The sequence below is a fragment of the Malus domestica genome, chromosome 06, assembly GCF_042453785.1.
Source record: "Malus domestica chromosome 06, GDT2T_hap1".
In the NCBI taxonomy this organism is placed as follows: domain Eukaryota; kingdom Viridiplantae; phylum Streptophyta; class Magnoliopsida; order Rosales; family Rosaceae; genus Malus; species Malus domestica.
This window is the reverse complement of record NC_091666.1, coordinates 30,584,417-30,644,739: the sequence shown is the minus strand read 5'-3', so window position 1 is coordinate 30,644,739 and position 60,323 is coordinate 30,584,417. Positions and strand designations below refer to the sequence as shown.

At 40.9% G+C, this 60,323-nt stretch overlaps 5 protein-coding genes and 1 long non-coding RNA gene across 9 annotated transcripts; 4 read left to right on the top strand and 2 right to left on the bottom strand.

Annotated features, from left to right (window-relative positions):
- The first annotated feature begins 12,698 nt into the window (after nt 1-12,698).
- On the top strand, nt 12,699-14,626 carry LOC103409725 (uncharacterized). Its single transcript, XR_011582399.1, has 2 exons — nt 12,699-13,044; nt 14,368-14,626. It is a non-coding gene; the product is annotated as an uncharacterized lncRNA (long non-coding RNA).
- A 1,504-nt stretch (nt 14,627-16,130) lies between these two features.
- Nucleotides 16,131-20,170, top strand: LOC103409724 (ubiquitin-conjugating enzyme E2-23 kDa-like). Of its 2 annotated transcripts, none has more exons than XM_029103963.2 (7): nt 16,131-16,372; nt 17,808-17,880; nt 18,089-18,168; nt 18,475-18,589; nt 18,909-18,961; nt 19,159-19,287; nt 19,847-20,170. In XM_029103963.2, the coding sequence occupies exons 2-7, from the start codon at nt 17,837-17,839 to the stop codon at nt 19,975-19,977; spliced, it is 552 nt and encodes a 183-aa protein (XP_028959796.2). In that variant the 5' UTR covers nt 16,131-16,372; nt 17,808-17,836; the 3' UTR covers nt 19,978-20,170. The 2 variants fall into 2 exon arrangements, with proteins under 2 accessions (XP_028959796.2, XP_070680227.1); XM_070824126.1 differs by lacking the exon at nt 16,131-16,372 and adding an exon at nt 17,154-17,351.
- A 1,719-nt stretch (nt 20,171-21,889) lies between these two features.
- Nucleotides 21,890-23,884, top strand: LOC103438139 (probable inactive receptor kinase At2g26730). The gene is made up of 2 exons (XM_008376678.4): nt 21,890-23,105; nt 23,322-23,884. Exons 1-2 carry the CDS (start codon nt 21,890-21,892, stop codon nt 23,882-23,884), a joined length of 1,779 nt encoding a protein of 592 aa, XP_008374900.4.
- Nucleotides 23,885-27,133: 3,249 nt separating this feature from the next.
- Nucleotides 27,134-28,443, top strand: LOC114823265 (RING-H2 finger protein ATL46-like). Its single transcript, XM_029098749.2, has one exon. The coding sequence runs from the start codon at nt 27,275-27,277 to the stop codon at nt 28,340-28,342; it is 1,068 nt and encodes a 355-aa protein (XP_028954582.2). The 5' UTR covers nt 27,134-27,274; the 3' UTR covers nt 28,343-28,443.
- Nucleotides 28,444-32,472: 4,029 nt separating this feature from the next.
- LOC103437744 (uncharacterized) lies at nt 32,473-32,898 on the bottom strand. The gene has a single exon (XM_008376240.4). It carries the CDS (start codon nt 32,896-32,898, stop codon nt 32,473-32,475), a length of 426 nt encoding a protein of 141 aa, XP_008374462.1.
- Nucleotides 32,899-35,901: 3,003 nt separating this feature from the next.
- LOC103437743 (probable alpha,alpha-trehalose-phosphate synthase [UDP-forming] 10) lies at nt 35,902-41,181 on the bottom strand. 3 transcript variants are annotated; one of them, XM_029098745.2, is made up of 5 exons: nt 40,758-41,181; nt 40,507-40,559; nt 37,299-39,339; nt 36,921-37,194; nt 35,902-36,832 (listed from the first exon to the last, which is right to left on the bottom strand). In XM_029098745.2, exons 3-5 carry the CDS (start codon nt 39,284-39,286, stop codon nt 36,491-36,493), a joined length of 2,604 nt encoding a protein of 867 aa, XP_028954578.1. In that variant the 5' UTR covers nt 39,287-39,339; nt 40,507-40,559; nt 40,758-41,181; the 3' UTR covers nt 35,902-36,490. The 3 variants fall into 3 exon arrangements, with proteins under 3 accessions (XP_028954578.1, XP_028954577.1, XP_028954579.1); XM_029098744.2 differs by having other exon boundaries at nt 40,507-40,625; nt 40,758-41,176; XM_029098746.2 differs by lacking the exon at nt 40,507-40,559 and adding an exon at nt 40,577-40,625 and having other exon boundaries at nt 40,758-40,923.
- Between the last annotated feature and the right edge of the window lie 19,142 nt (nt 41,182-60,323).

The window sequence follows — 60,323 nt, the reverse complement described above, 5'->3', positions numbered from 1 at the left end:
TCCATGTGAGTGGAGTAGTACCATCCACCCTTCACCAGTGCTTAAAATTTTACCGAGAATGAGTGAAAGTGATCTATGGCGACACCAAGCCATTCACCGAAGCCGAATCACATTTCGCAGACGCCAAGTTCTACATGGATGAAGACATGGTGCCCGAAACTCTTCCAAAAGAGATCAAATCCATAGGCAAAGAAACACCTAAAAAGCAGGAGTGGCAAGTTGTGCCCAAGAAGCAAGAAGAAGAAGCTATGCCATCTTCAAGCAAAAACAACGATGAGCTTGCTAAACCTGCAACAACCAGAGGGAGTAGGACGCCCTCAAATGGACCAAACATACCCGTTTTCCGATACATCCCGACGTCGAGAAGAAAGAATGGTCAATCCCCATTCGAAACTGCAGCAAGCAAAGCCGATGCACAGCGGCACATGGATAACGTAAAGTTTCTTAAAACAAATGCAGTTTTACCTCTGACACAGCTAGGCGACACTAAGGTTGCAAGACCATCACAAGGCTTCACAAAAGGCCTGCCAAATGGGGTAGAACCAAGCTTTCTCCCAACCAAGAGGACCGAAGAAGGTTTTGATCCAAACGCCTACAAACTTATGTCGAGAGCTGGGTACAACTTCACATCCTCTGCAAATTTGGGAAAGAAGGATTTGAACACCGTCAAAGACAACAAACGGGATCTCACTAAAACTCAGAAGAAGTTGGAGGAGCATGGTTACGGGGTCAACAACAACAAAGCTAGACTTGGCTTCACACCAGATGCACCGGTGAAGATCTCCAGCAAGGCAAAAACTGCTAGCGCTCAACACATCAGCGTAAGCATTATACAAGATAAAGAGGAGCCCCAACCTGCCCCCCAGACGTCAGTATTCGATAGAATGAATCATCCAAGGCCCAAAGTTCCGGCACCTAAACTCATTGGCGGTCAAAACAGAACTTCTGTCTTCAAAAGGCTTAACACGTCAGCATCTCGAAGCTCTGTTTTCAAAAGGTTGTCGAAACCTAAGAAGCAAAGCAATACGACTAGCTTTCCTCCACGACAGTCAGTTATGGAAAGACTTGAAGAAGCCAAAGAGCCTTCCAGAAGGAGAAAGACGACACCAGAAGTAGAAAAGATCGATCGTCTGGCAGAAAAGGATGACGTTCGAAGTTCCATTCCTTCAAGAATGAAGCGCCAAGCAATTTTAGAGGTTAACACAGTTGGATCACTGAAAGTGAAAAGGCGCACCATCATCCATACTAGACAATCTTCATGCCAACAAGCTCAAGAGGTCAACACCGAAGAAGAGGTCCAAGACGTCTTTCACATCACAATCCAAGAAGGTGAAGAAGATGAAATCCTCGAGGAAGATGTCATTGCAGCGCCGTCACAGCTCGAAGATGGGGGGCAAGCCACAGTTGACGATCTCAAAGAACTCAACTTAGGCACAAGCGAGGAACCAAAGCCTATCTTCGTGAGTGCATTACTAAGTGCAGACGAGATAGAGAAGTATTACCAGCTGCTATTAGAGTACAAGGACGTCTTTGCTTGGACCTACAAGGAAATGCCCGGCCTCGACCCTATCATTGATGTGCATCATCTTGCAGTCAAGCCTGGAACGCGACCAATAAAGCAAACTCAAAGACGCTATCGATCCGAGCTCATCCCACAAATCGAGGCCGAGATTGACAAGTTGATTGAAGCAGGCTTCATTCGAGAGGTGCAATACCCCAAGTGGATCTCCAACATCGTCATAGTCTTTAAGAAATCTGGACAAATACGTGTTTGTGTAGACTTCCGAGACCTCAATGATGCTTGCCCAAAGGATGACTTCCCCTTGCCAATCATTGAAATCATGGTGGACGCGACCATTGGCCATGAGGCACTATCATTCATGGACGGCTCTTCTGGATACAATCAAATTCGCATGGCTCTTGAAGATGAGGAACTAACAGCCTTCCGTACTCCAAAAGGTATCTACTGCTACAAAGTGATGCCCTTTGGTCTGAAGAATGTTGGAGTTACATATCAACGTGCAATGCAGAAGATCTTCAATGACATGCTACACAAGAATGTAGAATGTTATGTAGACGATGTGGTGGTAAAGACAAAGAAAAGATCAGATCACTTGAAGGATTTGCGAGTAGTGTTCGAAAGGTTGCGAAAATACAACCTCAAAATGAACCCGTTAAAGTGTGCATTTGGTGTCACATCTGGAAAGTTCCTTGGCTTCATTGTCAAGCATCGTGGCATTGAAGTGGACCAATCAAATATCAAGGCAATTCAAAGCATGCCCGAGCCAAGAAACCTGCACGAGTTGAAAAGTCTACAAGGACGGCTAGCCTTCATCAGACGCTTCATCTCCAACCTTGCAGGGCGTTGTTAACCGTTCAGTCGACTCATGAAGCAAGATGTTCCGTTCGTATGGGACAAAGCATGCAACAATGCTTTTGAAAGCATAAAGAAGTATTTATCAAGTCCACCTGTCCTGGGGGCACCTGTACCAGGGAAACCGCTTATATTGTATATCGCTGCTCAGGAAAGATCAGTTGGAGCACTTATGGCACAGGAAAACGAATCCCAGAAAGAAGGAGCACTCTACTACCTCAGTCGAATGCTCACCGGCGCTGAGTTGAACTACTCCCCAATAGAAAAAATATGCCTTGCCTTGATGTTTGCCATCCAGAAGCTCAGACATTACATGCATGCTTACACCATCCACTTGGTTGCTAAAGCTGACCCGGTCAAATACGTCATGTCCAAGCCAGTTTTGACAGGACGACTAGCTAAATGGGCATTGCTTATCAATCAATACGAGATCATCTACGTCCCCGCTAAAGCCGTCAAGGGACAAGCGCTAGCAGACTTCTTTGCCGACCATCCAATCCCAGCCGATTGGAAAATCTCAGATGACTTGCCTGACGAAAATGTGTTCTACATCGACATATTCCCGACATGGACGATGTTCTTCGACGGATCTGCACGAGCAGACGGAGCGGGGGCAGGAGTAGTATTCATGTCGCCACAAAGACAAATACTACCTTATTCATTCCAACTAAGCGAATTATGCTCCAACAACGTCGCTGAGTACCAAGCACTGATCATTGGGCTCCAAATGGCAATCAACATGGAAATCACAGCCCTTGAGATATATGGCGACTCCAAGCTCATAATCAATCAACTCCTGACTGAATATGAGGTGAGGAAAGATGATCTCGTCCCATACTTCCGGCTGGCAACGCAGTTGCTACAAAGGTTTGAGGCCGTAACACTAGAACACGTGCCAAGAAAAGAGAATCAAATGGCAGACGCTCTCGCCAACCTAGCCTTGAGCATGACATTAGGAGAAGACGAAGCTGCAAACGTGCCAGTCTGCCAAAGATGGGTAATCCCACTTGTCACTGAAATAGTACTAAGTAATACAAACGTTATTTCCATACTTCCGGTCAACGTTGAAGAATGGAGACAGCCTCTGATCAACTACTTGGAGCATGGAATACTTCCAGATGATCCAAAACACCGCTCTGAAGTACGTCGGCGAGCACATCGCTTCCTCTATTATAAAGGGACACTCTACCGATGATCTTTTGAATGAGTACTTCTGAGATGCCTAGGTGAGGAAGAAGCCAATCAAGCCATGGAAGAAGCACACTCAGGAATATGTGGGGCGCATCAATCCGGACCGAAGCTTCATTTCCAGCTCAAAAGAATGGGTTACTACTGGCCAAGCATGGTAAAGGACTGCCTAGAACACGCCAAAAGGTGCCAAGCCTGCCAATTTCACGCCAACTTCATACATCAACCGCCTGAACCATTACACCCTACAGCTACTTCATGGCCATTCGATGCATGGGGATTAGACGTCGTAGGACCAATTACGCCAAAGTCATCTGCAGGAGAAGCTTACATCTTGGCTGCAACAGATTACTTCTCCAAATGGGCTGAAGCCATACCCCTGAAGGAAGTCAAGAAGGAAACTGTCGTCCGTTTCATCAAGGAACATATCATCCACCGATATGGTGTGCCTCGTTACATTGTCACTGACAACGGAAAACAGTTCTCCAACCGACTCGTGGACGAGCTCTGCGAGAAATACAAGTTCAAGCAGCACAGATCCTCCATGTATCATGCTCCGGCCAACGGTCTTGCAGAAGCATTCAACAAGACATTGTGCAACCTCCTGAAGAAGGTAATCGGCAGAACAAAGAGAGACTGGCATGAAAGAATAGGCGATGCACTTTGGGCATACAGGACAACATATAGAACGCCTACCCAAGCTACACCTTATTCTCTCGTATATGGCGTGGAAGCTGTTCTACCACTCGAAAGTCAAATCCCCTCGCTAAGGATGGCTATACAAGAAGGCTTGACTGACGAAGAGAATGCAAAGTTGCGCCTTCAAGAGTTGGAAGCGCTGGATGAGAAAAGACTCGAAGCCCAGCAACACTTGGAGTGTTATCAAGCACGACTCTCCAAGGCCTTCAACAAGAAAGTTCTCCCTCGTCCTTTTCAAATGGGAGATCTCGTCCTTTCATTGCGTAGGCCTATCATCACAACTCACAAGACAAAGAGCAAGTTCACGTCAAAGTGGGATGGACCATACGTAATACAAGAAGTCTACACCAATGGCGCCTATTTAATCATGGCGGAAGACGGCTTGAAGATCGGCCCTATCAATGGCAGATTCTTGAAGCGCTACTACCCCTAAAAAAGGCAACAACCAAATGCTCCTTGTTCGCACGAGCCTAAACTGCACGAACCAAAGCTCATTGTCTGCAAGAGCCTAAACTGCAAGACACAAGGCTCCTCGCCCGCACGAGCCTAAACTGCATGGCACAACGCTCCTGGTCTGCACGAGCATAAAAGGCAACACCAATGCTCCTCACCTGCATGAGCCTAAACTGCACACAGCACAAGGCTCCTGGCCCGCAAGAGCATAAACTGTGTACGGCAAAATCATCATCAAAGTCATCATCAAAATCACTGTTAAATTCATCACCCATTTGAACTACGTTATGACTTGATCCCTCCTTACCAGAGGGTACGTAGGCAACTTGAAACGTCAAAACTTCAAGTACAGTCACATCATCAACAAAAACACAAACACTTTGAAGAATAAAGAGCAAGTCCAAAATACGAATACTTTATTTCTTTAAAGGAATGAGTTGGCAGGCAGCATGGTCGGTGTGCACGGCAACGACACCTCGAGGAAAGTTGCAACAAAAGGCACTACACAGCATAAACTCGCTGCCGTCTTTTGCACAACCCCACACGGTAAAAGCGACGTACTGGAACGAGCTCCAAGCGGCAAGGGCAAGCAGCAAGGCTATCAGCACCAGCTTCGTCACTTTGGCCACCATGCTCCAATCAACGAAGAAACTTCAATGACCGCCGTCAAACGACTAGCCGGTCACGAAGCTTGCCACCTTACATTCTGCCTCAAAGACACTGCACAGTAAATCCCCGCTGCAGTTTCTATCACAGCACCACACGGCAAAGGCACCACCGAGGGAAAACTGTGATCAAATGCACTACACAGCAAATCTCCACTGCAGTCTCTATCACAGCACCACACGGCAAAGGCACCACCGAGGGAAAACTGTGATAAAAAAGGCACTACATAGCGAAACCTCGTTGCAGTCTCTTGCATAAAACCCTAGGCAGCAGAAAGCACATATATGCCCACATCTTGCTCACTCTAAATACCAGGTCTCTGAAAGCTTCATGAGGGTTCCAACATCATGTTTTGCCTTCTCCAAAATTAAAGATTCCTAGCACCATATCAAAATAAAAAAAAATAAATGTTTTAAAGAAAGTCAATTTTATTACAAAAGAAAAAAAAATGAATACATATGTTATTATGTATTTACAAAAAAAAAAAAAGAAAAAAAAAAAGATACAGTTTCTTCTTCTTCTTCAAAAAAAAAAAAAAAAAAACAAATATATATATATATATATATATCTGTGTGTGTGTGTCTCAGGCCCAAAGCCAGCAAGGAAGGGACATTCCACTAGCCCAAATGCCAGGCCCATCCCTTCTCAAACACACAAATTGTTTTGAGCTTGCTGTGCAAGGGGCTCTGCTTCTTCTCCTTCCAGGCCCAGGCCCGGCTCTTTAAAGCCCAATCCATGTCTTCTTCTTCGCACCCATACCCAGAACTCAACCCAGACCTGCCACCTTGACCTCTCCGCTGAGCTCTTCGACGGCGTCAGCCAAGCATGCGGCCGAAACCTCGATCGGAGCCGATGCTGCCCTGTTCTAGCCGCCTGGCTCTTTGCCGCCCACGCCAGATCAGCCCTTGAGCTCCCCTCCTCGGCTCCGGCTCCGTCGGCGGTGCCCGACCAGCCGATGATGCCGGACGACTTGCAGAAGTACGTCAACTCGCTGCAGTCCTCGCTCGTCAGCCGGAACATCTGGATTCCTCAACCCAACGCCAGCTGCGACGCCGTTCTGTGCTTCTGCGGAATCCGGCTCCACCAGATCGGATCCCTCAGCTGCCCTGTCCTCCGTCCAAGCTCCCCTAATTCTTTGTTCAAGGGGGTTCCATAAGTGCTCCAGTCACCCCACCACTGAGCTCCCCAACACTCTGCTCCTGGTCTCTGCCCCAACCAGAGCTTCCCTCAGTTTCACCATGTGAGGCAGGAGAACCAAGTAAATCATCTTCCCTGGTCAGCTCAGCCGCAGCAGCAAATCCAAGCTCTTCCATGGCTGCAGCAAATCCAAGCTCTTCCACGGCTGCAGCAAATCCAAGCTCTTCCACGGCTACAGAAAATCCAAGCCCTTCAGCGGTCGCCTCGTCGTATTTTTCCTCTGTCAGTACTCCTTGGGTGCCCTCACCCAGACCTTTGCTGGGTTTGTCGGTGACTTCGAGCTAGCCGCCGTCTCCATCGAAAATTCTGTCATCGCCGGACTCGCCTTCGGTGTCATGTTGGGCATGGGTAGTGCATTGGAGACGCTGTGTGGATAAGAATACGGTGTCGGAGTACTAATCATGGTCATCAGGGATCTGCATGGATGGCGATGAGCTTGAGATTGTGGCATTGCCCAGGAGCCTCAGATCGTGCAAAACTCTGGTTTTGTTTTAACAAAGTTAAAATCTTGGAAATTGAGATGCTTCGTCACGTTAACAACAGATCCTTTGGAATGATGTTTCTTCTCACTACCTTGAACAAGAACACGATAAGCCAAGAGACGACGGCCTCCGACTCGAAGTCTGCTCCATACTCTCTCTCTCGCCTTCATCCGCGATGGCAGACAGTGCAACGGGTGTACAGCGGCTGTGCTCTGTGGCTGTACTCAGTGGCAGTGCAACGGGTGTGTAATGGCTGTGCTCGGCAGGCAGTGCAATGGCTGTGCTCAGTGGTTGTGCTCAGTGACAGTAGTGGTGGAGCGTCTTCCTCTGCACCTCCACCATGACTGCCGCCTTTGAATGAGATTGACGAAACCAAAGTTTATCAATACACACCCAAATACCTCCTTCTTCTCTTACCTCGCAGCTGCCAACGACTTCAACGACCGCCGTCAAACGACTAGCCGGTCGTGAAGCTCGAAGCCACCATCTTCATCCACCAGGCTCCTCCCTGCCTTCTCTCCATCCTATCCCGCATCCTATATATATATATGTATGTATATGTATGTACGTATGTATGTATGTGTGCATATAAAAAATTACAATATAAAAAAAAAAGGAAAATAAGAGACATGGTGCACCAGGCACCGAAAGCAAAGAAAAAATATATAAAAAAATATATAAAAAAATAAAAAAAAAGGGGGAAAAGCAAAGGTGGTGCCAGCACCATGAAAGAAAAAATAATGAAAAGATATAGAATGGTGCATGCAAAAGAAAGTGGTTGTGGCTAGCACCGAAAGTAAAAAAAAAGAAAATATAATAAAAAAAAAAGGGTCATGATGGTGCGGTGTGTGCATATATATATAATGTTATGTATAAAAATTATATATATAATAATTGCATTGAGAGAAATAAAGTTCATTTTATTTATTTCTAAATATAAAAAAAAATTAAAAAAAAAAATTACATTGAGAGAATTTTTATTTATTTCTCTAGAAAGATTACATAAAATTGCATTCTACATACAAAAAAAAAAAAAAAAAAAATTTACAAATGTGCAAACAAACGGGAAGAAGTCTTCATTGCTCAGGTGGTGTCTCAGTACTCGGCGGAGCTCTAGGAAAAAGAGACGTCGGAGGTTGACTGTTTGAAGTCACACCACTCGGCGGAACTCCAGGAAGAAGAGGCATCGAAGGTTGATCATTTGAGGCTTCATTACGCGGCACAGCCCCAGAAGACGAAGGCAAATGCTGCTGGAACAAACCCACAAAGCTCTGATGATCAAGTAAAATCTGACCATCAGATTCCTGCATCTGGTCAATCTTCCTCTTCATGTTTGTCGCATAGCTATGGGCGAGCTTATGCAACTGTTTATTCTCCTGCTTGAGCCCTCTAATCTCCTGTTTGAGACTCATCACTTCAGCCGCCAACGATTCAACTTGACGGGTTCGAGCAAATAGGCGTTGGGCCATGTTGGACACAGAACCCGCACACTGCACACTAAGGGCCAGAGATTCCTTGACAGCCAGTTCATCAGACCGCTTGGAAAGTAGTCTGTTATCTCTGGGAGTGACAAGGTTCCGGGCCACCACCGCAGCGGTCATATCATTCTTCACCACCGAATCCCCAACGGTAAGAGGACCAGTAGGGGATATGAAGGATGGGCGCCATATGTTGTCAGGAGAAGGCGGGACTGCCTCTTCACCAAGATTCAAGTCAAAACGACGGTCAGAGGGTCCAGACATTTTCAAAGTGCTGAAGAAAGAAGAGATCGGACAAATCAAGATCTTAGAAGAGCAAGAAGGGAGTTTTCACAAGCGAAAATTCAAGTGTGCTTTGAAATGAACTGCGTGCCTCTATAAAAAATCAGCACTCGACGGGATTTCAGAGATCGAAGAGGCGAGCTCAGAATTCGAAGAGGCCAATTCAAAAATCGAAGAGGTGCTAGCTTTCTCAAAAGCTGGGCTCGCTCGGAAACCACGGGCCAATCTTCATTTCCAGACTTGTCTGCACTTGTCACATGCAACCTCTACACTCGACGAGGCTCAGAAATCGGAGAGGCATCTTGCTTTTCCAGACGCGTTAGCACCCGTCACACGCAAACTCAGCTTTGCGAAAATCACGGGCAATTTGTTAAAGCGCCGATCCCAATTATCGAAGAGGCGCCAGTCTTTTTCAGCCGCGTCAACACTTGTCACATGCACACTCAGCTTGGCGGAAATTACGGACAATTTGTCGAAAATTTCTGATAAAGAAACAAGCACGTGAAGCTGTATAGATCAATCACGCATCGGTCGCCGACACGAGTGAAAGAATAGTACCTCTACAGGTATCAAAGAACTTCCTATAATTGTCTACCCTCGCCTTCCATAGCAAGGCAGACATACAGAGCCTTTCTTCATCCAAAAAAAATGTTTTCCCAACAAAACCTCTCGAGTCATTCAGTGTTCCTTATTCCTTGGGGTACCTCTGCAAGCCAATGACTCCAAAGCAAAAGTATCTCATATCACTAGGGTAAAAAGCAAGAGTATCTAATATCATACACTCTCTCTGTCCTTTCCTTTGTCATTGTTCCTACCTACAAAGACAAGGATAAAGAAAACAATATGCCGGAACTTCCACTCAAACTCGGGTAAGGAACCGACTGCTTGGAACCCTTCTCTGATTGCCTACCTAGCACTGCTCTCCAGTACTCGCCTTCCACTGCTGCTGTACTTTCAAAGAAGCTGCCACATCTGCCTGGAGAACAGATAAGGCAAGTGAAAATGATACCTTGCAGCATGTGGAGACAAGGTGCAGAAGGAACAAGCAGAGAAGAATACGGTCGGCACAGTCAACTCAGCAGAAGGAGTCCGAACTGAGGAACTCGAGAAGCTGTCACATCTGCCTGAAGAAACAAGCAGAGAAGAATGCAGCATGCACAGTCAACTCAGCAGAAAGAGTCTGAGATGAAGAACTCGAGAAGATGTCGCATCTGCCTGAGGACGATGAACTTGTTTTGACCCTCAAATTCTTGGGTCGGCTTACTAGGCGTTGTGGGCTGCACGTGCCGATTCACCACCCTTGAATCAAATCCTTAAAGATCAAGTCACCAACTGGAAGAAAAGCCCATCAATCTTGAAGATCATACCGTTGACCAAACTGCTCAGGTGTGAATTAGAAAGATTGAACAGAGCAACAAGTCGTCACCTTCACCTCGTGCCTGCTTGTCATGTGTTCAAGTCAACCTTCAAGGATCAAGCCCTAACGGCCCTTGAAGAAGTTTCCAACCAAATTCAAGATCAAGCCTCGACGGCCCTTGAGGAAATCACAAGTCCGATTCAAGATTAAGTGTCTACCACCCTTGAATCAAAACCTAGTTCAAGAAATAAGCTGTGGAAAATCAACAATTGGAGGAATCCAGAAAATCCTCCAACCCAGTTCAAGATCAAAGCTATGGAAAGTCAACAAGCGCAACAAAATACGTGCCGATTCATCCACTACCAAAGCCAAAGATCATCTACCACATGAAGCTCCTTGTGGCCCAATTTCAACCTTCAAGATCAAGCATCGACGGCCCTTGAAGAAATTTCAAACAACAATTCAAGATCGAGCCTCAACGGCCCTTGAAGAAATCTCAAGCCCAATTCAAGATCAAGCCTCAACGGCCCTTGGATCGACATCTACAGTAAGGGACTTCAAAACGCATCTCCTACACATGACAAGCACATGTATACGACGTGCCTTGAAGTGGGGGCATTTGTAGACATCGAAATTTCGGTAAATAAATGTTGACCGATAAATCAAAGTGTCAACGCTCATGTATTACATAAATTTTACACGTAGCGTGTGACTCAACGAAAATTGAAATGAGTTGGAAAAGTCATCAAATAGGACACGTGTCAACACCTGGCAGAAACGACTTATTTCATCTGGGATATTATATTCAAAATTAGGCCTTGGAAAATTCTATAAATACAAGCCCATTTCATTCATTTTGGAAAACCAATTCATATTACACCTTGAAGCTCTGAAGCTCTGAAACTCCGAAGCTCTCAAGCATCCAAGTTCCGGAAGAATCAAGAAAGCCTTCTTCGTTCTTCGTTCATCGTTCTTCCAAGATCAAGCCCCGGCGGCCCTTGGATCAACAATCATCCACCAATTCAAGATCAAGCCCCGACGGCCCTTGAAGAAAGTGTTCTTCGTTCATCGTTCTTCCAAGATCAAGCCCCGACGGCCCTTGAAGAAAGCACCATCGTTCATCATCCGTTCATCCAAGATCAAGCCCCAACGGCCCTTGGATCAACAACGTCGACAAATCCACACATCCAACCGTTCTGCAAGATCAAGCCCAAAAGCCCTTGGAGATCCGTTCATCACTGTTCTTCAAAGATCAAGCCCAAAAGCCCCTTTGAAGATCCACTCAAATCCACCTTCAAGATCAAGTCCACGGCCCTTGAAGAACGTTCATCCTTAGATCAAGCCCAACGGCCCTTTGGATCAATCACACATCCACAAATACACACCTTACGGAGATCGAATCAGAGGATCAAAATAGAGAGAGATTGTAACCCAAAACCATCAAAAATACAAATATTTGTTTGTGCACGTTTGTTCTTGTCTCTTTCGTTTCAGGAATTTTCCGTGTTCACATTTATTTTCTAGAATTTGTTAATTTTCTTGTTTGGTTAACCTAAAAGAACAATGGAATTGAATACGGAATTTATTATTTTTAAGCTCTCAATCATATAAATTTAGAAATGTCACCTATGTATATGGAATTTAAACTTGGGAATTGGAGGTCCCAAATTCCAAGTATTTTTCCACGTTAAAATTCTAAATTTCTATGTTTATGAATCCAAACAAGAGAATTCGTGCATGTCAATTTACAAATTCTGACTTTTATCTAAATTCCAAGTTTATTTCCCTCATCCAAACATAGCGTAAAAGTCCAGACAGTATTGGTGCAAATTCCTATTAAATGTATTACTACTACCACCACTACCTCTTTCAAATTTCACCGAAATTTCGTGAAAAACTTTCCTTATTGTAAGTGGGTACATGGGGTTATCTTTTTAAAGACAATTATATCACGAGAACAACATACATGACAAGAGTATGACAAAATTATGACTTTTCATATCAATATTATGACTACATGTATAAATTTATTTTCACATGACATTATATTATTAAATATAATATTCGATAACAATATTATGACTTCATAACCCCTAGACTACCTGTAAGTAAGAATAGGATTGGTTAACATTCGATAACACATCAAAATTACAATTTACTTTTGTTGTGTTCACGAACCTTAGTAAAAACAATTCTTATTTTAAAATCGTCTACCTAACATAAAATGACGCAGTTGAACATTTAATTACTTTTACGCCTTACATAACATGATTGGTGAAACTCACAATTAAAATTGACAGCAGTGGAACAATCACACCAAAATTAATTTTGGTGCCTAAATGTCGAAAAAAAAGGATTCCAAACACTACTCTAAATTTCTGACCATTAAATCAACTAAAATGAAGAAGATCAAACAACAAAAACTAACATCCAAAAAATATCTTCTTTTCTTTGAGTAAAAAGTAAAACACTTTTGTGCTTTGATGGGAGTATATAATAATTTAGAGACGTGGGCCCTATTTGCCTAGGCATGAGTTGGGCGGATCTGCATGGGTTACCGGTTGCTATCAATCGGGCTCAGCCTCTAACTCCAATAACCTGCGAATCCGACCCACATTTACCGCCACCGACCCGCATCTACCACCACCACTAGTTCCAATTCCATTTTCCTCCACTTTCTCTCACTCTCTGCTTACATGTTCTTCTCCTTCTTCTGGTCTCCAATTTCGGGTTCGCGATCCCAAATTGATTTGACCATTTTCGGAAATTTTCACGTTCTGTGTATGGAGAAGATGAGTGAGGTGGACCCCACGTTAGAAGTATTCTACGAGGAGAAGAAGCGGGTCCGGAACCCTTGGGTACCAGTTGGTAATTTCCCACTTCGATTCCTTCACTATTTTTCTGCAATTTGTTTTATATGATTGTTTCTGTTCAAACTTTGAGGTTTGATAGGAGTTGGGGTATGCATATGTGATCGTAAAGTTTCGCGCTTGTTTGAATTTTTGGTGGATTTGGGATTTTATAGAACTAATAATTTGGAAAAGCTTATTAATTTTTGGGATAATAAAATTTTGATGGAAGGGTATGCGTTAATTTATTATTAAATTTCGAAAGAGAATTATTATTAATTTTTCAAAAATCTCATTTTTCATTCCAAACTTTATATAAATAGAAAGAAAAATGCACTTATGAGGAGCGGAATGAGATTTTTGGAGTACTAATAACACTTCCCTTTCGAAATATATAAATTATATATTTCGAAATTTAATTTGAACTTCATTGCTCCAGCTGAGAGGCTAGTGGAAATTAGAGCTAATTCTTATCTGGGTTAGGTTAGCGGAAGTTAAAGTAGGAGCTACTTTAGTCTGGTTTTTCGAATTGTTGGCCATTTGGATAAAATATAGTTGTTTAGTTTAATTTCAATCTTCTCGCGTGAATTCTGTCTGCTGTATCCTGTATGTGAATTTGGAGAAGACTTCCGGCATTTTTCTAGGTATCCGGTGCAGTGGCAACGTCTTAGTTTGACATCGACGGTAATTGGTAAATATTACATTGTCTTCATTTGACAATGTGACATCGACGGTTATTTTGACATGATACCGTTCCCTTGTTAGGTGCTGTGTGCTGACCGAGTGAAGGTTAGCTATGAGACTGGCGTTTTTAGTGTAGTCGGAACTGGATGTTCAATCAGGTGTAGACCATTGTTTATCATACAAATGAGATATTATGGGAAATTTTAAGAGAATCCGAGAAGGGTGCCATGGAGAGATGCTACTTAGTTTGCGGGATTGAAGACACTCCGGTCCTAGAAATCTGTGGTAGTAGAGATGAATTAGAGCGGTGTGTATGCTGGATTTTATGGTGTGGGTAAAAGACTGAGATGCATTGGGATGTTAGGCTTTGGAGAAACCCTTCAGCTTGGGAAGACGATGAGTTGTAGTTAGGAAGTCCGGTTCAGAGTGTATTCTTAAGTTTCAGAGCTTTATGGATCGTCTTGTGTTTCCAGTTTTCCCTTGAACTTGATTTAAAAAGAGAGAAAAATGTTCTCTTTTGTGTAGGGTTTCAAGCAACAAACGAGTAATTGCGACATTTTGATAATTGAATGATGCCAATTTCGTGTGAAAGCTTTGATCTGCGTTGCTTTTGTTAGTTAAAATGAGATTCATTTTGGTTAGTTACTAAACTTTTCAGGGGCTATGTTGACTGCTGGCGTGCTCACCGCCGGCTTAATCAGTTTCAGGCAAGGCAATTCTCAGTTAGGCCAGAAGCTAATGAGAGCTCGTGTCGTCGTCCAGGGTGCCACAGTGGCTCTTATGGTTGGCAGTGCATACTACTACGGGGAGAATCCGTGGAAAAAATCGAGTTAAATCGTTTTCTTCTGTTATTTTCGTTCATTGTTGCAATTACATTGTTGTTTCATTCATGTTGAAGCGAAATTAGGTTTACGTGAGTTGCATAGCTTGCGCTAAATAAGCAACACACATGTGGCTGCTAGTACTAAATGATGTCAATGATTTAATCACGACTCGTTTGTCATGCGAGTGGTGTACGCATGTAGCACTGTTTGGGTTTCCGTCTATGATTCGTTTTTCAAGCTTAAGGGTAAGAGGAGAGGAGAGGAGAGGGGATGAGAGGATTTGAAACTAGTATATTAATTTAGTGGAAGGGAGAGTTCGAACTAGAGACACGAGTTGAAATGCAACACCTTATACACTAGGATATTGAACTCATGCAGTGGATGCTTGATGTAAACTTGAGGATGTGAAAACTTTTGGCAAATTGCATTTTCTTTCTTTCTTCAAACATGGATTAGGCTATCAGTTGATGGTTTTGCCACAACAGATTACCCTTTAGGTGGTCGAGAAGACTTATATAGGCATTTCAGCCTCCTCTGGTCACATCATGTGATTAACTAGCGTCAAGAGTTGAACCAAGATGTGCTATGTAGAATACGGGTCTCTAATTTGTTCAAAGCCACTAGGCCATCTTGTCGTGAATAAAGTAAAATCAATAATTGGTTTCATTCAATTATTTGATTAACTATGGAGTTATTTTATTAAAAAAATGGAAATGCACATCCCACTATTTTAACAAATTAAAATATTTTCAACAAAATAAAAAAAATTACAATATTTTCAACAAAAATTAATAATAGTTTTGATGCACAAAATCAGCGAGGACTTTGGTACAACAGAAAATGTTTAAGTTTGTGACCTTCGCTAGATTGCTCCGGTCACTAGTGTGGATAAGTATGTAAATGGATAGAGACAGGGAAGCAAACATAAGATGTACGTGAGTCACCCAGATTGGCTACTTTCCACAAAGTAGAGGAGTTCTCATTAATTGTGAAGGGTTTACACAAGTACATAGGTTCAAGCTCTCCTTTAGTGAGTATAAGTGAATGATTTAGTACAAATGACATTTTGAAATATTGTGAGAGAATGATCTCTATTTATAGAAGAGAGTTTCTAGTTTCATTTTGACATTGACACGTGTCATGTTATGATTAACTTCTGATGTTGACACGTGTCGCGCTATGATTGGCTTCTGATGTCAACGCGTGTCACGCTGTGATTGGCCTTCTGGTTGGAGTGAAACTCTTATGGGTCCTTGACGGTATAACGTTGACCGGTGTTCAGTAGTTTCGGGATTGATCAAGTATGGTACAAACAAATAGTAACATAGAGAATTAGTGATCAAAACGGTCCATATAAATAGAATGTTACGGTTCAATGAACAAGGAAAATAAATAAATAAATAAATAACGACAACAATATACCATAATTAGTTTTTGGGTTTACCATTATAATTGGTGATTAAATTTTACTCTGTAATTATCAATCAAATTTATATTTGCAACCACGAAATAAAATTTTAATTTGAGACCACCTCAAGTCTTGCTTGTAGTCAGAGAAACTAAAATACCTCTATGAGTCTTACCGATCTCTGAAAGCGAATGATAATCGTGACTTGTCTCTCTCTTGCTTGCCACGTAATAACACTATCATTTGAACACGTGCGTGTCGACATTCACCCCACCTCCAACTCTCTCTCCCTCTCTCACTCTCCACCTCCTCCCTCCACCCCTACCCGTAGTTTCTTCTCCAATTCCATATTTTCTCAAATTTCTGTTTGTTTCTCGGGAAAATCTTCAAGCGGACAAGAAAAGGGTCGCCCCGTTAAATAAGTAGCTCGTGTAAGATACCCACTTCCGATCCTCTCTCGCTATTTTATTTTTATTTTTCATTGACAATCTCAAGGAACAAAACTGTTTCTCTTTTCTTTGTATATGGTTTTCTGGGTAGGTCTTAGATCTTTAAAAGATTGCAGCTTTCTTTTAATTGTTAGAGTTCACAAACGCTTATGAAATAGATTCACAAAATCTTTTCAATTTTAATGAAATTTTTTGGTGAAATTTTTGGAGGGGGTTGTATGCGTCACTGGGTATGTCTAATAATTTGGAAAGAAGAAATTTTGGAATCCCATCATTGTTCAAAGTTTGTATCTTCATTATTCTGTGCAGAAAACAGTGGCATTGCATTTGTCTGATCATATTGTGATGGCCGAATTTTAAAATTTAATCTCCCCATGAGTGTGATCTTCCAAGATTTCCCATAAGTATGCTTGCATTAACAAACTTTCGGATGATAAAATATGTTAGGTTGGCAATGTAGTACATCAAATTGCAAGGAACCGAGCTTTTGGCTTTTTGTTTAGGGACTTACTATCCAAGTTGAGCTAGTCAGTTTGATGGTAGCTTGTTATGGTTGTGGTCCAACTTTGGGGGAGGCAAAGACCATTTTAAGGAGAGGTCTTAGTTTGTACTTCGGGGTGAGGTACAGGCAATGCATTTAGATTCTGCAATCTGATGTCATTGTCGTACTATGAGCTAATTTGGTGTTAGTATATGTAACAAAAAACTTGTTTAAATTACTTCAAAAAAGTGGTCTTTGAAGGCTTTCGACTCGGTGGTTTAGTTTTGTAGGTATGCTGTTAGTTCACAGGCAGTTGCTGTCTTGACAAGCTTTACCTATCATCTGGAAGATGGTCCTGTGACCCTTAAGTTGCACTTGTGGAAATCTGAGCTCTAATATCATTTTTGATTTTTCTACTTTGTCCTGTTGATTGGTACTGTTGAACTAACGCACGGAGACACTCTGTTAGTTTTAATTGAGGTGGCTTTCTTTCTGCTGCATCATCCAATGAGTATAAAAGTCTCTAACAAAACGCACTACTACATATATAGGCTGGTATGATTAATAATGTAACATAGGTCTGTTTCTTTGATGGTCATGGTTTGTGAAGAACAGTTCCCTGTTTAAGCAGACTTTTAACTTGTTTAGATTGTATCACTGATTTTGTTTATGTAATCTACATATATGTGTTTACCTTGATTTTGGACAACGATTAAAATCTCATGTTTTTGTTACTTCTGCTTCTACATCACCCTTTATTTTTGCGATTCTTGTTAATTTCTGGAAGGTCAGTGTACCCTTTTTCTTGTATATTAGACTGTTTTAGTTTCAACCATTATACAATATATCTAGCTAACCCACCAGACCCTATGGTTATTTAATTTCTTTGAATTTTATTTCCTTGAAAAGTTGATTACTTTAGTATTCTTGTGACAGGTTTGGGAATTTAATTTTAATAAGCTAAGATGTCTTCTCCAAGCAAGCGGAGAGAGATGGATGTCATGAAGTTGTAAGTTGTTTGTTACTATAATACCTCTAACCTTAGCATTCTGTGTTTCTTAAGGTTGGATTTCTCCCTTTGGTTTACCAAATGGGTATCTACAGTCTCTTTGGTAGATGTAGAATCAGGTTGCTAACTTCATCTCTGGTATGATATAAAGGTTTGGAACACTATTTCTAATGCTTTTGTTTTCCTTTCTTTTCTCAATGATTTTCAGGATGATGAGTGACTATAATGTGGAGACAATAAACGATGGGCTAAATGAATTCAATGTGGAATTCAATGGTCCAAAAGAAAGTAATGTCTGACACCCCTGCTTATACGCCTTCATTGCATAGAATTTCATATGTGTTTATATGTGGGGGCATTAGGCACGTTTAACTGAATTTGGTATCAGACCTGTCTTTGTAACGATCACTCAACTTTGGAAAATTTTTCATCTTTGTTTTCCTTGTGGTAACTTTATTGCAGTTTACTCTTAGATCAGAAATGCGTTTGCTTCTTATATTTCCACTAGGCTTTTTATCAGCTGAGGCTCTTGGCGTTGTTTTATATGTCATTCTTTTGGTAAACTATAGTCTATGTGTGATGATGTGGTTGCAGGCCTTTATGAAGGCGGGGTTTGGAAAATCCGTGTTGAGCTTCCAGATGCTTATCCATATAAATCTCCATCTATTGGCTTCATGAACAAGATTTTCCACCCAAATGTTGATGAGCTGTGAGTATTCTTCAGTTTTAGGATCAATTTCACCTCACGTTTCATCCAATTTAATTATTCTCTAGGAACTTTTAATTATTGCTACCAGTGGCACGCCGGCAGATTGGGTCTAAAAAAGGCGGAAGTATAAGTTTGTTTAGAAATTTGATGCTGTAATACTGCTGTTGATTATCAAATGTTTGAATAAGTCTCTGGTTTTGAAAACATAGTTTCTAATTTATTTCTTTTGCAGGCAGCAGGACTTTGAGTAATTGTTTATTGGTTATTAACTTGTATGTACTGACAGTTTTTTTTTTTTTTTGTTGGTCCATAATTGCAGATCTGGTTCTGTCTGCTTAGATGTAATTAACCAATCATGGAGTCCAATGTTTGGTAATTATCATCCCATTTTAGTAAAAATTCTGACCCTTGTTTTCCAATACACTGCTGAAATGTTGGTTTTGTGTCATTATACTCTCTTCCATGAGCCGGTGATGTTTCGCAGTTCTATTCTGTTTCATTTTTCTTTTTCCTTTCTTCATTTGGTTTTTCTTGGATTTCTCATATGGTGATGTTTCTTCTTGATGCAGACCTTTTAAACGTTTTTGAAGTTTTCCTTCCACAACTGTTGCTTTATCCAAATCCTTCAGATCCACTCAATGGTGATGCAGCATCATTGATGATGAAGGACCGAAAACTCTACGATCAGAAGGTCAAAGGTAAAACTTCATCTGCAATTAATATACCTTCCTTTCAGTAATATGCTTAAACTAATAAAAAACAATGCCTAAATTTTTGAAACCTCACCACAAACTCTCTCACAAATAACATAGGGATATTAGGAGATGGACCTTCCAAAGATGAGCGTATGTGTGAAAAGAGCTCTTGATTGTAATTAGATAGTTCCATACCCTCCCTACTTTTTCTTGGTTCCTTTGACCGTGTCTGGGGTTGGAATCCCAATATCATCTCGTAGCTGTGAGTGACTTCTGCAAGATGGTCCATGGACCATGACTTCACTAATTACTAGTCTATCTCCGGTGCCTTGTTCATTGCTTTCGGATTGATACTTGCTTACAAGATTCCACTGAATTTTCATAGTAAGTTAGTTCCTTCAGCTTCGAAGATGTTACACGGAGTATTTTTAGAACTTAGAAGCTATTCTTCCTTGGTTGCTCACACAGCATAAGCTAGCAAGAAAATCTTCTATATTCTCGCGGGATTTTTATCATGTAAAGTTTTCTGTTTACATTTTTCCAATGTGATTTGTGGACACAGAGTACTGTGAGCGATATGCAAAGAAGGAGCACATTACCAATACAACACCAGACGAGGAGAGCGATGAGAACATTAGCGATGAGGAAAGCAATTCAAGCGACGATGATATTGCTGGACATGCAGACCCATAGTGAACTGCAGGTGCAGAGGGGAAACATTATAATCCCCCATTACTCGCTTACGATTTGAATTATGTTTACTACCTAAATTTGTACGACCAGATTAAAATTTCTTGTAAAAATTATGAATTTCGTCGAATAATCTGCTTCTGTTGTTGGTTACTGAACTATTTTAATGTTATGAAGAAGCACATTGAATGATGAACATGTAGAAATGATCCAGACACAACTATTTTTTTGTGTTTCTTTCAAATTCCTTGAGATGCATATAGACAAACAAAAGCATGCCAAGCAAAATGTATAGCGTTTGTTTTGGTCGAAAAATAATATTTGAGTTACTCCGGGGACAAGTTAAGTAACGTTGTCTATGATGAACTTGAGGTTCTCTGTTTGGATCTGCCCTTGAGATTTTGTGTTCGGATCTGGATTCAACTCGAGATTCAATTTTGGGTCTTTACTCGAGGTTTTGTGTTTGGCTCCACTCTCATCGCGTGTATAAAATAGAAATGACTATACTTGGATACACACTATTTCTAAAATATACGACCTATTACGTGACTCAATACTATTGCAACACCTGTCCATTTAATATTCATGATCAAACACCAATTCCAATTTCTAATCATAACCAAACACCTCTTTTTTTCAGTTTTCTCTTACCCGTGCCGTTGCAAATTGATCAGCCTCATCTTCTTCCATGTCAATCAAAATAAAACCTTCCATGATTCGCTGCCACCTTCCTCCCCCGCTGCCATGGGTACCACGACAAACAAGGGGACGAGTTGGGGGCGGAGTCGGAACAACGGAGGAGAAGGGGTCGGAACAACGGAGGCAACACAATAAGGGAGAGTGATGCCTTGATGTGCCATTTGCCATGCTCATCCATGGTTGACTTGTCTGCAACTTAACCTAGTCGGTCACATATCACAATCTTATACCTATATTTAAGCAAATTATAAAACAACATTAAAACTAATTGAAAGTTACAGCCTTGGCACTTGGGAATTAGTATTGTCTAGTTCAGAAATTAGGGAAGTAATCCGATTTGGAGGGTCTTTACAAGTCACTATAACAAACAATACTTGATGAACATATGTCAATACTAGGACCATGGTACCATCATTAATCCCGGAAAAAATAATACTTGGCTCCTTACATGTAATAAATAATTCTACATTACAAACAATGATAGTTTGATATGTGCATAAACTTTTGATCGGGTTTTAATAAGTGATGTAATTGAGATCCTCTCTGGATTTCTGTGTCTGGAAGATTTAAACTACTTATTTTAAATCTTCTGGTCCTAACTAGTTCATCCTAGTGGCCCACATTACGTAAACCAAAAGACCAATCTCTCTCTCTTCAACGGCCTGAATCTCCAAATTCTTGAGCTCTGAACACAATGATTTGGTGAGGATCTCGACTCATAAGTGATATATACATGTGTCCGAAGTACAAATAACCGTGTTCTTTCTAGGAAGGCTATTGAAAAAGACACGCCATCAAAAAATTGACCGTTTAAAACTGCCGGCAAATATTCTTTTTAAAATTGGTAGAATTTAGTGCAATTTGTTATGAGCTTTACTAACACACACAGAAATTTTCAAACTCTCTGTCGGTGTTGATCCAATTGGCACCAAGTGGTTCCATCAACAAACTTCAACATTTCCATTTGTTCCTTTCTTCTTGTTCTTGCAATTTCAATCAATAAATCTTACTTCATAAGGAAGATACACCAAATCTCAAAGCCATTTATTTCCCACACAAAAAAAAGACTCTAATTTATACATAAAAAAAAAAAACACGAAAAATGGATCGGATTTCCATTTGGGCACTCGCCATTTTGATCATTCTCGTTATCATTCCAATGGCGGATTCAGAAGATCAAGAGTGGACTCAGATCAAGCAAGCCCTGGTGCAATTCATGGACAAACTCTCACCGGCCAATGCAACGTCCAGAGACGGAAATTGGGGTTGGAACATGAGCTCGGATCCTTGCAGAGATAAATGGGAAGGTGTGACGTGTGACAGAAAGAATTCTGTCAAGAAAATAGTCCTCGAAACCTCGAATTTAACGGGAGTTCTTGATGCAAACTCTCTCTGCATGGTGAAGTCTGTTGGTGTTGTGAGCCTGAAGAAGAACAACATAACTGGTCTGCTCTCAGAAGACATTGGCAATTGCAGAGATTTAACTCACTTGTACATAAGTGGGAACGACTTTTCAGGTGAGCTTCCGGAGTCTCTCTCGCATTTGAATAATCTGAAAAGGGTTGATATCTCCAACAACAACTTCAATGGTGTGCTTCCTGATTTCGCAAAGATTTCAGGGTTGATATCTTTTCTTGCTCAGAACAACCGGCTTGATGGGCAAATCCCGGATTTTGATTTCTTCAACCTCAAGGAATTCAATGTCTCCAACAACAACTTCAGTGGCTCTATCCCTGATGTCAATGGCCTATTCGGAAAAGATAGCTTTTCGGGTAATCCTAAGCTGTGTGGAAAGCCACTGCAAAATGCCTGCCCTCCTGCAATACCAACTTCCGTAATGCCAAAGAAATCGAAAAAGTCCTCATCCGAAAAGCTGTTACTCTTCTCAGTATGCATAGTTCTTGGCCTGGTTGTCGTTTGCTTCTTTCTCTTTAAACTTGCCATAAAAAAGAAGATCAGAGAAGACAACGAAAAGGGCGGAAATAAAAAGATCGCGGCAAATGATGCTGCTAGCACTGTGCCTAGCACTACTATTTCTTCTGGTGAGTTGATGGCTGGTGGTGGTCATAAGATGGCAGAGTACTCGTTATCATCTGTTGAAAGCGGAATGGCTCCACCACTCGTAGTTCTCACAAGTCCATTGCTGAGGGGGTTGAGTTTCGAGGATTTGCTCCGAGCTCCTGCTATATTGCTTGTCAGAGGGAAGAATGGAAGCCTCTACAAAATCATGCTTGATCGAGGGGTTAACTTGGTTGTGAAGAGGATCAGGAACAGTGGGATTTCGAGGGAAAAATTTAAGACTCGGTTGACACAAATCGATCAGGTTAAGTGTCGAAATGTCTTGCCAGCTGTTGCATTCTACTGTTCCAGACAAGAGAAGCTCTTGGTTTATGAGTATCAGCCTAATGGCAGTCTCTTTAACCTTCTTCATGGTAAGCTAAGCTCGATGTGATCAATTTTTCGCTACTTATATATCTCAAATCCTAAGGCTTGGGGACGGGAAATTTCCTAACATAACTGGTTATTGTACTATCCTCTCCACACGCTCTGGAGCGCCTGTGAAAAGGCTTTTCTTACCGCATGTATTTTGTTTACGATCCATAAAGTAAATTTAATCGAATTGCTCATGATTTTTCGGTGTCACACAGGATCTTCAAATGGACAAATATTTGACTGGGGAAGCAGACTAAGTGTTGCAGAAATCATAGCTGAGTCATTGGCATTCATGCACCAAGAGCTACATGAACATGGCATTGCTCATGGCAACCTAAAGTCCATGAACATTTTGTTCAACATGTCCATGGAGCCCTGCATCAGTGAATACGGAATAATGGAGATTGAAAATCAAGACCAGTCACACCTTTCGCCAAACAGCGGGATTGAAAGTTCGAAAGCTGGCCATGCAGGAAGCACGTTCAAGGGTGATGTCTATGGATTTGGTGTGATACTTCTTGAGCTTCTGACAGGGAAGCTGGTGCAGCAAAACGGCTTGGATTTGCCCAGGTGGGTACACTCGGTAGTTAGTGAGGAGTGGACTGTCGAAGTTTTTGACGAGGCTTTGATCCAAGAAGGTGCAAGTGAAGAAAGGATGGTGAAATTATTGCAGGTAGCAATGCAGTGCATAAATGAGAGGCCAAGTATGAGTCGAGTTTCGGCGATGATTAAGTCGATCAAAGAGGAGGAGGAGAGATCTGTGTCTTCTGATCCATAAAAAAATAAAAAAATAAAAAATAAAAAAACATTTCAGAAGTTGCAGCTCACGTGTTGGAGGAATTTGATTTCAAACGTGTTTGTTTTGGGGTTATTAGATGATGATACTGTTGTTGACCTTGTCTTTGTGATGAGAAAATTCAAACACGGGGAGATGGAGTCACTGTATAGACCAAAAGGTAAAACAAAATGGACTGATTCAATATCCACAGGGAGGCAACAGGATCCTCTTCGGATCCTTTTGGTGAGAATTCTGAAGATCTGTAAATTGTATTCGTTCATCTTACATCGTGTGATCAGTGATGTACAATGAATAGATATGATTCATGGATTCTAGGGATCCTTGGGATCCTCACAAAGAGGATCTGGCGAGGATCCGGATTCCACAGGGAGTCCTAAATGTCTAAATATGTGTCATACAATGTACAACCCTCTACCTTATATGATTGTTAAATTTAAGGGTGGTATCTGTACGATTACCGTACCAAAATTCATGTACCAATTATCATACCAAACTTTTGGTATGATAAAATCTATTACCATTACCGTACCAAACTTTCGGTATACCGAATTTCGGCATGCCAAATAGTTCGATTGACATGGTATAGTAATGATAATTACTACTTTGTTTTGGGCCATTCTTTTGGGCCAAAATTTGATTTTTTTTTTCAACCCAATTCAACACCCAAACGTGTTTTGGCCACTCCCTTTGGGTATCTAAAACTTTTTTATTTAATTATGAGAATTTTATAGAGATTCATTTAAGAAACAAAAAGTAAATAGATGAAAGAATTCCTAAAAGAACCCAATATCCCTAAAAAAAATAATACAAAGATTCCTAAATTTCCTCTCTATATTCTTTAAAATTGTACAAAACTAACTTGATAGATGAAGCCGGGGAGAAAGACATCTCAATTTGATGAAGGAGAAGATGAGATGGACTTCGGAGAGAGATAGTCGCCGGAACTGAAGCAACAGAGATGAAGTCGGTGGCTAAATGAGTGAAAAGATGAAAAGTTGCAGTGCAAAAAGGCTTAGGTTTTTTTATTGGAAAAGTAGAGGTTAAAGGTGAGATTATGAGATAAATGACTAGAAAAAAAATATAAAGTGCATATATAATGATAATAATACCTAATTATATATAAATGAATAAATAAATTATATAATATTAATAATAGTGGTACGGTACGGTATACCATTGGTAATGGTTTTGAATACTATTACCGCACAAAAAATGTATGGTACGATACAAATACTGTATTATTACCAATGGTACAAATTTTTTGGCACAACTTTGGTATGGTATGGTTGGTAATTCGATTGGTATAGTAATTTGGCAAAAAATTCCATCCTTAGTTAGATTACATGATAAAATAAGAGTCTCATACCATTATCATAATGTGTAATAAAATACGTGAAAATGTATATAGCATTTTAAGAGAAACCGGCCGAATGTTCCACTTTCAACATATCGATATTGTCCCTAACTTGGTAATTATTACCTGCCCAATTAGTCAGGTATGAGGTTTTATCACAGAATGCCTAAAGGGGGCCCACCTAATTACGTGACAATACAAGCTCGTCCCTTGGCACTAATACCATGTAGAATTTTCAGATAGACGGGCCGATGACCCCACTACCAACAATAACAATACTGTTCTCAACTTGGTAACTACTACCTGCCAAATCTGTTAGGTGTAAGATTTTATCCCATAAGGCATCGGTGTTAGTTGGAGTAGAATAATTATATTTAAACTTTTTTTTCTTTCTTTTCCGATGTGAGATATTCAACATTATGTTCTATAACTAACTGTATATAATTATGTATCTATCTCTTTTATCACATTATAATGCGAGAAAAACTCTAGAATCTCTACTCTGACCTGCTTGCTAAGCGGTTATCAACTAACATCAGACGAAATTAGTCAAACCAATAGAGGTAGCATTCCAAAAACATGATTAGTCATAATCACCTGTGTTAAGTGGATACAATCATGGATATGATTAGGTATTAATAATTGCCAGGAAAAGCAAATGTAACCCTACTTTTTGATTTTGTCCAACCTCTGAGACTTCTGTTTTGTCATCATTTCAAAGCCAGGAAAAGCTTGTTTGGTCATTGGGGCTCAGACCCGATACAGTAAGGTGAAATATTTGCCTTTTTACCTACTGTTTTTACTTACCTACTTCATATTTACAGTGGTAGATCTTTCAGAGTTTCATGCCAGGATTGATGGAAAATTGCCTGATTAGTGGGGAGGATTATCATCATTGATGGATTCAGGATAATAGTTATGATTAATCGTGATGAGAAAGAAGTCACACTGATCACTTTTGGACAATCAAAACTGAGTGGTTGATGGACCTCCTTCAGCTTTTCAATTTTATGTGGCATAGGTCTATATCACCATACATATGAGGGAGACAAGTCTAATGCTTTTCTTAGGTTTGTCCGGGATGGTGCCCTACAGTTTTAGTTCATCAGATTAGTAATTTATAGAGAAAAACTTCACTATCGCAAATCACATGTCACGTGACGAGAGATAGAGGATAGAATTTTATTTCATGCAAGTATTGCATTATGGAAAATTGTAAGCTACTAAAAGAAAATTTTGGACGGGCGGCCCAACCTCGTCTTTGTGCGATCTCACAAGAAAGAGGGATTTTCGCAAGAATGATGTGGTTGGGCTTCTTCATCCAAGACTTTTTTCGTTATTAGTCTTGTGATTTTAGGCCTTGTAGAGTTGTGATTTTTCTTGAGTATTTACAGACATTCATTGCTGACACATATTTGACCGTTAGAATTAATCTAATAACTTAAGCTCAATTTTTTCTTAAGCACCTACCGAAACACAATACCAAGTTACCAACACATATTTGACGATTAGATTTGATCCAACGCCCTAAACTTAAATATTGTAGTTGCTCAAGAAAAATTGAAAGTTAAGAAGTGTCTTCTGTATCACAATGGGCTAAAGAGCCTGTGGCGTTTTCTTTCTCGACAAAACACTTCACGCATCACTCTGCCAGTCTTCCTTCTGACACTTCTGTGGCGCAAAAAGGATTCAAATCAGACCGTCCAGACCCCATCATCACCAACCAAAGACCTCATCAGTTTCTAGTTATGGTCTCCATTCGCACCCTCCACATCCAAAGGTAGGTCCTTTCCAATTCTACCAGCTCAATAATTCTTCGACAACCAAATTTAAACCTCTCAATTTTCCACAAAACAACATTATCTCTTCACACATATGAGTACTTAATTTGATTAGGTTTCTGGTCAGCATTGCATTCGTACTTGTAGATTTGAGTACTTTGCTCACCCTTTCCAGCGTCTAATCTGAGGAACCCAGAAAGAGTACTTTGTTTTGAGCAAAACCCATCTCCTAAAATGTCTAGGAAACTCCATGGATTGGAGCAAAAAGATGGTAATTTGATATATCCACCCCCCTCATTGATATCCCCACCAATACCATCTTCTTCTTCTTCTTCATCTATTGGCAGTATCAGTCCGGTGCTTCTTCTAGTTATAGTAATTGTAGCTGTTATGTTTTTCATCTATGGGTTTGCTCATTTGCTTTGGAGATGTCTCACAAAAGGGTCATCTTCCTCCTCAATCTTCCATTCCAATAGATACCCAGAAACCTCTGGCTCTCGAGCTATCCAAAGGCAGCTTCAGCAGCTCTTTCGGCTTCACGATTCGGGCCTCGATCAAGCCGCCATTGATTCTCTCCCTGTGTTCTTCTGCAGAGACATTGTTGGTTCAAAGGAGGAGCCATTTGATTGTGCAGTTTGTCTGTGTGAGTTTTCTGACGAGGACAAGCTGAGGTTGCTTCCTGTGTGTGGCCATGCTTTCCACATTGATTGCATTGACACTTGGCTTCTTTCGAATTCGACGTGCCCCCTTTGTAGAGGAACCCTTTTGGGGTCTGGGATTTTGTTGGAGAATCCAGTGTTCGATTCCGGCGGTTCTAGGGAGATGTCAAATGCGGTTGTGAGTGATGGGGAGAACATGTGTTCGAGCGGTCGGAAAGGTTTGGTTATGGAGGAAAGTGTTGGTGAAAAGAGGGTTTTTTCTGTGAGGCTTGGGAAGTTCAAAAGCTTGAATGAAGGTGGAGAAAGTGGGGGGAAAGTGGGGGAGAGCAGTAGGTGTAATTTGGATGCTAGGAGATGTTACTCAATGGGCGCATATCAGTATGTGGTTGGCGATTCAAATCTGCAAATCGCATTGTCCCATGATTGTGATGTCAAGCTTGCCAAAGAGGGAGTTAGTAATGGGAGCTTCTCAGTTAATGGGAATTTGGAGGGGAAGAAAATCAGTGGCAGGCATAAAGGTGAGAGCTTCTCGGTTTCGAAGATTTGGCTTTGGTCTGCAAAGAACAGAGTCCCGGGTTCTTCGAATGCTCAAACCGGTTTGCCTCCTTTTCGTGTCATTTCTCCCATCAATGCTGAAACATGAAATGTACAATTACGCTTAGAAGTAGTAATGCTTTTTTTGCTATTTCGTTGTACGACAGATGCTTAATTGTAAGTTCAATTTAGCAAGAGCTTTGTTTAGCAGAGGTATTTTGTCAAGCCTCTCATCCCATAGTAGCCATACTGCCTGCGTACTCTCGGTTCTACTCAGCCTCGTCCTCGTTAAGGAATTTTGTCAAGCATCTCATCCTATACTAATCATGTTCAATGAGAATATTAAATAAACATAACACCATTCATATGTAACATAATCGCTGCGGAAAAAGCTTGTGGAAAAATCAATGGGCTACCCCTTATGTTTGGTTTGAAGTTTTTGGGCTATATACAAGCGAGGCCCAAATTCTATTTATTTCCTTGAAACGAGTCGTTTTTCTCCCCCTTCCCCTTCCTTTTCCCTCTCTTTCTCTCACAGGCAGTCAGTCTCCGAGTTCTCTCTCTGTCGTTCACTCTCTCTCTCTCTCTCTCTCTCTCTCTAGAAATGGGGGTGGCTGAGCGACCCACAGCTCGAGCCTCGAGGCACGAACATTCCCCAAAAACCGTCACAGCCCACGAGTTCCTAAATTTTTTCGAGTCGAAACTCGGCCGTGATGAAGCCTTTGCCGTCGACATCAGCGGCGATCACCATAACTGGAAGACACGCGGCTTCGACATCATGCAGCATATCTGCAACGTGATAACAGGAGATACGGAGATATGAAGGATCGGATGTCGCTGACATTCAACAACTTTGAGAAAGAAGCCAAGGGTGGTTCGTGATGAAATTGAGGTTCCGTATAAAATCAATTGGCAATACGAGGAGTAGCCAAAATCATATAAGCACGTAACAAATCTTATCCTTACTGATGTGGGATAACTCTCAACACGCCTCCGCACGTGTGGTGGATTTTCAAGCCTACGTGAACAACAACTGAATGACGTAGAGCACGTGTGGCTGTTGGGCTTCACACGTGGACAACCTTGCTCTGATACCATAATGAAATTGAGGTTCTACTGTAAAATCAATTGATAATATGAGGAGTAACCCAAGATTATATAAGCACGTAGTAAACATTATCCATGTAGCATGTAGGACAACTCTCAATAGTTCGAGAGTGTAGTTGCAAAGGTGGTGAGCATTAGAAAATAGCGTCGGCTTGGTATCATGTAACTTATCCCCCACTGTATTTCCGAGAAGACACGCACTGCCTTTAGCTTTTCCATGGATTGTGGTGGGTGATATTAGGAGCATGTGGCTCACCCACTCAGTTCTAACTCTCGTTTCTTTGCTTCCTCTGAGCATTTGATCTGCCATGGCGGCCACCTGCCCCATCAAATCCTTCACCTGTTGGTCACCCACATGTCCTGAAATTTTTGTTTCCACTAGTTTTTTTTTTCATATACCCTTCAATTTTCTCTAAATTTACCCAACTCAGCCTTTTTTTTTTTTTTTTTACTCTTGCTTTCTAGTTCATAAATGGAGTATGTGGGACAAAGAATTATCTCAAAAATTCACATAAGTGGACTTTTATTTTAGAAAGATTAGATTGCCATCATTAAATGGGTAAGGCTCTCAAGCGTTCCCACGCATATCTCAACATCCATGAAAATTCAAGCAGCGAACAACAATAGTTCCCAATTCATGGAGTTGAAAAGTCAAAGGTATTAAAGATAAGAATTAACTACCAAATCCAATCTTTAATACAATCCTAAATGAAGACCAACACATCGAGCAGAGGAAATTGTAGTTGTGATCCCTCAACTTTAACCTAATTGGAGTAATGGTCACTCAACTAAAAATTCATGACCATTAATCTCTTAACTCTTCAAAACATTCAGCTATAGTCATTTTCGTTAACTCCGTTATAACTTCTGTTAAAATGAGTCACGTGCTACAGACGTGAGGCTGAATCAAGAGGCAAAGATGGAAAACAAAATGAGAAATATTGTAGCAATGGTCTCTCAACTTTAACCCAATTGGAGAAATGTTCCCTCAACTTTAACCTAATTGTAGCAATGATCCTTCCAACATGACTCAATTTGACAGAATTCTGACTGAGTTGACGAAAAGGATCATAGCTACATGTTTTGATAAGTTAAGGGACCAATGGTCATGAATTTTTAGTTGATGGATCATTACTCTAATTAGGTTAAAGTTAAGGGACCATTGCTGCAATTTACTCCATTAAGTAAGAATCCCTATCACCATTAATTAAGGATATTTCCAGCATCATTCCAAAATATTATCTCCTAATTAATATCTTGAAATTTTCTTTTCCTTGCGCATCCTACGAATGACATAACTTGGCCAATAGAAAGCCTCGTGTGCAGGGCAAAACCCAACACCCGCCGGCCACCTCCTCCTATATATACCTTCATCTCCACCAAATTTTGGTAAGCTTTTACTACGCATACAAGCCCTAAACACTCACTATTTTCAAAGAAAACTTAGGCATTGTAGATCAATTGGCCAACCCCCCCTCCCCGTGGGTACGTAAGGCTTTGGTCGTTGATCAAATATGCTAATTTTTTTTGTAAGTACAAATTCGTCAAGACTGAAGACCGTTGATTTTTGCTACCACAGAGTAGACAAACCTCATAATTCTAAATCAGTTGCTTTCCAGTTGGAAAATAAATTCATACAAAAAAATATAAATTAAAAATAGAGATGATGATAAAGCAAGCAGCAATTCAATTTAATTGCGGAGGCGATAATTTTTTTTTTCTTTTCATTTATTGGAAATTTGCTTAAATCCCAATGGACCCAAAATTCAGCAAATTGGGTTATTCTTGAGGGTGGCAGAGAAAACTATGGACCAGAAGTTTGGGTGTCGAAAAATTTTAACAAAGGAAGAAAGGTAAAAAGGGGTTTTAGACCATCTCCAACCCTTGGGCTAAAAGCCAAATTTTTTAGCCCGGAAAATTTAGCTTTTAGCCCAGAAACATCTTTTCTGCTCCAACCCTTCTACCATAAAATTTTAGCCCGGAATTATTAAAGAATGAAATTAGCCTAAATTTTTTTCTTAAATCAATTTAAAAAAAAAAATAAATATGTAGATTATTGTAAATTAATTTTATGAACATTTTAATCTAAAAAAATTTAAATTCCGATAAACATTTCGCATTTAGCCCGGGGGGAAAGCTGGGGGGTATTTGGCCCAGAAATAGCATTTGGCATTTAGCCTAAAATTTTAGCATGGGTTGGAGAGTGTTTGGGGGGTAATTTGGCTTTTAACCCAGGGTTGGAGATGATCTTAGGAGAGGTAAAAGTGAAATAATAATAGTGAGTTTAGTGAGGTATTAAACCCTTAAAAACCAAAAATGCTACTCTTACAACATTTTTCATACCGTATTTTTATCTTTTTAATAAAAATGTAATTCACATGTGTTGGTGTGTCCCACCGCACAATTTAACGTCAATTCTTGTAACAACATTATGCAAAAAAACAGGAGTTTACAGAGATCCCATTGAGTTTCTCATGCCGCATTACTCCTTAAAAACATTGTTTTGAGTGTGTGAAGTCCACACGATAGTTAATAAGTGCAAAAGCAAACCAAAGACGATAAGCGGAGAATATAGCAAGCATTCCTTGTAAAGTTATTAAAAGCATACACTGAATCGATTAGTTTTGACTGTTTAGAAAAGCGACACTAATTTTATTTTATTTTTTTGCAAACAAGTTGACACTAAATTACAATGCCAGGAAAAGTAGTCTTGTCCTCTAATAATAAAATTAATTTGTATTTAGCAAAATTGCAAAACAATAATATAAAAATATTTATTAATTTCTAGGAAATCCTCCAAAATCTGCACGATATTCATCAACTGGTTTCATATTAATTTGACAATCCTTCATAGTATCTGACAATTCTATACACCCAGCAACAACCACAATCCTATCGAAAAAAAAAAACCAAAAAACAAATTAAAAAATTAAAATATTACAACGAGATCAACCAAAATGATAAATAAAAATAAAATAAAAAAAGGCGGCGCCACGTCAACGTCACGGTCAACCTTTCCACCCTCCGAGCCAGGTCACTGACTAGCCAATCCAGCTAAATCATAGATTTTCACAAAACATCCCTCCCTTACCCCCCCCCCGGGCGCACGATAGCCGTCGCGGCGCAATTTCTTCACCCGTACACCGCCACGTCTGTGCCCGATTCCGTCAAACCCCCGGACTTTGCCGGTTGAGGAAACGAGGCGTACCGGACCGAGAAATTCCGGAACCCCACGACTTCGTCGTCTTCGTCGACGGGGCCCTCGTCGAAGTTCAGAGCGTAACTCAAGGGATCGTATTGGAATTTCCCGTGATTGCTGGCGCCGGCGCCACGGCCTATGCTTCTGCTTCGGTTGAATCGGCGGATGAAAGTCTTCCACCTGGGGCCGGCGACGATCTCGGACCACTCTCGAAGCTTGTACAAGGCCCTGATGCCTCGGGACCACCACCGGTCATCGTTTTGGGAGGTCCGCATCCGCGACCACGACGACGGAAAACAGAAGCAGCAGCGCGAACTTGTTCCTCCATGGCCTATTGACTCCATGTCAATGTCCTCCATGACTATCGAAGAGAGAGAGAGAGAGAGAGAGAGAGAGAGAGACAGAGAGAGAGAGGGGCTTTGGAAAACCCCCAATTGAGAAATTTCGTGGCTCTCTGCGGAACGGGGTGTTTATACAGGTGCCGTTGAGAAACGGAAGTTTGTAACGGAAGCATGAGGTGACCGGGGACTGCCGGTGACCATTCTGACTTTTCTGTGCACGGTACGACCTGTCGTGTGGTGAATGGTGAGGTTCCAGTTGTGCCGTACAATTATATTTTTTTAATCTGATTTGACGTAACGATAATTATCAATTATTATATGTTTTAGAGTGGAGGAACCTAACTTACAGGCATAAAATGGGGAAAAAAAATTTCAAGCTTACGTAGAATGAAATTATGAAAGTGAGACCCTATAAATTAGTTCTCGATTTATAGAATTTTGTCTTATGATTCATATTATAAATTACTTTATAAAAGATTGTTCTTAAAAAAAATCAATTAAAATTAAGTTTATTTAATCATCGAACTGTATAAAAATAGATAAACGAATTGGTGAAAACATTATGAAAACGGTCTATGTATTTGTTACAATCGATTGACTAAATGACCGTAGACTTCCACCAAATCCAATCCTTCAAGAGCGGGGGATAGCAACCAAAGGTAATCGTTCACAAGGCTAGCCTGTTAAATTGCTAAGTCGTGTAACAAACAATCTTTGTTCCTTCTGCCTTGATGCCTTCGTCTTTCGACTTTAGGGCTAGCTTGGTCTTCTTTAATAAATGGGTATTCAATGAGTGACGCTGCAAAAAAAGGGATGCTCATGCCTTACCTTAATTTTCTCATCAAAATGTAAGATGATCTTTATAGTGTAATTTATAATATGAACAATTTATAATCTTAAAATTCTATGATTGGAACACAAAAATCTTTAAGTGGAAATTCACAGAGCTTTGAGAATAAATTCCTCCTCTTTCTTGAGTAATAAACAAGAATACTGCTGTTGTAGGTGACGCTTGGGGAAGGAACATGTGGGTCCCAATTAGGTGAACTGACAAGAAATTTAGATAGAAAGAAGAAGAAGATGAACGGTGGTGATTAGGCATGATCAATTCCAGTGCTGCCATAGTCATAGACCAATCATTCTACCATTTTTGTTCTTCATCCTTTTTTTCTTTCCGTTTTAGTATTTTTCTTTTTAGTATTACGATGAGTGTGTTAAATACGTGTATGTATTCTAGTTAATTTCTAAATTAATATGGTTATTAAAATATGACAACATATTTACGGAGTGAAGAAACAAATTGGTTGTGAACTCTTCATTTTCGAGACTCAAACATAACATATTTCTCCCTTACAAATGTAAAAAAAATACTACTAAATCTAATACTAAATAACTGGTTATTTAGGAACATGAGAGTAGGAAAAAAGTAAACAAATTGGCACCAACCATATTGGTTGAGAGAATTTGAGGTAAAGCGTATGGAGGAGGACAAAATGGGCACTGAGGCCAACTGAAAACGACATCGGTCAAGCCTCTTAGCTTAAAACGACCAGAGGGAAACAAAAATATTATGCCACATACGACATATTCAAAGTACGAAAAATCTTATGCGAACAAGTCTAACTCTGATGATCTCTCTAATCCATCACATTTTCCAAGCCTGTGAAACATAAGAGATTTGGAGCCGAAAGGGTATGAAGAAAATGCATGAACACGGAAAGAACATGGAGAGATTACACAACTGAATCAATCCAGTCACTTCGCGCCGGAGTTGATGCAGCAGCAGCACAGATTTGATCGGAAAAAGATGTACCGGGATGACACTGACATTTCGTGCCGGGATTTGATGCAGCAGCCGCACAGTTTTTATCGGGAAAAGATGTACCGGCATGACACTGAGTGGTTAAGTGAACAACAAAGTGTTATTAGACTGGCTATATGAATCATAAAACGTCATTGCATTCTGTTTTGTGCCAAATCTTTCGTGATGCTAGGCCTAGGCCATGATAATCACTTTTCGATACACCACCTCCCCCCCCCGATCAAGAACAGCTCAAACAAAGTTGTATCATAATATGTGTCTACTATATATAATCAGGTAAGGTAAGATCAGAACCAGTGCACTTCCAAAACAAGCATTTCCGGTGTTCTAGCAATCGAACAGCGGTTTTAAGGGAGACTAACGCGCTCGACGATAAGCACCTGTTATTTGAATTCTGAGTCTTTTCGTCCTTGATTTGTATTAGCGGAAGCTCACTCGACTTGGTAATAGTTGTATTACTCGACTTGCTTACTGCTCAAACTATCGAGCATTAAAAAACGTAGTCCATTAAGTAAAAACCAAAAATCGAAACACTTCAGTAATATGATGTAACATATACCAAAGAAGAATATAACAAGATGCAGTTTCTACTAGCCCTCTATGACGAATTGAAGTCCTGTTGTTTTGTTTAAGATTTCAATCAAGGGAAAAAAATGAAAATTGGCAAAATTGGCGCTTTTGTCAAGCGGTAATCAAGTGGAGGGCAAATTCTAGTATTCGCATGTCGGATTTGTCGGATTCACATAGTTGTGGAGTCACACATGAAGAACACGACTAACCTTTTAGGGGATGATTCAAACCCAAAAATTCTCGAGCCACATTTTGAGATGAAACGAAAAGAAGTTAGAACATACTTAAGGCTTTTCCACAATATTTGAATGAGATTCTAAGCAAACTACTTGAAAAAACCACATTCTTCCGACCTACTGTGAAAGGCCTAACCACCGAAAGGTTGATTTTACACCCCAAGACGTGTAAAACGACACAAAACCTCAAATTTCGCCTGTTGATGTTAAAGAATTATCTTTGTTTAAGATCCTAAGCAAACTACATGAATTCAATTGGCAAAACTGAGCCTATAATTCCTTGTGAAAGCTCCTGAAAACGACATAAACTACAATTGTCATTTGGGACTGTAAATTATAATTTACTACACTTCCATCTCCGTTCAGAACGTGAGGAGTGTTGCCAGAGACAACTTGCGGTAAAAACTATGATTTCACAAAGAAAAGAATCAAGTATCATGCAAGTACAAAGCCACTTCAAATTTACAAACAAATGATGGCCTTTGAATCTATCTGTAAAAACTACTATTGATGAAATAGAAAACAAGTTTTAACCTGTGAACTAAGAAGGTAAATCCCATCTAGTTGACGAGAAATTTTTCAGTATGCCGGAAACACGGTCTAGTACACAAAGTGACATAATACCATTAGTTGGAAATTTTCGGTTTTCAAGTTTCCAACCAATTATTGTCTTAAACTTTGTATACCGGACCATTTTCCCGGCACACTGAAGAATTTCTCCTTGTTGACATCGCCACCGCATATTCCATTAGTAACCATTGACATCTCCAAATCCGCAGTAATCCTTTTGTGATCATCGTTCTCTTTGAAAGAAACACCCAGAGCAGCATCATGTCCGGCTTTCCACCATGCAAAGAATAGGTTAGTGTATCAAAGCATAAAGAGTTAATCCGCGATTCCTTTGTGTGTACTTGTATCATCAGAAGAAAAGCATCCGTCGATGTTCTTCACTACCCTAGGCAGGTTGTTGAACAGTGGCAGCTCATTCATCTAAGATAATATTCTCGAAAGGGACTTGAATTTCCCCACTGCCCCTTGGCTTGAGACTTGAATCGGTTGCCAGGCCTTTAAGCAATGTGACGACATCCGCTGTATCATCGAGGTAGTACCTGGCTTTACTAGGTTTTTGTCCGACAGTGCATGCAAAGATCTCGGGAGCTGCAACTTGAGATGAACTATACGTTGTGTAGCTTGTGCTCGATATGCTTTCAAACATGTCCTCGTCTGATCTATCATCCCCGATGCACAGCACAAAATCTGGCGCATTCCCATTACCGATCATCGTGGAAAGAACTTTCTGTGCAACTAAACCTTTAGTAACTCCCTGCAGTTTAAGCCACAAGACGTCCTTTAGGCCACAATACAAACAGAGAAATGCGAAAGTGAGGAAAGAACATTGAGAACGTATATACCTGTGGCTTTACTTCGACAATATGCTGGCCCTTTTTAACAACTACAGGCTCATTCGCAAGTACATTTTCAAGATGATCCAGCAACTCCATGGCCTGGCATGATCCAAAATCAGGATCAGCATCTAGATGGTGCCAAACCAAGGCGCTCTCCTTGCTCTCTATGTAGGAGCCATCGGTCGCCTCTGTATATAACTTCATCACAGGTTCTGCAATTTGCTTCCAGTCAAGATCTATGGCTAAGGAACTGGTTTCCCAGCTGGACGTGCTATTCCATCTGTGACATGATAGAAGTGAATGAGGAATCAACACAAGTATAGACCAAACTAGTAGTCACAATGAAGTATATAAGTAAATTTATACGCACATGTAAGAACATACCTCATGAAGTATCCATGCTCAGCTGCTATACCGAGATTCTCACATTGAGCAAACCATTCGCTAAGTGAGTTTTGACCCCTTCCGCTCACTATAAACACACTGTTCTTGGGGTCGCTGCAAAGGTTCTTCAGAACAGAAATGACTTCGGGACTGGGGTTCTTAACAATGGAAGATTCAGGCATTATCGTTCCATCATAATCCAAAAATATTGCCCTCCTGTTTGTCCTCTTATATGCAGAGAGGATATGGTCAATTGAAAGTTTCCTAAAACTCGGAGAAAGTGACAAAATTCTGAAATTCAGACCAAAACCAATTCCCCAGCAACGTTTTCTGTAGTGATCTTTGCATGCTCGCTCCAAATCCTGTATAAAACTGCGGGACCAGTAAGCCACATCGTGGGAGCTAACATACCGAAAATGTTTCTCATGCCGCAACTGCTTTTCCAAATCAGGCATTGTGAGAGCCACGTTGAGTGCATCAGCAACAGCTTCAATGTTCCACGGGTTCACCCTGATAGCTCCACTCAAAGATGGAGAGCAACCTATGAACTCTGAGACAACGAGTGTACTTGTACGAGGGGAATCAGAGGCAACTCCAATAGCTTTATCCACGTTTTGATTACCCTGCCTGCAAATGATGTACTTGTAGGGGACCAGGTTCATTCCATCCCTCACAGCATTAATGATGCAACATTCTGCCAAAGAATAATAGGCAGCCTTCTCATAAAAAGGAACGCTACGGTCAATCAAAACAACTGGTTCGTAGCCTGGGAATCCAAAGACTCGGTTTATCCTTCTGGTCACTGAATATGTTTCCCTTTTTGCTTCCTGAACATCTTTCCCTGTGCTTCTTGCAGGATTTAAAATTTGAACCAGGACTACCTTCCCCCGCATCTCCGGGTGCTGCATCAAAAGCTGTTCCATGGCCATCAACTTTAGACTGATGCCTTTAAATATGTCCATGTCATCGGCACCAACAATGATTTTCTTCCCCTTGAACTGCTCTTGAATCTCCTTGGCCTTCATGGAACAAGAGGGATGATTTAACGCAGATTCAAGTTGGCCCATGTGTATCCCCACCGGCAGAATCTTAATGTACACTGTGCGGCCAAAATATTCAAGTCCTATGTAGCCCCGCTTAGATTCATATTCAAGACCAAGCATTCTACTACAGCAAGAAAGGAAGTGACGAGCATAATCAAACGTGTGGAATCCAATCAGATCTACATTTAGCAGTGCTCTCAGAATTTCATCTCGGACAGGAAGGGTCCTGTAGATTTCTGACGAGGGGAAAGGGGAGTGGAGGAAAAAGCCAAGCTTAACTCGTGTAAAACGCCTTCTCAAAAATGTTGGAAGAAGCATAAGGTGATAGTCGTGAACCCATACAATATCATTTTCAGGATTGATCACCTCCATAACTTTATCGGCATACATCTTGTTTGCAGAAACATATGCCTGCCAAAGATGCCGCTCAAAGCGATTACTATGGTCCGGACACATTGGCAGCATGTAGTGAAAGAGAGGCCACAAATATTGCTTACAGAACCCATGATAATAATTCTTATGCAGCTCGGAAGGAAGGAATGTCGGCACACAATTAAACTCCTCCAGCAGTTTCTGCGAAACTTCTTCTTGCTCACTTGCATCTATGTCAACCTTCAGAGAACCGACATATATAACCACAGTACCAGATGGAAAACCATCTTTGAGTTGCAACAAAACTGGATCCTCATCCAAACTGAAGTTCCATTTCCCAGATTTTGCATCCTTCTGAGCATGTAGAGGGAGAAAATGCGCCACAATGATCTTCTTCTCACATATTTCCGAAGGAGGAACACTTATATCTTCATCAACACCGTCACTACTTTTTACATCAGGAATAACTCCTTCAACAGTCATCACCCTTGGGAGGTTTCTAGGAGTCTGAGGGAAATTCAACACGTCCCCGGATGACAACTCCAACAAACTAATGCACGATCTTGAGAACATTATTGCGGTTGTGCGCTGTTACACCAGTTTAATGACTTGGATTTCTATATAATCTACAATCAAGAATTTTGTGCAAAGTAAGAACCTATAAGAAATGCAGGAAAAGACTAATATTCAATTAATTATCATGGGACAGAACATTATTAGTAATGGGTGCAGCATCCGATCCCTATCTCTGGACAAAGAAGATCACAAAGCATAGCAGATTGAGCAGATTGAGCAGATTGAGCAGATTGAGCAGATTTCTAATGAAAACACCATTATTACAGAGCGATTTGTAAAACCATTTGCATCTAATTTCACAAAAAAGTATGAACTTGCTCGAAGTTCTGCAATACTTTTCAACTACTGCACATTTTAGAAAGTTAAATCTGACGAACCGATTTGGCTATCTATTCCAACTAAATTGAAGAAATCAGAGCATACCCAATAACAAGAGGAGATCATCATCCAAACCCATATACAGAAAACCATAAAAAATAATATAAAAAAATATAATACAAAAATACTAAATGGAAGCAATATACTAAAATGTATGCATATAAATACCTCGTTTATAAACTTACAAGCAGATTCTGCATCAATGGTGTTTTTCACATCCTAAGCCATTTCTAAAATCTTCAATTAACAAAAATGATCTTCAAATCAACTTCTCAGAGCAGCGAAATCGAATTATTTCCGAAATAAAAAAAAAAAAGTTGCAGTTTAAATTTTATCCACAAAACATGAACTTCACACACACATATATATATACATATATATCCTCATTTGCATCAAGCTTATCTGTACAAACATAACAGACGCAAGGAATAATTTCCAATAAATGCAAATACATATCTGGTTCGGCTATTATTCAAAGGATTCGTCCTTATCTCCGATCATTATTCATATTCTCACGTAACAAACTAAAACAAGTACAAATTAAAATCCAAGAACCATTACTTATCACTGCAGCTTTTGCAACTTTCGCTCCATTTTTCTCAGCAGATTTAATTCACAAAAGTATATTTTGATAATATTCTACCTTAAAACTCAAAACTTTTTTCGATTTAATAATTACCATGATATATTTTACCTTAAAGATTCAAACTTTTATCTATTTAGTATTTAACTCGATGCATAACAACCCTTTGAGCAAAAGATTTTATCTTTCTCGATTAAAATATAAATTTTCTATGCGAACAAACATAACTGGGGTGATTGGAAGTAAAGAGATTAACCTGAAATGAAGTCGGATTGATCCAACAAAAAAGCTATGTGAAGAGAAAATATCCTGCGAAAACAACTTACGCATTTAGAGATTGAAGACAAATCCCAACAACTGTTTTCTGTTTGGTTGCTGAGAAAATAGAAGAAAACAGCTGTGTCATTTCATAGAAACTGAATCATAAAGCCAACTCCCAACAACCCAAAAAAGCACAAGTATTGATTTCCCTTAAATTATCAGCAACCCAGAAAAAAGAAAACTCACTGTACAACTCGGAGCTGTTTGCAGAGGGAGAGAGAGAGAGAGAGAGAAATGGATAAAGAGACCGTGTTTGATATTTTTTTTATATGGGAAAGAGACCAGGAGGAGGAGGTGTATGTTAGGTTGGAAACCGGTGAGATTTGTGAGAGTTTTTAATGGTTTCGAAACTGACTAATAATTTAAGAAAAAGAAATATTTATCGGAAAGATTTGGATGGAGCTCCGTTTTGGGGTTGTTTTTTAAGTGCTTAAATTGTTTCGTTCAACAAAGGAAGCTCGTGGAGCCTCGAGAGGCAGATTAATAGGCGTAGAAAGTCAAAAAAGAAGAAGATATATATGGAGAGATTTAGAGAGAGAAACAAGATAAACAAGATAGAGATAGAGAGATGGAGAGATAGAGAGAGAGAGACTATGGTTATGGTTGGGTTGCAAACTCCTGGTTGGTTTTACGTTATAGTCCTGTGCTGTGCCTTTCTTCTTTCACTAATGTCACCTCCTTTCCATCTTTATTTCATATCTACCCCTTACTCCGAGAATTTTTTTATTGTAACGGGAACATAAGTGATACACCACGTATTTTAATAAAAGTGGTGGGAAATTTTATTTTTTAAGTTATTAACATTTTAGCACATATATTTCACCATTTGTATAGTGGCACGTGATGTACCATTCCGTGTACCGATCACATTGAAAAATCTCTCCCTTACTCCGATTTTATGTGATGTATTTCTAGTTTTTGTTCGCCGAGTTAGTTTAACATGATACGTTAGTTAATTGTTAATTTAAATTCTTGATCATTGTACATTTTTCTAAATACAAGCAATAATAAGGGTGTGAAAATTCATCTCGAAATTAGCCAATTAAACTATAAACCGTGTAGTTTCAAATCAGCGTGAAGAAAATTCTTTTAATGTTTGTGTATGACAGATTCCAATTCGTTATCTATAATGGAACCATATCCGTATGTCTTGCGCCTAACTTCAACTAAACTCCAATTAATGCCAGAAAGTTTGGTATGATAATCATGTTCACATTTCATCCTCAATTAGTTTGACATGTATCTGTCGGGTAATACTAGGTAGATCAATTTTCAGGACTAAATTTTATAAATTATATAACGTGTTTGTTGATGATTAGATTATTAATTAAGTGTTGATTAATGTGCTTATTTATATTGGTGACACATTACATGATTTGCAAATTTAGTTTGAAAAACTAGTCCACCTAGCATTCCTCTTATATAAATTAAATAGGTTCCGTTTGGGTAAGACGTGAAATTATCTGATAATTAAATATTGTTTGGTATCAACATTGATAAAATATTTTCAATCTCTTCATTTGTGTGCATATGTGAGGAAATTCTAATTCACAATCCATATATGTGTGTGCGAGAGTGTGTTGGCATCATATATATCCAAAGGCTAGTGAACCATAACCAAACCTACCACTAAACCTCTTAACACAAGAATACAAAAAGTATATTCACAAATTAGTTTGCCAACTATTTCTGTAAATATAACGTTCACATGAGTAACTCTACATATATATCTCTTTTTTAAGGATTCAAAACCTTTTCGGATCTTGTAGTCCCAAATCGACAGACCACGTAATCCATATAATTCAAAAGAAAGAGAGATTTGGACCCTTAGTTTTTGTGAATTAGGCCATCGGGATGAAGTAGAGGCTATAACATTTGAAATGAGTGGTCAAAATTACTCGGTCCGTCAATTCCAGATTGCGAGATCCGGAGACGTGACTCGTCACCTAGATAAACTAGCTTGGCCTACAAAGTAATACAATGGCTATAGTGGATAAAAAATCAAAAACCTAATTATTTAGGTACCAAAAAGGCAAACCCAAATAATTAAATAAAATTATAATTTCAATGTTATCCTTCCCCAATAGTGTTGTTTGCATTTACCAACCTTGTGTTGTTGTTTTGTGTTTAAATAAAAGTTTGACCATCCCTTGGTACCTTAAAAAAACAAATAAAAGATGGGTTGGGATAAAATAATCCTTGCATGCGGATAAACATAAAATAGGCCCACAAAAACTAGTGTTTGGGGTCAATTTTCTTTTAATTGGACAATTGGAAACGTGTGCGGAGAAGTACCACTATTGTGACCACTATATTTAATCAACTAAGTGACCTTTTAATTAGTCACATTCATGTATCATTATTATATAAGCCAACAAGAAATCTCTTAGCTTCAAAGACCACGACGAGGCTAGAGGATTGCAACCCTTTGGAGTTGCTTGCAAAACAAAAAAATTCCATTGTTGGTGAAAATCTTAAAGTACCTCTCTACCTATCTAAAGCATTAAAACACTTTTTTACTTTTTTAGTTTAAAAAAGCTATCAATAATATGATGTGGTTATGTTTTGCAGGGCAGGCTTAGAGAGATTATATTTGTAAATCAAATTTGAGAACTAAATGATGTGTTACTAATAAGAATGATCACGTTTATCAACATTTAAGTCAACTTTCATGTCATTCAGTTTTTCAAATTTAGTCTCTCTAGTATTACCCGTTAACAGAGTCGAATCCATGGCTCAAAATAAAAAGGGCACCAAAATTTTTTTCCACATATATAGGTATGAAAATTGTTATTAACACTTTAAAAATCTTATTTTTCACGCTAAACTTTTTATAATTAAAAAAAATACAACTATAAAGAATGTAAAATAAAAAAATTTGAGTACTATGGCCTTCTGGCTTCTGTTCGTCATTTTAATTAATTAATTAAAGATTTAAAGGAGCCATAAATCAGCTCCAAATACCAAGCCTTAAGACTTTAATTAATTAATTAATTAAAGGGATCATTAATCTGTTCTTTTAGAAGTATACTGTTATACCTATAAACCTGAATCTCGAAGCAATTTCCCAAGCTGCACGGCATGATTTCGACGTCCCATCCGTCCACTCCAGTCGTCCACCCAGGCAGGATTTGGATCCCATCCGATTCAAATTGTGGGAATTTTAAGAATTTTTGTATTTTAACCATTCATCGTGTATCGTACGGTCAAAAATTATTTAATTTTTTATTTAAAATTAAACACAAATAATACTTGACGAAAACTGACGGCATAATATACAATGAACGGCTAGTATATGAAAATCCCTAGAATCCCCCCAAGTGGATCCAGAGATGATCCTTTTCCGCCAAGTATGTTTTTTCTTCAAGAAATATATAGGGATGTGATATTCATACACCCCATTTTACTTCTTACACACCTTTTTAATTTTCGGCCGTTGGATCGGATGAATTAAAGAAAATCAACAGACATAAATTATCAAAAGGTATGTGAGACGTAAAATAAAGTGTATAAATAGCACATCCCAGTATATATTGTATGTTCTTTTCTTCAAGTAATATAATATAATGTGAGGGCGTAGTTTCGAATGAGCTCAAGCTCTTTTTAAATATTTTTCTAATATATCTTCGTGTATTGTCATTGTCGAAAAACACATTTTGAGCATTCGTTGTGGGCACTAAAAAACTCAAGATCGGCCATGATATCTTTGTGGTATTGAATATCTCCTATTTGTAGTTTATATGATTTATTCCTTTCGTGGCAAATTGTTCTCATTGTCTAAATCTGCCAATAACTTTTAACCTGTAATCCCAAATTCAATTCTCCCACCAATACGATTGATTCGATTGAATAAAAGTAAAATTTTAAAAATTTCTTAAGTATCTAAATATTATCTACATGTGTACTTAGGTCATCTCCAACCGACCCGGCCAAATGGTCATATGACTAAAAATAGCTTGAAATGACAAAAAAAACGTCTCTAACCGATGGTTAGACTAAAGGGTTTGTGGACCAGCGGGTTGGCCATTTCAAGCCAGTGGGTTGGCCATTTCAAGCCAGCCAACCAGCCTGATGAGCCTAGCCCACTGCACTCCAAAGGTAACTTGACGTCAGCATAACGTCAGGTAGCAGTTGGAATTTGATTTTATTTTTTGGACGAATACCTAAGCCATTCCTACACCATTTCCTATAAATACATAAGTCATTCCTACATCATTTCTCACATAATTTTCACCACTCCATACTATCTTACCTCATTTTATTTCAATTCTTCACATTCTATTCTCTTACCTCTTCCAATAATCTTTCTTTTAATTTTTTCAAAAATTTTCAAATGGCATATCTGAGAAAAATTATTGAGATTATATAAAGATAAGAAATCCTATTTCATTTAGCGACAAGTGATACTCAAAATATGTCCGAAAACCTTATTTTAATATGGTAGTTTAATTTAATTGATCATATTAATTCAATTAAAATAATAAAATATATATTAATTATGTTTGGCCTATGGCCCATTGGCCCCCACTGTTGGAAATGAGTTTTTTGTCAAAGGGCTATGTTTGGCCTATGGTCGTTTGGCCCTCTCAGTTGGAGATGATATAAAATATGGTCTGACATTGTTCACTAAAATATAATTTCTTGCAGAACTATAGGGCTAAACATGGCCATTTGACCCTCATTTAGTTAGAGATGACCTTACAACGCTTTACAAAGATACATGTGAGATGAAAGATAAAAAATATATGAACTAAGGCTCATAAAAGTATTATCCTATTACCCCCAAAAGGGATGGATAACCGTAACTTGCCACCAGTTATCCCCCTTTTTAAATTAAAAAAAAAGTATTATCCCATTACCTTGAGAAGCGAGTGTATTATGTGTTTTTGAGAGATTTTTCAGTGTGACTGTCACACTAGGTGGTACACCACGTGTCTCCATATAAATGGTGGGATATGTGTGTTAAAATGTTAATAACTTAAAAATTAAAAAAGTTCACCACTTACATAGAAACACGTGGTGTACCATCCGTGTTTCCGTCACAATTAAAATTTTCTCTATGTTTTCACATGAATTTTTTCTCTCTTTTTTCAAGGAACAATTGCAAAGCATCTTATTTATCTTGTGGCAAAGAATTCTTGAGCAACAATTGCTTATTCATGTGCCAAATAGTCGTATCTACTACATTTGCATTACTAACTTACATCAGCGCCAAATAAACACAGCGCACACTTAAACGTCTATCCATCGCAATGCATGCGTATGCCACTGCTAACACTGTTCTTTTGGGTATTAAGAGTAAAATAAAAAAGAAAGTAGATGCAATAGTTAATAACTTAATATGAAAGTATAGCAATTGGGTAAAATGGTAAAGAATTGAAATGAACTGCGACCCAAATGTAGAATGAAAGGTCGTAGTGAATATCATGGTATAACGGTAATCGCTAGATTGAATTTGAATTCGTAAATAACAAATTTGATATCAATTTATTATTTTGTTAATATAATTATATCTGGTAAATTTTATACGTCTATGTTTGTTCACTATTATTAATACTAATATTGTCCTAACTTAATCACCTATAACTAGGTATTGAGCTTGATCACAAATGATGTCGATGATATTAGAGGTGAAAATTCTAGTCTATTAATTGTATATTATTTTGTCAGATAACCGATGTGGGATCTTATTCTCCAACACGTCTCCTCATGAGTGAACCACACAAGATCACAAGGTAAATCAATTCCAACATCAGGAACATGTGAAGTAATTGAATTGGCGCTAATGCAACTTTCGAGAGCCTGATCATCATTCAGGACTAGAACCAACACAACTTTTCAAGGGCCCAGTCATTTAACATCTTTAAGCCGGAGCCAGTGCAACTTTTTGAAAGCCCAACTTAAGTTGGTAAATTCGAGTTAAGTAAACCAGGTCGAGAACATGTTGAAAGAATAGTTTGCTCTGATATCATACCATGATAAAATTTATAAGCCCAAGCAAGTCCTCCGCCATATCACCAATAATGTCAACTTAACCACCTATTACTAGATGTTAAATTATTATATCACAAAAGATATCGGTAATATCAAATGTGAAAACTCCAATATATTAATAGTATATGTCATATGTATGACCGTACGAGACCCTATTCTTCAACAATATCATTATATAAAAAAATACATTTACCAAATTACTTATGGGGAGATGGGCAGTAAACGCGGCTGCTCGACCACGAAACTTCCCTTCTGTCACGGTGTCGCCCATTTGGATAAAGATAGTTTTGTTTGGCTTATTAACTTTTTCACATTTCGGTTTTTTACCCTTTTCACTTACCGCCTAAGTGAAAGCCGTGGCAAATCTTCACGCGCGTGTAGGTCGGTGCGTCATTTGTTGAACCCTTCATGCAAACGATTCCGTTTGGTCAACGGCAGCGATTTCTAGAAATCAAAACTCGTGACACCGCCCAAAAAACTCATGCCAAATTAAAAGGTTGGTCCTTTGTGGTTTAAATCATTTTTTGGTTTCATATTTATGATTTGAATTTTTCAACTTTGAGTCAGTTAATAAAGGTTGCATTCAAAGTTGAATAATAATTTTTGTCAATTAACTCACGGTTTATCGCTCACTCGTAAGTGAAAGATTTATTTTATTCGACTCTTGTAATGATGGGTTTGACAGTTAATTATTTTTGACTTATTGTGTGACTTAGTTTAATTTTACGGCTCGTCTTATTATATTGTATTAAAAAATATCAAGTGAATTGATGCATGAAACTGCAATAAGGTCACACAAAATGACAATATTAGCTAAATTGGGGGAATTTTTGAGGAAAATGTACGATATTCATTAAAATGAAATGAGGAATATCAACCTTAAACATTTAGATTAGTTGAGATTTAAAAAATACATGAATTGGTATCTCTAGAATTATTAGAAACTAAAATTGAAAAATCGACTTCTAGAGAAAGATGAAATAGTTACAAAACATGCGACTATTTCACCAACTTTTCAAAGGTAAATGTGGAAAAAAATTTCAGGCTGCCATGAACACGCCCGAGTACAACAATTGTCATAGTATATTGGTTGGAAACATTTTTTTTTCAAGATTCCAACAATGTGTATTATTGCACTTAGTATACCAAATCGTGTTCTCGACATACTGAGAAATCTCTTGAAAGTGATCTTTCATAGTTTCATGTAAACTCCAATATCTTATAAAATAGATTTTTGGCCACATGACGACAAGTTGGCATAAATTTCAAACAAATGCAATAAACGGATACCTAATTGATGAAGACTATAGAGGCAAAGCAAACGAACCTTAATTAGTCAATTATCTGTCTGGCTTAACAAGAGACCAAAGGAGGCAAACTTGACTTTAGATTAATTGAACATCAGATTAATTGAACATCATATGCATATGTTTCCAATTTGGTGGTAGACAAAGTCTAAGTAGGTTTGGCCTCCTCAAATGAATACAAGAACTCAACGGCATGATAAACGCTAATAACCATTTGAGTTGCAATTATTTTCTTCAGTATTTTCTTGCGTGATTGCTTATTTGTTATGTTTGGGCCCAAAATAATAGTTTGGGCCGAGGGTAGGATCACTCTCGGCCCAGGAGGCCGGGCGGCAAAAGGGCCATGGATCGGTCAACCCGTGGGAGTCCAAACCTAGAGCGGTTAGGACAAGTCCTAGTGCAATGAGGAGTCTCGACGGGATCGGATATCCAGAAAACGAATCCAGCTAAGCTAAGGACTAGATTCATAGTCCTAGTAAATATAGGACTGGTCGAGGTGATCCGGAGAGGGAAACCTAGTCCGAGTAGGATTTAAACTCGGACTCAAGGATCAGTACTATAAATAGGGGACGCTGTGCACCAAGTTAGATCCCTGCAAATCAATACAAAATTGCCCTGCGCAAATTCTCACAACTTTGTGATTTTTCTTGTTCCTTTTTTCGCTGACACATCTTCCGTTGGCATCAACAGCACTGTGGAAGCAACCGGTGATACCTTAAGTCGGCATAGATAGCTCTGTCACCGTAGAGTTAATCGGTCTCGCAGTATCTTCCGTTGGCATCAACAGCACTGCGGCGAGAACGGTTGATTACCTATCCAAGTCTCGGTCGAGAAGGGTTTCTAAATCCTTATTGGTCGAGGTCATCTCATCAGCCTTCTCGGCGAAGTGAGGTGTTACAGTTATTACATTCGGCACATTGAAAGCCGAATTTGATATTGAACTTCGTAAGAATAGTAACCTTGTCTTCAGGTTCGAGAGCCCAAGAGGCCGAGACGTGTTCCTTTCTCGGCCGCAATCGCAAGACGCAAAAGTCAGTAGCGCGACCCAACGCAACATCAACAAATTTACTCCTCGGTCGAGCTCGGCCGACGAGTTGGCACGCCCCGTATTCACCGAAGGACGTAGTTAGCTCATTAATTACTCGGCCTGCGCGCCACGTAGGCTTTGTAGTTTTTAGGGTCAACATTTTGGCACGCCCAGTGGGACCCAGTGCTAAAACTACGAAGTTCATATGATATATCAAGATTCCAATCTGGCTCAACGTAGCCGATTGTACGAGCTCCTGGAGGAATTGAAAAAACATAATGAGGAATGTAAAAAATCTTTGGAAGTAGAAAAAGTTCTTCGTGGCCATAGAGAGATGCAAAAGTCATTCGCTTGCATGTTGGAAATAAAAACTCATGTTACCCTGCAAGGGCAATGGGTAAATGAAGACAGGGCTCGATTTAATGCCTGGCTAGATGAAGAAAATTTTCCTTTCGTTTCTGATTACAGATCAATTCCATTTGAAAAATGGTTAGGCCCAAAGGCCGGGGGGCAATTTTTCGTTCCGGCCGTAATCAGACATCAGCATAAGAAAATTGTTAATTTGGCCGAAGAACAAAGGCCACCTATTTTTTCGGTCAAGGCTGAAGATATGGTCGGCCAAGAAGAAAAACCTAGGCCACCTATTTTTTCGGTCGAGACTGAAAGTGTGGTAGGCCTAGAAGAAAAAGTTAAAGTTTCTAAGCCACAAATCGACTCAGAAAATGATTCGTCAGAGGAGTGCTCCAATGACGAACAAGACCAATCGATTGATATGGTAATTGAAGACATAGGCCTAGCCGAAAAAATCACGCCAATTGATATGGTTATTATTGGTGATAAAGCCGATATGGAGAAATCCCGTTCGGCTAAGTTGTCCGAGTTAAAAACTGAAATTGGCAAAATTATTATGCCTCGGGGGCATAACAATTGTCTCACACATTCGGCGACCGATAAAAAATATTCCTTCAAGCCGAACGTATTCGAAGATGATCTTTTATTCGGCTTTGGAAAATGTCAAAGTGAAAATTTTGATGTAAAAAGATCTCGGCTTGGAATAAAACATCGTTGGCCTCCTCCTCTTGATAGTTCGGCCACTTTTGTTTTCTTTTATTAAGAAAAGGAATAAATTATTTTCTTAATCATCTGGCTAATTAAGCCGATGCATAAGAAAATAAGGGGGCAATGTCCTAAAATGAAAAAAAAAAATATCGGCAGTTAAGTTTTCATTTTAAGCTTCGCCGAGAGAAATTATTTTTTTGCAATGTGTATAATCGGCAGTGTTCATTTTAAGCCTCGCCGAGAGAGTTATGTTTGCATTGCTGCATGTTTAATTCAACAAAGGCCACAAGGTTTGATGGTTGTGTTCTATTTAGTGCATACATGCAGCACTAACAAACGGATCATGGTTGGAGAACGTGTTCAGAGGCATAGGGTTAATATATATATATCACATCAGGATACCATTATTGAATTTTAAGCGCTGAGGCGTGGATAGCTGAATAACATGTTGAACGGCTATCCACATGTAATTGTTTCTTGAAGACAAGCAGGCTATTTGGTGGTAGGCATTCGACTTCGACCCCGGCACGCCTTCGACCCCACTTGATTTTTCTCGGCCTTGACCCCATTTGTTTTTCCTCGGCACAGCAGGCTAGAATTATGTTAGTCCGAGCTCGGCCAACTCGTCGAGGTGTCTTTCAAGACGTGTCAGGATGTGGAATGAATACACCGCGGGAAGTGCATTCAATTCAACTTTTTTGCTGAGTGAATTTTTTCAGTGGTGGATGCTTATTTTTCCTCGACCATATATTTCTCGAAGATATTCAGCGGTCAGGGTACTTATGATTATTGGTTGTCGTCGAATCACTTCATTTTCGACGATACGGGGGTTCTTCAACTACGCTAATTTCCTTAACCATTCGGCTTATGAGCCGAAGCTCAAGGAAACTGGGGGGCAATGTTTGGACCCAATTTTACACCATCGGCCCAAACGATCGAGGCCGTTAAGTGAGCATGGTTCCCGACCGTTGGATGGAGAAGTGAGGATAATTTTGTTATTAAAGGATAATGTTATGGTTCATGTTTGGACCCAATTTTACACCATCGGCCCAAACGATCGAGGCCGTTAAGTGAGCATGGTTCCCGACCGTTGGATGGAGAAGTGAGGATAATTTTGTTATTAAAGGATAATGTTATGGTTTTTTATCATAATATTTATTTTTTAATGGTTTATCTCAACATTTTCTTATGCAAATTATATCTCCAACTTGGAAGCGAGCAATACAGTTCAATTTGATTTGGGATTCTCGGCATTTAGACGTATGCTTGGAGTCGGTTAACCATGCATGAAGGTTATCATTGGGTTAATGGTGATATTTGATGATCACAAAAAGATAATGGTGCGGCATATTCTGAGTTGGGATTTTTATTAGCACATAACTATATGCTAATAATCAGCATATACTTCATGGACAAGTGTGACATGACTTAAAGTGTTTTAGCTTTGCCAATGCTGCAATGCATGTATTTGGACGTGAAGAAGGGTGTAAACATTGCATGGTTGTCTCCGGATGTTACGGGGAGAGTTTCAGTAGCGTACAAATTGGTCTGACATATAGCTATCATGAGTGGCAGACAAGGATCAGGATTATCATCAAATCCAATGGCCAATTTAAGGATGATTATCATGGATTTTCAAATGAGGTGATTATCTTCAAGGGAATTCAACTATGGTCAGCAAAGAATACTTCACGAAGAGCACATGCATATCCAGTCCTATAAATACAAGACGATGTACAACGAGAGGAGGCCCTGCAAATCAATACAAAATTGCCCTGCGCAAATTCTCACAACTTTGTGATTTTTCTTGTTCATTTTTTCGCTGACACATCTTCCGTTGGCATCAACAACACTATGGAAGCAACCGGTGATACCTTAAGTCGGCATAGATAGCTCTGTCACCGTAGAGTTAATCGGTCTCGCAGTATCTTCCGTTGGCATCAACAGCACTGCGGCGAGAACGGTTGATTACCTATCCAAGTCTCGGTCGAGAAGGGTTTCTAAATCCTTATTGGTCGAGGTCATCTCATCAGCCTTCTCGGCGAAGTGAGGTGTTACAGTTATTACATTCGGCACATTGAAAGCCGAATTTGATATTGAACTTCGTAAGAATAGTAACCTTGTCTTCAGGTTCGAGAGCCCAAAAGGCCGAGACGTGTTCCTTTCTCGGCCGCAATCGCAAGACGCAGAAGTCAGTAGCGCGACCCAACGCAACATCAACAAATTTACTCCTCGGCCGAGCTCGGCCGACGAGTTGGCACGCCCCGCATTCACCGAATGACGTAGTTAGCTCATTAATTACTCGGCCTGCGCGCCACGTAGGCTTTGTAGTTTTTAGGGTCAACATTTTGGCACGCCCAGTGGGACCCAGTGCTAAACTACGAAGTTCATGCCAATTGAAACACGATCGGTAAAAAAGAAAACAGCTATGGGAAAGTCGACAGCCGATTTGCCGAGTCAGAGCATAGGACAGAGTGTGCCACAGGCGCAGAATCCCCTTAGCGCTGGTACGCCTGAGTCCACGAGCGCGACTCGCCGAGAGAGAGAAGTTAATCTCGGCGGTCAACTCCGTGGTTCAGAGATCCCTAACAGGAACACATGCGTTCTCAATGAAGGGATAGTAGATGAGTGTGACGATGATGGTGGTGAAGGATCTGACCCACCAACGAGGTCGTTTCTCCGAAAGCGACTAGACGAGCAATCTCGGTCAGTCGAGCAGACGTTCAGTCGAGGCATTGACAAGCTGCATGATGCAATACTCAGTTTCAATGACCGACAAACCATGTTGCTCGAGATGCTGGTTAGTAAAGTTGAGGGCAGCAGGCCTTTCGAGCTTCTCCAACATTGTCCACCAGGAAACAACCCGGTACCGATTGTACCGGCCGAGCCTATTCCTGTTCCGCTCAAACCAATTAACTTGGAAAAAGGAGGAGGGTCGAATAGTAGGTCGGACGGAACCGACCAGAGGATCGAAGCAACACCTGTTGATATGACCGAAGTTCAGCGGATGATCGACTCGGCCATGAAGAAAGGGCCGAAGTTTCCCAAGTTTATTCATCCGTACCCAGCTTACGTGGAAACGTTTGGATACCCGAAGGGTTTCAAGATCCCAGATTTTAGTCTTTTTACCGGTGAATCGTCCCTGTCTTCGTTGGAGCACGTGGCTCGTTTCACCGCGCAATGCGGAGATGTTAATAGTGATTTCCACAAGTTACGGCTGTTCAATTTTTCATTGACCGGCTCGGCATTTGCCTGGTACATCAATCTCCCTCCTAATTCCGTCCAAAACTGGGAGGAGTTGGTCGAGAAGTTCCACGAGCAGTTTTATCGGCCTGGGATGGAGATGTCAGTCTCTTCATTGGCACGGATGGCTCAGGCATCTGATGAGTCACCAATGGATTATCTTACTAGGTTTAAATCAGCTAGGAATTGGTGCCGAGTGCCTTTACCCGAAGTCGAATTTGTCAGGCTTGCTTTGAACGGCCTCGACGTCGAATACAAAAAGAAATTCCTGGGGGCAAATTTTCGTGATATGTACGAATTAGCCCAACATGTCGAGCAGTACGATTATTTGCTCCGTGAGGAAAAGATTTCGAAGACTCCAACTCGGGGGACGATTTACAAGAATCCTACTGTTAATTATGCATCGACCGAGGATGAATGCGTTAGTGTGGATGCGGCTGAGATAGTGATAGATAAGCCATACGTTTGCAAGGCATTGACTCAGGTTGATTCTAGAGAAGCCAAAAGTCGCTCGGCCACTGAAGGAACATTGAAACCGCCAAAGGTTTATACTTTTGATATTACCAAGGCTGACGCAATTTTTGACCAACTGTTATCAGCAAGAATCATCAAGCTTCGGCCTGGTCATAACATTCCTAAGGCCGAAGAACTTAAAGGAAAGGTGTATTGCAAATACCACAATTCGAGCAAACATACGACAAACAATTGCGTTGTATTTCGCGATAACGTCCAAAGCTGGATTGGTAATGGCAAACTGAAGTTTCCCGAGAAGAAGATGAGTGTTGATACTGATCCGTTCCCCACGGCAACAGTAAATATGGTCGACGCGTACCTACCCAAGGACAAAGGGAAAGGCAAGGCCGAAGTGGTGGAGACGCAACGCCCGCGGAGTCAGAATTGTCGGCCACGGTTCATTGCCGATTTTCGTTTAAACAAGCCACCTACGGTTTTAACGGGGCCTGCTATTGTCAAACCTATGATGGATTATAGCACCGATGAAGATAGTGGGGCGGCGGTTTTGTGCGGGAAATGTAGAGCGAAGGTCGACAGTGAACCAGAGGAGAAGCCATATTCGCAACTTGTGGCCACAACTCGGCCAAAGGTAGCCAATGAAGGCCAACATCATGGGGTTTTTGAGAGGCTCGGTCCTAAAGTACGGATGGAAGAGACACCCCCGGTCAGGCGGCGCCTCGATTTTGATGCTTCATTCTATGACGATGATTACCATAAGCGTAATTCTAGCAGTTCAGAATCATCGCGGAGCCAAAAGACCTTCAAGCCTCCCGAGCCTAGAGATCAACGTTGGTAGACATACCATTCTTCGAAGGGCGTCTACACCGCGCTATCCAAATCTCAGAAACGCCGGTATCAACGGATAGATTGCATGGCTCGCCGACGAGCAGCCCAGGAAACTTCGGCCCCTAAGTGGCGGCCAAAGGACACAGCTGCCACTGATGATGAGCGACCACCTCTAGCAATTATGACAGAGTTGGCTCAGGGGAAACGGCTGGTCGATCAAGATGTTGAGACCATGTTTGAAGACGCTGATAAACGGATCAAACTTCTCATTCGACCAGGGGAGATGAAGGCACGCCTTGAACATTTCAGGCAAGAGGCCGAAAGCAAATTATACCCACCGGCTATACCAGAACCTTTGGTCAAAATTCGACGGAATTTGCATCCCCCATTCCTTGGGGAGTCTTTGGAGTATATGCGAGAATTTCATAAGAAACATTCGGCCAACGATCTGTATGGTTTGCCGAAGGCATGCCAGGACACCATTGATCTGGTCCTGACTTGCCCGGATGCTGAACGGATCATCCAGAAGACCTCAGATCCAGGATTGAAAGCAAGGTTCCAGCACATCCGAGAAGCTCGTGTCCTTGGATTTGAAGTCGACCCATACACCGATATCAATGCAGCCGACCTTCCTTTCTCGCTGGAGGACCTTCAATATTTGCGATATCACTTTGAAGTATTTTCAGCAGTTTCTCTCTTCGGCCTTACGACCGATGAAATCGCACGTATTGCCCGTCTGGATGCTTATCTCGACACTAGGGATGCTCGGCTACACTACCAGGATCAGGTTCAGGTCTTGATCCCAAGTACATTGTCAATCTCGCCTGAGGCGGTCACGCAGAACCAACCTGTCGCCGAAGCAGCTCCGCCGGTTGACGTCGTCGAAGAAGGGACAGAAGAGTCTCGTTGTCCGACTTTGACAACAACTGAATCCGTAGTCGCCGACCAACCAAATGTGGAGGGTCTTGACCAAATGTGCCCGTCAGTCCTAGATAATATGGAAATTAGTATGGTCCATATGTTACCTGCCGATTTTCAATCAAGCACGGCTCAACCAAATTTCCTCGATGGAGATGTGGTTGCCGAAGAACCCGGCCATATTGATTTTGTGTCGATTGCTGAAGGTGAGTCAGCAACGAAAGATGATGGTTTAAAGGCTGCCTTGGCCGAATTATTCCCTCGTTCATCGTCGGCCAAGCTTCACCATTTAAAGCCATTGTATGTGACGGCCCACATTGAGGGATATCCAGTTTCTAAAGTTTTTGTCGACTGTGGGGCTACCGTCAATATCATGCCTCTGAACATCATGAAGGCCTTACGCCGTTCGAATGACGAGCTTATTCCGTTAGGAATCACAATGAGTAGTTTCGTCGGCGACAAATCCCAAACCAAAGGTGTACTTCCGTTAACTGTGAATATTGCTGGTCGCACCCACATGACCGCCTTTTTTGTGGTTGATTCCAAAACCGAGTATAATGCGTTGCTTGGCCGAGATTGGATCCATCAAACCAGTTGTATTCCTTCGTCGTTGTATCAAGTGCTTGTCTTTTGGGACGGCAAATCGGTCACTGTTCACCCGGCCGATAGCCAGCCCTTCGAAGCGAACATGATCCAAGCCCGGTATTATGATGACCATGTCGGTTATATTACGTTGCAAAGCTTCAATGAAGACGGACGGCCGACTCGGATTTCAGTTCAGAAAGCTATCGAGGTTGGCGCCGAGACTGTCCACCAGGATTCGGCGAGACTCGGATTGGCCAATTTTCTCCCCGAATCTGATGTCTGACACAGATCAGGACAAACGTAGGGCCGCGGTTTCATCTACGATGGAACGACTGCTGGCCCATTGGTATGCTATATCTCGGCAACAGAATTCCGGCGTTAACCTCGTTGAGTTCCTTGCCGAAGAGGATCATGATCCTACCTTATCTTTTGATAAAGTCCGAGCCGCCCCGGCTGAGCTCGAGGATCATCGGCCCCAAGTTAAGGACCCCTTAGAAGAAATTAATGTTGGGACGGCCGATGACCCACGACCTTTGTTTGTTAGCGCTTTACTTCCTCAACAAATGAAGGACGAGTTGCGTGCCTTGCTTACGGAATTCAAAGATTGCTTTGCTTGGAGTTATCATGAAATGCCCGGCTTAGATCGTGCTCTGGTCGAGCATAAACTACGTATTAAGCCCGGATTTAAGCCTTTCCGTCAGCCACCTCGCCGATTCTCGACCGAAGTACAACTCAGTGTCAAGGACGAACTAGTTCGGCTTTTGAAAGCCGGATTCATTCGGACAGCTCGATATGTCGAATGGTTGGCGAATATTGTTCCTGTATTAAAGAAAAATGGTGCACTGCGCATCTGCACCGATTTTCGAAATCTGAATCTGGCAACTCCCAAAGATGAGTATACAATGCCGATTTCAGATCTGTTAATCGATGATGCGGCCAATCATGCGATCTTATCCTTTATGGATGGACATGCCGGGTATAACCAAATATTTATTGCCAAAGCCGACGTGCACAAAACTGCTTTCCGTTGCCCGGGGGCATTCGGCACTTACGAATGGGTTGTCATGCCATTCGGCCTCAAGAATGCCGGCGCCACGTACCAACGGGCGATGAACACCATCTTCCATGATTTAATTGGCACCATCGTCGAAGTTTATATCGACGACGTTGTCGTCAAATCTAAACGCCGACAGACACATCTGGACGATCTCCGACAGGCTTTCCTCCGCATGCGTCAGCACAACCTCAAGATGAATCCTGCCAAGTGTGCCTTCGGTGTATCGGCCGGGAATTTTCTTGGTTTCCTCGTACATCATCGTGGGATTGAAGTCGATGAGAATAAGGCACGCGCAATCATCACTGCCCCACCCCCAACAACGAAGAAACAATTACAGTCCTTACTCGGCCAGATCAATTTTTTACGCCGATTTATTGCTAATTCGGCAGGAAAAATGAAAGCATTTTCCACACTTTTGAAACTCAAGGACTCAGATAAGTTCATGTGGAATGAGGAGCATCAGGCGGCGTTTACGCAGATCAAGGTTTCTCTTACAAACCCACATGTCCTGGTCCCTCCTCAGCGCGGTAAGTCTCTCAAGCTATACATTTCGGCGGCCGAAGAGTCCATCGGTTGCCTCCTCGCGCAAGACAACGATGCCGGACGGGAACAGGCTATCTTCTACCTCAGCCGTAATCTGAGTCACCCGGAGATCAATTATTCCGCCGTTGAGAAGCTCTGTCTCGTCGTGTTCTTCGCTGCATCCAAGCTTCGGCATTACATGCTCCCGTCGGTCACCCAAGTCATTGCCCAGACCGACGTTATCTGGTACATGCTTACCCGGCCAATTGTGAAGGGCTGAATTGGGAAATGGACAATGGCGTTGTCCGAGTTCAGTTTGCAATACGTGCCGCAAAAAGCTGTGAAATGACAGGCGTTGGCCGATTTCCTTGCCCAGCACCCTTCGCCTTACGGTTTCGGGGGTGCTGACGTCGAAATCGGCATGGTGTTGACCGCGACAACTATTGGACGATGTATTTCGATGGTTCCAGTACTTCGTCCTCGGCCGGCGCAGGCATCGTCATTCAATCTCCTCACAACGATCGTTGGTATTTTTCGCTCAAATTGGATTTCGACTGCACCAATAACCAGGCCGAATACGAGGCTCTGGTCATTGATCTGGGCCTCCTTCTTGACCTACGCGCCACTCGTGTCCTCGTCCTCGGGGATTCTGAACTGGTGATTAACCAAATTAATGGGTCTTTTCGTTGCATGAGTTGTACTCTGGCGCCTTACCACATGGTCGCCAGCTATTTGGCCGAGTCCTTTGACGGTATTACATTCGAGCATGTTTCTCGGGTTCATAATACCGACGCAGACGAGTTGGCTCAAATCGCTTCCGGTGCACAACTCCTGGGGGGCAAGCTAGGCCGGGAGATACCAATATTACGACAACTATACCCGGCCATGGTTAATCAGCAAATCCTCCGTCGAGACAATGTGATACGCACCAGGGTCATGTCCCTGCCTTCGTTGTTAGATCGACAAGACTCTATAGAAATTTGCGCGGTCGAGGCAGTACCAGATGATTGGAGAAAACCCATTATGCAGTACCTTGACAATCCTAACGGAAAACATAGTCGCAGGACACGGGTTCATGCCACGAACTATGTCACATACCAGAACGAGTTGTACCGAAAGGGCGAAGATGGTTTGTTATTGCTATGCCTCGGCCCCCAAGAGAGTGCTCGGGCGATCGCAGAGGTCCATGAAGGGGTATGCGGAGCTCACCAGTCTGGACGGAAAATGCGATGGCTACTCCGACGACACGGCTATTTTTGGCCGAGAATACTAAAAGATTGTATCGAATTTGCACGAGGATGCGTGCAGTGCCAAATCCATGGGCCTATATAAAGGGCCCCGGCCGAATCACTACATTCGGTCATTAAGCCGTGGCCGTTTAGAGGATGGGCCATGGACGTAATCGGCAAAATCACGCCGACTTCTGGAGCTGCTAAGCATGCATGGATAATAGTCGCAACTGATTACTTTACTAAGTGGGTCGAAGCAAAATCATATGCCGAGTTAACATCTAAAGAAGTTTGCGATTTCGTGGAGGAACACATTGTGACCCGGTTCGGTGTGCCAGAAACGATCATAACCGACAATGGAACAATCTTCACAGCCGAAAGGTTTAAGGAATACACGGCCAATTTGAAAATTCGGCTGGAGCAGTCCACACCGTATTATCCACAGGCGAATGGGCAGGCCGAGGCAAGTAATAAAGTCTTGATCGGTATCCTTGAAAAAATAATAAAAGAAAGGCCTGGGATGTGGCATTTGAAGTTGAACGAGGCATTATGGGCATACCGAACGTCGCCCCGGTCGGCGACTGCGACAACCCCATACGCATTAACCTACGGACACGATGCAATGCTACCAGTCGAGTTGAGCATAAATTCGTTGCGATTAATTGAACAAAGTAGTTTGTTTAGCGCCGAATATAGTCAGTCCATGAGACAGGAATTAGAAGATTTGGAAGAAGCGCGACTTGACGCTTATAACTTACTAGTGGCGAAAAAACAGATTGCCGAGCGAGCCTATAATCAAAAGGTGCGACAGAAAACATTCGGCGAGGGTGAGTTGGTGTGGCAAACGGTGTTGCCCGTAGGAATGAAAGATCCTAGGTTCGGCAAGTGGTCGCCGAATTGGGAAGGGCCGTTTATTGTGCATAAAGTATATGGAAAAGGGGCGTATCATCTTAAAGACCGAACCAGTGCGGTCCACAGATTACCGATTAATGGGAAGTTTTTGAAGAAATATTATCCGGTCACATGGGAAATGCAGGAATAGTAAACCAGTCCATTAAAATTGATAAGTATTTACAAAATGAGTAGGTCGGTTGGTTTACATTCAGATACATTTAAGGAGAAGAGGGAAGAAGAGTGCTGAGCAGAGCCTTCAACTCCAACCACTGCACGTCGGCCATGAGGACTTCGGCTTGCCGATTCTTTTTGTCCAGCTTCAGCCGCTCGACCCGTTTTTTGGCTGCTGCATACTCGGTTAGGCGATCCTTCCCGCCTGACTCGAAGTCTCTAGCAAGCTCGGAAGCAATGGCCGACCGACGCTTTGCTAGTTCGGCCATCTGACGGTCGAGCTCGGCTAACGCGTCTCCTTTTGCCCGTAGATCGTCAATCTTCGGACGGAGGGTGTCTTGAACGGCCGTGGCGGCTTGCAGGTCTTGTTCGGCCTTTAGAGCGGTTTGGAAGATGCTAAATGTCTCCCGAACGCGCTCCAAGGCAGACGATGCCCGAACTATGGCA

Excerpts from the sequence above, each read along its gene's own strand:
- LOC103409724 (XM_029103963.2), top strand. The coding sequence starts at position 17,837 with ATGTCTTCTCCAAGCAAGCGGAGAGAGATGGATGTCATGAAGTT. Across the intron at positions 18,169-18,474 it reads ATTCAATGGTCCAAAAGAAA|GCCTTTATGAAGGCGGGGTT; the intron begins GTAATGTCTGAC and ends ATGTGGTTGCAG. Across the intron at positions 18,962-19,158 it reads ATCATGGAGTCCAATGTTTG|ACCTTTTAAACGTTTTTGAA; the intron begins GTAATTATCATC and ends TTCTTGATGCAG.
- LOC103438139 (XM_008376678.4), top strand. The coding sequence starts at position 21,890 with ATGGACAAACTCTCACCGGCCAATGCAACGTCCAGAGACGGAAATTGG. Across the intron at positions 23,106-23,321 it reads TCTCTTTAACCTTCTTCATG|GATCTTCAAATGGACAAATA; the intron begins GTAAGCTAAGCT and ends GGTGTCACACAG.
- LOC114823265 (XM_029098749.2), top strand. The coding sequence starts at position 27,275 with ATGTCTAGGAAACTCCATGGATTGGAGCAAAAAGATGGTAATTTGATA.
- LOC103437744 (XM_008376240.4), bottom strand. The coding sequence starts at position 32,898 with ATGGAGGACATTGACATGGAGTCAATAGGCCATGGAGGAACAAGTTCG.
- LOC103437743 (XM_029098745.2), bottom strand. The coding sequence starts at position 39,286 with ATGTTCTCAAGATCGTGCATTAGTTTGTTGGAGTTGTCATCCGGGGAC. Across the intron at positions 37,195-37,298 it reads GAGCATGGATACTTCATGAG|ATGGAATAGCACGTCCAGCT; the intron begins GTATGTTCTTAC and ends ATCATGTCACAG. Across the intron at positions 36,833-36,920 it reads TTGTCGAAGTAAAGCCACAG|GGAGTTACTAAAGGTTTAGT; the intron begins GTATATACGTTC and ends CTTAAACTGCAG.